The sequence below is a fragment of the Crinia signifera genome, chromosome 12 (genome assembly GCF_055691185.1).
Source record: "Crinia signifera chromosome 12, ASM5569118v1, whole genome shotgun sequence".
Taxonomy (NCBI): Eukaryota; Metazoa; Chordata; class Amphibia; order Anura; family Myobatrachidae; genus Crinia; species Crinia signifera.
In genome coordinates, this window is record NC_139228.1 from 46,666,416 (window position 1) to 46,738,504 (window position 72,089).

At 43.3% G+C, this 72,089-nt stretch overlaps 2 protein-coding genes and 2 pseudogenes across 2 annotated transcripts in view; 3 read left to right on the plus strand and 1 right to left on the minus strand.

Moving 5' to 3' along the window:
• Positions 1–5,984: 5,984 nt before the first annotated feature.
• On the minus strand, positions 5,985–6,104 carry LOC146050879 (5S ribosomal RNA; annotated as a pseudogene).
• A 6,449-nt stretch (positions 6,105–12,553) lies between these two features.
• On the plus strand, positions 12,554–12,673 carry LOC146050841 (5S ribosomal RNA; annotated as a pseudogene).
• A 14,243-nt stretch (positions 12,674–26,916) lies between these two features.
• Positions 26,917–28,344, plus strand: LOC146049535 (E3 SUMO-protein ligase ZBED1-like). Its single transcript, XM_083166068.1, has 2 exons — positions 26,917–27,416; positions 27,681–28,344. The coding sequence occupies exons 1-2, from the start codon at positions 26,935–26,937 to the stop codon at positions 28,342–28,344; spliced, it is 1,146 nt and encodes a 381-aa protein (XP_083022194.1). The 5' UTR covers positions 26,917–26,934.
• Positions 28,345–43,087: 14,743 nt separating this feature from the next.
• Positions 43,088–72,089, plus strand: part of STX7 (syntaxin 7) — a 310,458-nt gene continuing 281,456 nt past the window's right edge. Inside the window, exon 1 of the mRNA XM_083167279.1 lies at positions 43,088–43,346. The gene's annotated coding sequence lies outside the window, so the exon portion shown is untranslated. The remainder of the gene's footprint in view (positions 43,347–72,089) is intronic.

Genomic DNA, 72,089 nt, shown 5'->3' on the forward strand with positions numbered 1-72,089 from the left:
TGTTATATCTTGAGTGGGGAATCCTTTTAATCTTTATTCAGGTTGGGATTCAGGATATACCCACTATAGTTTGGCGAAATAGAAGAGGTTAAAAGGATTTTTTACACATAACAAATACATACATTGAGTGACAAAAAGATAGAAATAGGTGTATATAGTTATTTAAAAATATAGGCAGACCGGATTGGATGGTGTGGTGCCTGTTTTGTAAGCTTGAAATGTATGTCCCCAGGATACACGATATATTGGAATTTGAACCCTGTGGGTATTGGTTATTGCCAACGTTGGCTTATTAATATTCCATTTCGTGTATCTGTACTGGACCTCAAATGACCCTTTGTTCGTAGGGATTACACCGAACTATGTCGGTCTATGAGATATATTGTTCCCCTTTATACATAAACATATGCATATGCATGTGATCAATGTTAAACCCGGCATCATCTTCCTGCTGCCGCATCCAGCTGCCTGCCCAGCACCTCAACACATGCGCATCACTGGAAGTCACTTCTGGCGTTGCGGAACTTGTGTCGGGCATGTTGCCACCCACAACATGCCTGAAACGAGTTCTGCAACGCCGGAAGTGACTTCCACTGCATTATGAGATCATTTCTGGACACCATGGAATCCAACTGCAGTCCCCACGACTGCAGTTGGATTCCATGGTGTCCAGAAATGATCTCATAACAGGGAGATCTCCATGGAGATATAAATAAGGGCTACATTTAATGAAAACGATCCATCTAGAATATACACGCTAGAAGGGATCCATTAATTCCCTTCAAAATAGAATATAGTAGCATAACTAGATGATAAGAAAGTAACATGCACTAATGGCAGTAAGATTTTAGAAAGGGCAAATCGCAAGCATAACTCATTCATCATTACATACTGCACAACATTTATGCAAGGTTCCGTGAATGGTTCTGGAATTTGATAAGCTTGCTTGAAGAGGTGAGTTTTCAGGGAACATTTATAGGTTTGGGGACTGGGGGACAGTCTTATTGTGCTTGGGAGGGCATTCCACAGAGTAGATGCAGCCCGAAGAAAGTCTTGCAATCGGGAATGGGAGCAAGTAATGAGTGTGGATGAGAGACGCAGATCTTGGGAGGAGCGTAGAGGTCGGGTTGGAAGATACAAGAACATATGTATGTTGGTGTAGTTTGGTTTATGGCGTTGTGTGTAAGTAAAATAATGTTGTATTGAATACGGTAGAATACAGGTAACCAATGAAGTAACAGGTAACCAATGAAGCGCTGCCTCTGTGTCATCATTGACTCCTCCCTCTCTTTCACCCCCCACATTCGTACTCTCTCACAGTCTTGCCACTTTCACCTCCGCAACATCTCATGCATCAGACCATTCCTCTCCACTGACGCGACCAAAATTCTCATTCACTCTCTTGTCATCTCCTGCCTTGACTACTGCAACATCCTTCTCTCTGGGTTACCTCTCGCCCCTCTCCAATCCATTTTTAATGCTGCTGCTAGGCTCATCTTCCTCTCCCGCCACTCTACCTCCACCTCCCCCCTCTGTCTATCTCTTCACTGGCTCCCCATTCGTTTCCGGGTTCTCTTTAAACTCCTCACCACCACCTACAAGCTCTCTCCTCCTCCACCGCTCCTTACCTCTCTTCACTGATCTCTATCCACACTCCCTCCCGTCCACTTCGCTCCGCCGCCGACCGCCAACTGACCTATCGCCTAATCAACTCCTCCCACTCCTGTGTCCAAGACTTCTCTACCACTGCCCCCCTGCACTGGAACAACCTCCCGCTACCCATCAGGCTTTCTGATTCCCTTACCTCCTTCAAGCACTCCCTCAAAACCCACTTCTTCCGTTTAGCCTATCCCTCCTCCTCCTAACCTCTTTTGCTCCTCCCATCCTGCCAACCCTACCCCTCCATCCGTTCCTACTTATCCTATTGTTTTTTGTTCATCCAACCACCTCCTTTTAGTCTGTTAACTCTTATGAGTAGGGCCCTCCTTACTCCCGTACTCACCCTACCTCTTTACCTCACCAGTGCTCCTGCCCGGTTCTTCCCTTCCTCTACTTCATCTTAAGTCTCCTCGACAATTTTCACACCTACTTCAGAACTGATGCTGAATTTAGTTCTACCAGCTATGCTGGTTATTTATTTTTGCTGTATTTTATCAACACACCTTGTACGTTACCTTGTAATTTGTTTTTTGTTTGCTAAGTACGGCGCTGCGGACACTTTGTGGCGCCTTATAAATAAACGTACTACTACTAAGTAACTGACAGAGTAGCTTTGCAGATGATGAATGACTTGCTAAGAAGATTAGCCTCGCAGCTGAATTCATGATGGACTGTAGTGGTGAGAGTCTGTACTGGGGAAGGCCAATAAGGAGACTATTGCAATAATCAATGCTGGAGATGATGAGAGCATGAATTCGAGTTTTTGCAGTGTCTTGTGTAAGGTAAGGGGCGAATTATGAATATGTTTTTTAGATGCATGTGGCATGATTTTGAGACAGATTGAATGTGGGGTACAAAGGACAGTTCAGAGTCAAGGATAACACCTAGGCAGCGAGTTTTTGAGGTAGGAGTGATTGTCATATTCTCAACAACAATAGAGATATCAGGTTGGTAAATACTATTTAATGGCAGAAATATAATTAATTCTGTTTTTGAAATATGAAGTTTGAGGTGGCAAGATGACATCCAGGATGAAACATCAGAAAGGCATTCAGAGACACAGCTCAATATAGATGAGGACAGGTCAGGAGAGGATAGGTAGAGCTGAGTATCATCTGCATACAGATGATACTGAAATCCAAAATATCTGATTAGTTTGCCAAGAGATGAGGTATAGATTGAGAAACGCAGAGGAGCTAAAACTGAACCCCGAGGTACTCCAACTTTAAGAGGCAGCGAAGAGAGGGTAGAATCAGAGAAACGAACACTAAAGGAGCGGTTAGATAGGTAGGATGTGAACTATAAGAGGGCTGTGTCTTTAAGACCTAGGGATTGTAGTGTTTGTATGAGAAGTGTGTGGTCAACAGTGTCAAAAGCAGCAGAGAGATCTAGAAGAATTAATAGTGAATTTAGCCTTTAGACTTCGCAGTGACCAGATCATAAGTTGTGCGAGTTAAGAAAGTGTGTGAGGTGAGTGTAGGCAAGTCTTTCAAGTAGTTCGGAGGTGCATGGAAGTTGAGAGTAATAACTGCGTGTTTGAACAATGATATAAAGACACCAGTAGAGAAAGAGAGGTTACAGATTTTAGTTAAGATTGGGATGAGCACAAGAGACAGAGATTTACTTATTTTTGAGGGTATAGGGTCAAGAGGAGAGGTAGTAGAGTGGGAGGAAGAGAAAAGTGCAGATATTTCATTTTAATTTGTGGGATCAAATGAAGTAAATGATTCAGAGGGCTCAGACATGGAATTGAGCAGATCACCAACTGAGTTGGAGGATAACCAAAATAACAGCAGGTAGTTACCCGTGTGGAGGCTGTAAGGTCTGCCCATTCATCAGCAAAAAAACTGAAGTGGTGGACAAGTACAACAATATCATGCCAATTAGAGAATATTTCAACTGCAAGAGTAAGAACTTGATTACTTGCAGCTGCCAGTTGAAATACGTTGGGATGACCTCACGTATGTTAAAGCAAAGAGCCCTAGAACACCTGGGCAATATTACAAATTCTGCCACAGATCAGGCCAAAATGAGACAAATAACAACAGTAGCACAACACTTCTTGCATAAACATTTGGGAAAATCAACTAGTTTTCAGATCTGGGGCCTGGAACAGGTCAAATTGGGCCTGAGAGGAGGAGACCTCAGGCAGGCACTATTAAAAAAGGAAAGCAAGTGGATCTTTCTACTAGTATCAATGATACCAGGAGGTTTGAATGATAACATCAATTATGCAGCTTTTCTGTAAATCATTCTTAACCATCGATACACCAACATCTATATGATCAGCACCACAGTATCGAATCACCCTTAATCTCATAGGCCTTTTCACTTATATTTTATATCTTTTATCACTCAGTTTTTCTTCACTGGTTTTTGTGTTGCGAGCACCCCTTTCCCGTTTGTTCACCATAGGTCAATATTACAGCAATACATACATAGCTTATAAATTTAAGTCATACAACATCCCACCAGCACCACAATAATTAAATATACAACACACGGTTTAAAGCATTAATAATAACAACCACATTCACACTAGACACGGCCACGGCCCCATTGTCTTTGACAGTATAACACACAGTTTCTAGTATATCAGTCCATAAAAGGAACACCATCATCTATGCACAGGCACTATTTATTCACTTCCTCACCAATGGCACTCATAAGGCCAAAACGTGGCATGATCACTGAAAATAACCATGCCTCCTCTACTCAACACACATTTCCTCACAATAATCATTCTACACCCTTTAAGATAGGTAGCATGAAAAAATACAAATAAACAAAAAATAAATAAAAAATAAAAAACAAAAAACAATATATATAATAATGCAGACACTTCATATAGCTGAAATAACAGATAATGGTAATCGCCAGAATACGCGGTAGTAAGATCCACCAAACACATACAAGTTTGTGTATCCCCTCAGCATACAGCACCTCAATAAAACGTGCTAAAACTAGGTCCCATTTGTCCAAAATCCTATAAAGACACTCTCAATCATAACTGGGTAGATTACATTAATCAGCCGACCTCAATATTGATAATTCCAATAGATCAGACGATCTCAGATAATACCCATAATAACTTATATCCCGCAGGTAACATCGCAAAATGAGAGAGCAATATTGATTAATATTGCCAAGTCCTTTATCTGTACAATCATCTAGTGAGAACACATTTGATCCTCTGCAGTTCAACAAAAAAGTAACATCTCAAAAAACCCTTACTGTCATCTTTCCCCATGCAGTCATGAATAGGGGTAGATAATGGAGTAAGGGATACCTAATAGAAAATACAAGATAACAAAATGCAATGGCCAAAACGGTCAGAGATCCATAGGAGAGCATTGCAAAATAATAATAAGCACATAGGATCACTAAAAGGTCAATCAAATACTCTAACCAATAGCTGAATGACAGCAACAGGATAAAAAGTGGGCAAATGCCCATGACAAAGATGGCGGACTGAAGAAGCCAATAGGTGAAATGCGTATCCAGCTCCCAGCAATTGCCAGCTAAACACATCTTGTCCCATGACAGCAGAGGAGACGCGCTAACCGCCACAACCTGACCCGCCACCACGGCCAGTGACAGACACACGGTCACAGTAAGGTAATCACCGCCGCAGCTCATTCAGAGTGTGCGCGCGGTCTCCCGAGCTGTATCCCACACAGCAATCACACACGCTGCTCGAGTGAGCTAATCCTCACAGTACTCAGAGAGTGTGGGGTAGGGTTTGGAGCAGCACTGACGTGGATTGATTGGTTATTAGTTCATTTAGGTGACCAACATACGGACTATATTATTTAAATTTTGATAGTCATTGATTGGTGGTGCGCCCACGATTTCAGTATAACAACTGAGTGTGGGTTTTTGTTTGCTCAAGGGAGGGCAAACGTAAGACAGAAAAAGAGCTTTGTGGGCGCACTCTTGTATTTGTAGATATGGAATTAATTTAAAACTTAACATTTATTTCGATCTTTTAATATAGATTAACCAAGGTTAACAATAATAAGAAAGAGAGTATAAGGAGTTAGAAAAGGGTACCAATAGTATGACAAATAATAAAGATATAATATATAAAATGTTGTGTGATGGCACCTTTCACACTTTACTCTCCATTCAGCGCACTACGTCCTTATCATCATTGACATGTGGACAATGTGATTATGGGCGAAAATGAATGGTTTTAATCACCTACAGGTTCGGATCACCCGTAGGGATATAGATTACCCCAGCAACAGTATGTTGGTATTATCACAGCTTGTATTGCTCATGCAGTGGGCGTTTCCAGTGCAATTATCTTAGGGATACCTCTATTAATACCACATCAGATGTTCTTCAGGGGTCCCCCACAAGAATACTATTCTGGCCCGTCACTGCTTAGCTTCCAAGTTCGGGAAGTGTTTGGGCAGTTCCAGTGAGGTATGGTGGTATTTTCTGAGGTTTTACCTTCCCAAAATAGAAATTGCCTGGTTGACTGCGGATTAGAGCATTGATAGCTGACTGGATACCAAAATTGTGTGGCCACCAAGGGACTTGCAGCTAAATATGTATCTCTTCAAAGATTGCTGCAATAATGACATTACAAAGGGAAAAAAAGAAACATACGGAGGGGAGGGAATGGGGGGAGAGAGATGGGAAGGGAGAGGTGGGGAGGGTAAGTAGTAGCAATTTTTGATAAAAGAGGCAGAATTGCCTAATTAGTATGGATGATATTTAAGTTTAATTATAGCTGCTGATCAAGTCTGCGGAGTTCAGGTAAACAAGGGGTTAACTACCTATGTACCAGATATGACCTGCCTGCTTATTTCTGGTGGTCAATTCCTCTTAGCAAAAAAAGGGGTTTATCCAGTATCCCCAGTTAAATATTACAATGCTGCTGTCCCACAAAGTATTTCAGCTCCGACAAGGGGTTAAATGCCTCAGTGCCAGATATAGCCTGCCTGCTTATTGCTGATGGTCAATTGTAATTCGCTGGATTGGGTTATCCTGTATCCACAGTCAAATGTTACAACACTGCTGCCCCACAAGGTAGCTCAGCTCCGATGCTGGCTACTGCAGGAACTTGCTGACAGTATTCATTTAAACACTGGTTACTATGTATATATGTGTAATAGTTGCAGTTCCTTTAAGTAAACAAAAGTGTCACTCCTCTGCCAGACGCAGATGGAGGACACTGGTACCTGAGACGCCGCCGGGCGTCAGATCATGGAGTCCGGGCAGGTCTGAGGTACGGCTGGTGGGGGTCGCAGTGTGGAAGGTCTCCGTGTGGGTAACGCCGCTGCTGCTGTCGCTGGGATGTCAGTTTAGACACGTGTTTCGCCGGGATCGGCTTCGTCAGTATGCGCCATCTTGGTTGTGGGCAGTTTGCCCTGGCTTTTGTACGTTGTTCGTCCAATCACCATTCTGTTTTTTTGATTGATGCCTCAACTAGCCTATGTAGAGGCACTTGTCACTGATTAGCCTGAAGCTGTGGCTGAGATTAGATGCCGTTTTTCACTGAGTTTAATATAGTCTATTAAGGCTAGTTGGTGACAGTATTAAAGTAGCGTGATAGCCTTTTTTATAGGAATGTGACAACTTGGATTGAATAGAGGTGGGGTTTGAATTACCCGATATGGGGTGTGTGCATTCCCCTGCCATAATAGTTTCTGGGTCATTATTAGGGATTAATTAGTCGATTAGGTACCTGGAGGGTTTATTTGACATGATGCTGTATTGATTCTATATTAAAGAATGAATATCATTAGGGACTATATACAAAAAGGAAAAAGGGACATTTTATAATAACCATGAAGTTATCTTGATAATAGGAATATAAATATAGATTCACTTGAATAGGAAATAGAGTGAAAATTTATTAATTAAAATACAAAAATTAAAAAATTTTAAATTTTTTTTTAAAAATGGTTCTGGAATTGATGAATATCAATGAAGAATTGATAAGAAGGGTTAAGAATTATCTAATGGAGAAATATCTATATATAATAAATGGTGAAATATAAATTGTTGATATGGGAAATGTGAAGCCCTAAATGGCCCAGTGAATAATGAGGGTATTGGGCATAATTGTGAAAGTGACAATGTGATGATAATTTATGGGTGTGGGTCCTGGGTATGGCCATGTGGAAGTGACAAATATTTGTGAAAGGAGGAAAAAAGTGAAACAAAAACCTGACTGGTGTGAAAAGAAAGGAAATATATATATATATATATATATATATTTTTTTTTTTTTTGGTGGTGTGATACCCAGGATGCTGTGGCATGTAAGTGACTGGTGATAATACAATGGTACAGTTACCAGTATAAAGGGTATTAACAGAATACCCGTGGTGCTGATGCTTAGATATCAAGTGAGATGCTAGTAGATTAAAGTGGGGTGACTGGAAGTTGTGGGTGCTCCAACCTCGTGAGGACAGAGATTAACCTTAATAGCGTGCTAAATTATGTGATAGTGGTAAAATTTGCATAGAGCTGAGGATGAACATTAGTATTCAGTTGTACGTTGATAGAGATGGAGCCTTGCTGCATGATTTCACAATTAAGAGTTTTTATCTGCGAAATGCCCCATACTTGATGTCTTCATTGAGGCCATTGGGTGCTAAGGATCCCAAACGGAAAATCCATTTGCCTTCTTTCTGAAGCAGTGTTTGGTTGAGGTCCCCACCTCTGAGGCCCAAATGTATTTGCTCGAGGCCAAATATCTTGAAGCTGGTGGATTTTCCTGCATGTTTCAAATGGAAGTGTCTAGCTACGGTTGTTAATTGCTTCATCTTCTTTATGTCGGCTTGGGCATTCCGAATGTTCCCTAGATGTTCAAGGGCACGTTGTTTTAACATCCGACTCGTCATCCCAATGTATAGGATGTTGCAATCGCATGTGATGCAGTATATCAGGTTCTTGCTTTTGCAATTGAAGTATCCTTTAATATTGATCAATTGTCCATACTTGTCCTTCATCGTTGTTGTTTTTTTGATATGTTGGCAGATTTTGCAACCCCCGCAGGGGAAGCTGCCATCACAAAAACAGAACATCAATTCCTGGCAAACCCAAATCCCCGCACGGCAACCTTTTATTTACTACCGAAGGTCCATAAACATATCACTGAACCACCAGGACGCCCGATAGTGTCGGGAAATGGAGCACTCATTGAAAAAGCTTGCATCTTCCTAGATACACACCTGCGCCAACATGTCACGGCCCTTCCCTCCTACGTACAGGACACAGCTGACGTCCTAAGGAAGTTACATGATGTCTGCCTAGATGAAACTGAGATCCTAGTAAGCCTGGACGTCGAAGCGTTATACACCTGCATAAGACATGACCTGGGCCTGGAAGCTGTCAAATACTTTCTACAAATGGAGGAATATGGAGACTTCCAGGACTTTCTCATACAACTAATGAATTTCGTACTGCACAAAAATTATTTCACGTTTAACAACCGCTTCTACATCCAGGGGAGGGGCACAGCGATGGGGGCGGCCTGTGCCCCCACCTACGCTAACCTCTTCCTTGGATGGTGGGAGCGGGAGTTCGTCTTTCACGAGGATAACCACATCTATGAAGAATGCATAACCGCATGGATGCGGTACATAGATTACATTCTGATGATATGGAAGGGCTCCGAAGCACAGTTACATCAATTCCTGGAACACCTGAACAATAACCAACTCAATTTAAAATTGACATCTGAATACAGTCGCTCCAGTATAACCATCCTTGATCTAAGGATATACAGAGGTGAAAGGAATATGGTGAATACGGAACTCTTTCGAAAAACTACCTCAACCAACAGCCTGCTATACAACTCAAGTGCACACTTTCCACCCACAATTGCTAATATTCCTAAAGGAGAATTTTTAAGGCTCCGTAGAAACTGTTCCAACGAAGAAGTATACCAACTCAATTGTAAAGATCTCAGCGACAGACTGGTGGAGAGGGGATACTCCAAAAGATCCATCAAGAAGGCAAAACGAACGGTGGCTGAGGTAGAGAGATCACAGATCCTCTTCAAAAAAGATGAACCCACAAACAAAAAAGAAGAAACCACAATTCGATTTGTTGGCAATTTTTGTGCTGAATGGCGTGAAATCAAAGATATCATACAGAAACATTGGCCCATCATCCTGAGTGACAATGACCTAGCCATGAAACTGGACAGCAGAGTCAACATGAGCTGGAGAAGAGCACCCAGTCTCAAGGACCAATTGGTGCACAGTCACTTCTCGGGACCGAGAACAAGAAACACCTTCCCGGATGGCAGCTTCCCCTGCGGGGGTTGCAAAATCTGCCAACATATCAAAAAAACAACAACGATGAAGGACAAGTATGGACAATTGATCAATATTAAAGGATACTTCAATTGCAAAAGCAAGAACCTGATATACTGCATCACATGCGATTGCAACATCCTATACGTTGGGATGACGAGTCGGATGTTAAAACAACGTGCCCTTGAACATCTAGGGAACATTCGGAATGCCCAAGCCGACATAAAGAAGATGAAGCAATTAACAACCGTAGCTAGACACTTCCATTTGAAACATGCAGGAAAATCCACCAGCTTCAAGATATTTGGCCTCGAGCAAATACATTTGGGCCTCAGAGGTGGGGACCTCAACCAAACACTGCTTCAGAAAGAAGGCAAATGGATTTTCCGTTTGGGATCCTTAGCACCCAATGGCCTCAATGAAGACATCAAGTATGGGGCATTTCGCAGATAAAAACTCTTAATTGTGAAATCATGCAGCAAGGCTCCATCTCTATCAACGTACAACTGAATATGAATGTTCATCCTCAGCTCTATGCAAATTTTACCACTATCACATAATTTAGCATGCTATTAAGGTTAATCTCTGTCCTCACGAGGTTGGAGCACCCACAACTTACAGTCACCCCACTTTAATCTACTAGCATCTCACTTGATATCTAAGCATCAGCACCACGGGTATTCTGTTAATACCCTTTATACTGGTAACTGTACCATTGTATTATCACCAGTCACTTACATGCCACAGCATCCTGGGTATCACACCACCAAAAAAATATATATACTTTATATATATATATATATATATATATATATATATATATATATATATATATATATATATATATATATTTCCTTTCTTTTCACACCAGTCAGGTTTTTGTTTCACTTTTTTCCTCCTTTCACAAATATTTGTCACTTCCACATGGCCATACCCAGGACCCACACCCATAAATTATCATCACATTGTCACTTTCACAATTATGCCCAATACCCTCATTATTCACTGGGCCATTTAGGGCTTCACATTTCCCATATCAACAATTTATATTTCACCATTTATTATATATAGATATTTCTCCATTAGATAATTCTTAACCCTTCTTATCAATTCTTCATTGATATTCATCAATTCCAGAACCATTTTAAAAAAAAAAAATTAACAATTTTTTATTTTTTTATTTTAATTAATACATTTTCACTCTATTTTCTATTCAAGTGAATCTATATTTATATTCCTATTATCAAGATAACTTCATGGTTATTATAAAATGTCCCTTTTTCCTTTTTGTATATAGTCCCTAATGATATTCATTCTTTAATATAGAATCAATACAGCATCATGTCAAATAAACCCTCCAGGTACCTAATCGACTAATTAATCCCTAATAATGACCCAGAAACTATTATGGCAGGGGAATGCACACACCCCATATTGGGTAATTCAAACCCCACCTCTATTCAATCCAAGTTGTCACATTCCTATAAAAAAGGCTATCACGCTACTTTAATACTGTCACCAACTAGCCTTAATAGACTATATTAAACTCAGTGAAAAACGGCATCTAATCTCAGCCACAGCTTCAGGCTAATCAGTGACAAGTGCCTCTACATAGGCTAGTTGAGGCATCAATCAAAAAAACAGAATGGTGATTGGACGAACAACGTACAAAAGCCAGGGCAAACTGCCCACAACCAAGATGGCGCATACTGACGAAGCCGATCCCGGCGAAACACGTGTCTAAACTGACACCCCAGCGACAGCAGCAGCGGCGTTACCCACACGGAGACCTTCCACACTGCGACCCCCACCAGCCGTACCTCAGACCTGCCCGGACTCCATAATCTGACGCCCGGTGGCGTCTCAGGTACCAGTGTCCTCCATCTGCGTCTGGCAGAGGAGTGACACTTTTGTTTACTTAAAGGAACTGCAACTATTACACATATATACATAGTAACCAGTGTTTAAATGAATACTGTCAGCAAGTTCCTGCAGTAGCCAGCATCGGAGCTGAGCTACCTTGTGGGGCAGCAGTGTTGTAACATTTGACTGTGGATACAGGATAACCCAATCCAGCGAATTACAATTGACCATCAGCAATAAGCAGGCAGGCTATATCTGGCACTGAGGCATTTAACCCCTTGTCGGAGCTGAAATACTTTGTGGGACAGCAGCATTGTAATATTTAACTGGGGATACTGGATAAACCCCTTTTTTTGCTAAGAGGAATTGACCACCAGAAATAAGCAGGCAGGTCATATCTGGTACATAGGTAGTTAACCCCTTGTTTACCTGAACTCCGCAGACTTGATCAGCAGCTATAATTAAACTTAAATATCATCCATACTAATTAGGCAATTCTGCCTCTTTTATCAAAAATTGCTACTACTTACCCTCCCCACCTCTCCCTTCCCATCTCTCTCCCCCCATTCCCTCCCCTCCGTATGTTTCTTTTTTTCCCTTTGTAATGTCATTATTGCAGCAATCTTTGAAGAGATACATATTTAGCTGCAAGTCCCTTGGTGGCCACACAATTTTGGTATCCAGTCAGCTATCAATGCTCTAATCCGCAGTCAACCAGGCAATTTCTATTTTGGGAAGGAAAAACCTCAGAAAATACCACCATACCTCACTGGAACTGCCCAAACACTTCCCGAACTTGGAAGCTAAGCAGTGACGGGCCAGAATAGTATTCTTGTGGGGGACCCCTGAAGAACATCTGGTGTGGTATTAATAGAGGTATCCCTAAGATAATTGCACTGGAAACGCCCACTGCATGAGCAATACAAGCTGTGATAATACCAACATACTGTTGCTGGGGTAATCTATATCCCTACGGGTGATCCGAACCTGTAGGTGATTAAAACCATTCATTTTCGCCCATAATCACATTGTCCACATGTCAATGATGATAAGGACGTAGTGCGCTGAATGGAGAGTAAAGTGTGAAAGGTGCCATCACACAACATTTTATATATTATATCTTTATTATTTGTCATACTATTGGTACCCTTTTCTAACTCCTTATACTCTCTTTCTTATTATTGTTAACCTTGGTTAATCTATATTAAAAGATCGAAATAAATGTTAAGTTTTAAATTAATTCCATATCTACAAATACAAGAGTGCGCCCACAAAGCTCTTTTTCTGTCTTACGTTTGCCCTCCCTTGAGCAAACAAAAACCCACACTCAGTACTCAGAGAGTGCCAGCGGACCTCCCTCCCTATCTGTGCTGCTAGCCTGTGTAGACTATATTTCAGCCAGACAAATCTGCCAGTATACAGCAAATTGGTCAGCAAGGCTTAGCAGCACGTAAGGGGACTCTGCGATTAGGATTGATGTCAATGTTTAAATATTAACCCCTTCCTGACACAGCCAGTTTTTGCCTTCCTGACAAAGCCCTTTTTTTCAAATCTGACATGTATCACTTAAGTGGGGATAACTTTTTTTTGCTTTTACTTATCCCAGTGATTTTGAGATTGTTTTCTCGTGACACATTGTACTTCAAATTAGTCATAAATTTGGGTCGATACAGTCTGTGTTTTTTTGTGAAAAATACCAAAATGTCGTAAAAAAATGGAAAATTTAGCAATTTGCAAAATGTTAAATTTTCTGCTTGTGAGACAAATAATCATACCACTCAAAATAGTTAATAACTAACATAGACCATATGTCTACTTTATGTTTCCATCATTATTTCAACTTCCTTTTAATTTTTTTGGACACTAGGAGGCTTACAATATGAATAGCAAATTCTCAAATTTTCAAGAAAATTTCAAACACTGATTTTTTTAGGGACCAGTTCAGTTCTGATGTGACTTTGAGGGACTTGTATGTGAGACACCCCCATAAATGATGCCATTTCAAAAACTGCACCCCTCACAGTATTCAAAACAGCATTTTGGAAGTTTGTTAACCCTTTAGGTGTTTCACAGGAATTAAAACAAAGTGTAGGTGAAATTTCAAAATTTCATTTTTTTGCAGATTTGCAATTTTAATACATTTTTCTAAGGAACACAGTAGATTTTACTAGAGAAATGTGACTAAAAATTGATTCCCCCAATTCTTTTGTTTTCATAAATATCCTATATGTGGCCCTAGTGTGCACGTTGACCAAACCACAGGCTTCATAATAGAAGGAGCACCTACTTGATTTTGGAGCCTCCTTTTTATGAGATTATTTTTTAGGCACCATGTAGGATTCTAGGCACCATAAGATGCTAAATGTTAGGAACCCCCCCACAAGTGACCCCATTTTGCAAACTACACCCCTCAGGGAATTCATCTAGGGGTATGGTGTACATTTCAAACCCCCAGGGGTTTCACCAATTGTGGTACAACTGGGCAGTGAAAATGAAAAATTAAATTTTTTACACAAAAATGCAGTTCTGGCTCAAAATTTTTCATTTTCACAAGGAATGAAGGAGACAAAGCACCCCAAAATCTGTTCCCCAATTTCTCCCGAGTACGGCAATGCCTCACATGTGACCAAAAAATACCATTTGGGTGCATGGCAGGACTCAGAAGGGAAGGAGTGATTTTTGGATTTTGCAGCTCAGATTCTGGTGGAATGTTGGTGGGTGCTATGTCGCATTAGCAAGACCCCCCAAGCACCAATACAGTGGAACCCCCCCACAAGTGACCCCATTTTGCAAACTACACCCCTCAGGGAATTCATCTAGGGGTATAGTGTACATTTCAAACCCCCAGGGGTTTCACCAATTTTGATACAACTGGGCAGTGAAAATGAAAAATTACATTTTTTTACACAAAAATGCAGTTCTGGCTCAAAATTTTTCATTTTCAGAAGGTATGAAGGAGAAAAAGCACCCCAAAATCTGTGCTCCAATTTCTCCCGAGTACGGCAATGCCTCACATGTGACCAAAAAATACCATTTGGGTGCATGGCAGGACTCAGAAGGGAAGGAGTGATTTTTGGATTTTGCAGCTCAGATTCTGGTGGAATGTTGGTGGGTGCTATGTCGCATTAGCAAGACCCCCCAAGCACCAATACAGTGGAACCCCCCCACAAGTGACCCCATTTTGCAAACTACACCCCTCAGGGAATTCATCTAGGGGTATAGTGTACATTTCAAACCCCCAGGGGTTTCACCAATTTTGATACAACTGGGCTGTGCAAATGAAAAATTACATTTTTTACACAAAAATGCAGTTCTGGCTCAAAAGTTTTCATTTTCATAAGGAATGAAGGAGACAAAGCACCCCAAAATCTGTGCCCCAATTTCTCCCGAGTACGGCAATGCCTCACATGTGACCAAAAAATACCATTTGGGTGCATGGCAGGACTCAGAAGGGAAGGAGTGATTTTTGGATTTTGCAGCTCAGATTCTGGTGGAATGTTGGTGGGTGCTATGTCGCATTAGCAAGACCCCCCAAGCACCAATACAGTGGAACCCCCCCACAAGTGACCCCATTTTGCAAACTACACCCCTCAGGGAATTCATCTAGGGGTATAGTGTACATTTCAAACCCCCAGGGGTTTCACCAATTGTGGTACAACTGGGCAGTGAAAACGAAAAATTAAATTTTTTACACAAAAAATGCAGTTCTGGCTCAAAATTTTTCATTTTCAGAAGGTATGAAGGAGACAAAGCACCCCAAAATCTGTGCCCCAATTTCTCCCGAGTACGGCAATGCCTCACATGTGACCAAAAAATACCATTTGGGTGCATGGCAGGACTCAGAAGGGAAGGAGTGATTTTTGGATTTTGCAGCTCAGATTCTGGTGGAATGTTGGTGGGTGCTATGTCGCATTAGCAAGACCCCCCAAGCACCAATACAGTGGAACCCCCCCACAAGTGACCCCATTTTGCAAACTACACCCCTCAGGGAATTCATCTAGGGGTATAGTGTACATTTCAAACCCCCAGGGGTTTCACCAATTGTGGTACAACTGGGCAGTGAAAATGAAAAATTAAATTTTTTACACAAAAAATGCAGTTCTGGCTCAAAATTTTTCATTTTCACAAGGAATGAAGGAGACAAAGCACCCCAAAATCTGTTCCCCAATTTCTCCCGAGTACGGCAATGCCTCATATGTGACCAAAAAATACCATTTGGGTGCATGGCAGGACTCAGAAGGGAAAGAGTGATTTTTGGATTTTGCAGCTCAGATTCTGGTGGAATGTTGGTGGGTGCTATGTCGCATTAGCAAGACCCCCCAAGCACCAATACAGTGGAACCCCCCCACAAGTGACCCCATTTTGCAAACTACACCCCTCAGGGAATTCATCTAGGGGTATAGTGTACATTTCAAACCCCAAGGGGTTTCACCAATTTTGATACAACTGGGCAGTGAAAATGAAAAATTAAATTTTTTTACACAAAAATGCAGTTCTGGCTCAAAATTTTTCATTTTCAGAAGGTATGAAGGAGAAAAAGCACCCCAAAATCTGTGCCCCAATTTCTCCCGAGTACGGCAATGTCTCACATGTGACCAAAAAATACCATTTGGGTGCATGGCAGGACTCAGAAGGGAAGGAGTGATTTTTGGATTTTGCAGCTCAGATTCTGGTGGAATGTTGGTGGGTGCTATGTCGCATTAGCAAGACCCCCCAAGCACCAATACAGTGGAACCCCCCCACAAGTGACCCCATTTTGCAAACTACACCCCTCAGGGAATTCATCTAGGGGTATAGTGTACATTTCAAACCCCCAGGGGTTTCACCAATTTTGATACAACTGGGCTGTGCAAATGAAAAATTACATTTTTTACACAAAAATGCAGTTCTGGCTCAAAAGTTTTCATTTTCATAAGGAATGAAGGAGACAAAGCACCCCAAAATCTGTGCCCCAATTTCTCCCGAGTACGGCAATGCCTCACATGTGACCAAAAAATACCATTTGGGTGCATGGCAGGACTCAGAAGGGAAGGAGTGATTTTTGGATTTTGCAGCTCAGATTCTGGTGGAATGTTGGTGGGTGCTATGTCGCATTAGCAAGACCCCCCAAGCACCAATACAGTGGAACCCCCCCACAAGTGACCCCATTTTGCAAACTACACCCCTCAGGGAATTCATCTAGGGGTATAGTGTACATTTCAAACCCCCAGGGGTTTCACCAATTGTGGTACAACTGGGCAGTGAAAACGAAAAATTAAATTTTTTACACAAAAAATGCAGTTCTGGCTCAAAATTTTTCATTTTCAGAAGGTATGAAGGAGAAAAAGCACCCCAAAATCTGTGCCCCAATTTCTCCCGAGTACGGCAATGCCTCACATGTGACCAAAAAATACCATTTGGCTGCATGGCAGGACTCAGAAGGGAAGGAGTGATTTTTGGATTTTGCAGCTCAGATTCTGGTGGAATGTTGGTGGGTGCTATGTCGCATTAGCAAGACCCCCCAAGCACCAATACAGTGGAACCCCCCCACAAGTGACCCCATTTTGCAAACTACACCCCTCAGGGAATTCATCTAGGGGTATAGTGTACATTTCAAACCCCCAGGGGTTTCACCAATTTTGATACAACTGGGCAGTGAAAATGAAAAATTACATTTTTTTACACAAAAATGCAGTTCTGGCTCAAAATTTTTCATTTTCAGAAGGTATGAAGGAGAAAAAGCACCCCAAAATCTGTGCCCCAATTTCTCCCGAGTACGGCAATGCCTCACATGTGACCAAAAAATACCATTTGGGTGCATGGCAGGACTCAGAAGGGAAGGAGTGATTTTTGGATTTTGCAGCTCAGATTCTGGTGGAATGTTGGTGGGTGCTATGTCGCATTAGCAAGACCCCCCAAGCACCAATACAGTGGAACCCCCCCACAAGTGACCCCATTTTGCAAACTACACCCCTCAGGGAATTCATCTAGGGGTATAGTGTACATTTCAAACCCCCAGGGGTTTCACCAATTTTGATACAACTGGGCTGTGCAAATGAAAAATTACATTTTTTACACAAAAATGCAGTTCTGGCTCAAAAGTTTTCATTTTCATAAGGAATGAAGGAGACAAAGCACCCCAAAATCTGTGCCCCAATTTCTCCCGAGTACGGCAATGCCTCACATGTGACCAAAAAATACCATTTGGGTGCATGGCAGGACTCAGAAGGGAAGGAGTGATTTTTGGATTTTGCAGCTCAGATTCTGGTGGAATGTTGGTGGGTGCTATGTCGCATTAGCAAGACCCCCCAAGCACCAATACAGTGGAACCCCCCCACAAGTGACCCCATTTTGCAAACTACACCCCTCAGGGAATTCATCTAGGGGTATAGTGTACATTTCAAACCCCCAGGGGTTTCACCAATTGTGGTACAACTGGGCAGTGAAAACGAAAAATTAAATTTTTTACACAAAAAATGCAGTTCTGGCTCAAAATTTTTCATTTTCAGAAGGTATGAAGGAGACAAAGCACCCCAAAATCTGTGCCCCAATTTCTCCCGAGTACGGCAATGCCTCACATGTGACCAAAAAATACCATTTGGGTGCATGGCAGGACTCAGAAGGGAAGGAGTGATTTTTGGATTTTGCAGCTCAGATTCTGGTGGAATGTTGGTGGGTGCTATGTCGCATTAGCAAGACCCCCCAAGCACCAATACAGTGGAACCCCCCCACAAGTGACCCCATTTTGCAAACTACACCCCTCAGGGAATTCATCTAGGGGTATAGTGTACATTTCAAACCCCCAGGGGTTTCACCAATTGTGGTACAACTGGGCAGTGAAAATGAAAAATTAAATTTTTTACACAAAAAATGCAGTTCTGGCTCAAAATTTTTCATTTTCCCAAGGAAGGAAGGAGACAAAGCACCCCAAAATCTGTGCCCCAATTTCTCCCGAGTACGGCAATGCCTCATGTGTGACCAAAAAGTGGCAGGACTCAGAAGGGAAGGAGTGATATTTGGATTTTGCAGCACAGATTCTGGTGGAATGTTGGTGGGTGCTATGTCACATTAGCAAGACCCCCAAAGCACCAATACAGTGGAACCCCCCCACAAGTGACCCCATTTTGCAAACTACACCCCTCAGGGAATTCATCTAGGGGTATAGTGTACATTTCAAACCCCCAGGGGTTTCACCAATTTTGATACAACTGGGCAGTGAAAATGAAAAATTAAAATTTTTTAAACAAAAATGCAGTTCTGGCTCATTTTCAGAAGGTATGAAGGAGAAAAAGCACCCCAAAATCTGTGCCCCAATTTCTCCCGAGTATGGAAATGCCTCATATGTGACCAAAAAATACCAGTTGGGTGCATGGCAGGACTCAGAAGGGAAGGAGTGATTTTTGGATTTTGCAGCTCAGATTCTGGTGGAATGAATTGTGGGTGCTATGTCGCATTAGCAAGACCCCCGAAGCACGGTGAAATGATGAACCTAATAATCCATAGATGTGTGGTATATTTTAAAACACTCCTTTATACATAGGCCGGGTTTGTCGGGGCAAGTTTCACAGTGGAAAATAGTTTCCTTTCTTATTCCCTTTTTATTGCAAACTTTGCACCTTTTTTGTGTCCTGCCCTTTCTTGCAGTGGAGGGGATTTCGTTAGGAAAATGCTGCCCTGGTACAATACGGGGGCCAGTACTAGAAGTACTGGGGCCCTCTGCCTGCTGATTCCCAAATATTAGGCCCTTTATGACTTCCTCTTGAAAGTGCATAAATGTCCCCCTCTGGCTGGTACAACGGAATAGCACGTAAGCGTTATACAGTGCCATCTGGATGATATACACGGCCAGCTTCTTGTACCAGATTTTTGTTTTCCGCAGGGCACTGTACGGCTTCAGTACCTGATCTGAAAGATCCACTCCGCCCATGTACCTATTGTAATCTAGGATACAATTAGGTTTTGAGGTGTGGGTACTGGTACCTCGTACAGGGATGGAGGTGGTACTGTCTCCATGAATTGTTGTCAGTATAAGGACATCCCTCTTGTCCTTATATTTGACCAACAACATATTTTCGGTGCATATTCCCCTGCTTTCACCCCTTCTCATTACTTGGGCAATGTGCGTTTTTGGGAGGCCTCTTTGGTTCTTACGCACAGTACCGCAAGCTGCTGTACCTCTTGAACCAAGGGCCTTAAACAGGGGGATGCTAGTGTAAAAGTTATCCACATAGAGGTGATAACCTTTATCCAGGAAGGGGTGCACTAAATCCCAGACAATTTTTCCACTAACACCTACGAGGGAGGGGGGGCATTCTGGCGGTTCAATTCTTGAATCCTTCCCTTCATATACCCTAAACCTGTGGGTGTACCCTGAGGTGCTTTCACACAGCTTATACATTTTTATGCCATACCTTGCCCTCTTACTGGGAAGGTACTGGTGGAATTTAACCCTTCCTTTAAAATGTATAAGGGACTCGTCAATACAAATACATTTTTCAGGGATGTACATCTCTGCAAATTTGGCACTGAAATGATCAATGACCGGCCTGACTTTGAATAGCCGGTCAAAGGTGGGATCATCTCTGGGTGGGCACAGTGTATTATCGGTGTAATGTAAAAATTTAAGGATTATCTCAAAACGAGTCCGGGTCATGGCCATACGGTAAAGTGGGGTGCTGTACAGAACATCTGTACTCCAATATTGCCTAATTTCTGGCTTTTTTACTATGCCCATATGAAACACCAGACCCCAAAACATCATCATCTCTACTGCATCTACAGGGGTCCACCTAGCAAATGATGACGTGGGGTTTTGAGCAATAAACTGCTGGGCATATAAATTAGTTTGGTCCACCATTAAATTTATAAAATCATCAGATAAAGTCAATTTCTCTGAGACCTGTGGAATCAAATTGGATTCCTGGGATGGCCAAAAACTCAGGAACCTGGGGCTCAAAATTGTCTGGTGGTGGGGTCCATACGGGATCAATCATTTGGGGGGGGGGGTCTCAGCTGCTCTACGGGGGCGTCTTTGAGGGGGTCCCTCATCAGCAGAGGAGGAAGAGGAGCTTAAGGCGAATCCTTCAAATTCCCCGCTTGCATCACTGGCTGTGTCAGAGTCAGAGGCAAGCATGGCATATGCCTCCTCCGCTGAATACATTCTTCTGGATGACTGGGATGACATTTGGGATGACATTTGGGATGCCATTTTTATTTTTGTGTTTCTGTAAGTGTAATGTTTCAACACGTGTATAGTGTAGGGGGGGTACAAACTTTATTTCAACACGGGGGGTATGTAGTGTGTAGTGTGTATGTAGTGCAGAAAAAAAAAATACTTTATACAGGAATTTGATCCCAATAAAAAAAAAAAAATTAAAGGGGTTAAAAAAAAAAAAAAAAGGTCCTGCGCCAAAAATTGAGCACAGATGTTGGTCAGTAACGTCCGTCACTGAACAGCGCTCAAAGGCAACAGGACACCCACAAAAACAACGTGGGTGTAAAAACAAAAAAAAACTGCAGAAAAAAAACTGCAGAAAAAAAATGATATCAACCTGTGCCAAAAATGCTGTTCAGTGATTGTACGTCACTGATCAGCGGCCACAGGACACCCACAAAAGCAACGTGGGTGTAAAAACAATTTAAAAAAAAATTCTACAGCACTCTCCAAAAAAAAAAACAATTTAAAAAAACTGCAGAAAAAAAAATGATATCAACCCTGTGCCAAAAATGCTGTTCAGTGATTGTACGTCACTGATCAGTGCTCAGCGGCCACAGGACACCCACACAAGCAACGTGGGTGTAAAAACAAAACCCCACTGCACTCTCCAAAAAAAAAAAAACTGCAGATCAGTGATGCAGTGATGCAACACTGATTAGCAGTGAGGGGCAGCAGACACACAACCTGACAGTGTATATATATAAAAAAAAAAACCTGGACCCCCAAAAAGTTGCTGATTAATTAAATTAAACTGACCAGCACAAAAGGGGGGGCAGCAGGGGGGGCAGCAGTCAGTTGCACACGCAGCACAACCTTTGGTGTAACTGACAGGTATATATATATAAAAAAAAAAAACCTGGACCCCCAAAAAGTTGCTGATCAGTTAATTAATCAGCACAATCAGCACAAAAGGGGGGCAGCAGGGGGGGGCAGCAGTCAGTTGCACAGGCAGCACAACCTTTGCTGCAACTGACAGGTATATATATAAAAAAAAAACCTCTGCACCCCCAAAAAGTTGCTGATCACCTCAGATATAGTGATCAGCACAAAAGGGGGTGCAGCAGACACAAAATATAGCACTCTCTATCACTCTCTATCACTCTCTATCACTCTCTGTCACTATCTGTCCCTATCTCTCACGATCTGTGACTCTATGACACTGCAGCAGCAGCACACACAGAAGTCACAAGATCCAGGAAGTATCCAGCTGCTGGCAGCACGCTACCAGCGGTGATCAGCGGTGATCAGGAAAGTTTCAGGCAAGGATCAGGTATGTATCACGACAGATTGGCACGGTGACCGCTCTGCACGCAATTCCAGACCGGAATGGCGTCTGCAGTGCAGTCACCGGTAGTTTAAATCACGCGCCTTGGCTGTGATTGGTCCGTGGGTCCCACGGACCAATCACAGCCTTGGGGGCAGGTGGGGTGAGGTGTCGTTGTCACCGATGACCCCCTCATGCCCCCTGACGCCCGGCGGTGATTGACACCTTTGTTACCAAGCGTCTGATTCGCCGGTAACACAGGAAAACGCTGTGAATGGCTGTTCACACTGAACAGCCAATCACAGCGATCGCCGACGGGGGGGGCGGCATCGCAGCCCCCCCTGGGCATGCAGGGACATGTCTGCTGTCAGGGACAGCAGACATCGTCCCTCTGTCCCCGCGTCTATGGACGCGGGGACAGTTTAAAGTCATGACGTATATATACGTCATGTGTCGGGAAGTACATCCCGGCCATGACGTATATATACGTCAAATGTCGGGAAGGGGTTAATGCCTACTTTGTAACCATAAATTCTCAGCAAGAGCAGAGTAAATGTAATTTTTTTCACTGCTGGACTGTGTAATCTGTTAGACAGTAGATGTGATTTCATTGGGAATTAACAGCTTATGCCGCACTATTTTGAGTCAGAGTGCAAGTGGCCTGATACATTGTTTCTTTAAGCGTATAGGTTATATGATCCAACTACAAAGAGTAAAAAAGATGATTGTCTCAATATATGCTTCCATTATGTTGTAAACTATATGATAGGTTAAAACATGGCAAATTGTATCATTTGATTGCACATATCCACTGGGAAAAGGCTATGTGAGGTATAGCCCATAGATAGCCGTTTAAGATATCTGTACTCAGACAATTTGTCAGATATTGGAAACGATCCGAATTATAACTGACAGCCTATGCCGCTTTTTTTGATTTAAAGTGCAAGTGGCGAGATATATTGTGCCTTGTATGCATAAGTTTCATTTGACCTAACCACTAAAGGCCAATGATGTTTGTCTAATTTCTGCTCTTATTTATGCTGCAGACTGTAGGATAGGTCCAATTTGATATAAATAGAACCATCTAACTGCTGATATCCACCATAAAAGGCTATGTGAGGTATAGCCCATAGGCAGCCGACTCAGATATCCTCACCTAGACAACTGGTGCTGTACCATTATATCTGAGTCACAATCCACAGGCAGTGGACCAAGCTACATTAATCCAATGTTATGAGATTTGTACCTCTGACTGGTTTCTCTTTCTCTTTTTTCTTATATCATTTTTCAAAACTTCTCTTTGGTACCCGACTTATAAAATATGTCAGCAGTAAGCCCAACAGTATAGGACTCTCTCATCACTGATTCTATGCGACAAGCAGATCTCTGAAAGCAGAGGTCCAACTTTTAGGTAAACTGACATTCTGTTACTATAACCCACCCCTTTCAACACTCTCTCATCCATCCAGCCCGTAGTGTCTCCCTGCAATACTGAAAAGCACCAGGGTGACTCACCAAGCTGGATTGGAAAGCAGAAGTGAATCATAACTTAGTTCCTATATACAACCAACCTGGTATTCTCTTTCGACATCAGTGCCGGACGCTACCTATTCACCCCGTTCGGGCAGGTATCCAGCAAGGCCAACAAGGGGCCAGTTTGGTGACCAGGGAGGAGACCCCTGGGAATAAACTGGTATGGTAGCATAGGCAGGGTGATCGAACAGCAGACACACAGGAGCAACCGGCTGTAGGAGCGCTTTTCACGTGGGACCTTTTTCTTACCATTAATATCTATTAAAGTGAGACTTCACTATCCTCCATACGGCACTATCAATCTGATATTGAAACCAGACTATATATTAACAACTGTGTGGGCATACCTGGGTAAGCTGGCAAAGCTGACTAAAATAAATTAATGACAATTGCTGAAGCAATATTATTAGAACACATGAGTGAATCAATAGAAGTGTGAACAAGTTATAAATAAAGGTATCACACTTCAATTTAACAAATGTCATGTGTATATGTATGTATGTATGTCTTTGTTTTGTTTCTGTGTTATGTGTTGTTTGATTGACAACGCTCTATATTTTACACTAAGAAGCCAAATAAAAGTTATGTTTTAAGTAGTGGTGGGCAGATTAACGCGTTATTATCGCGTTAACGCAAAAATATGTTAACGCCGATAATTTCATTAACGCGTTAACTCGTACGTCACGTGATCCGGCTGATCTCAGACCCGGAAGAACAGCGCATTTTCACGCCGACACAGCAGCCGAGGTCCGCGCGCATGCACATCGGCACTAGGAGGATGCCAGATTTTCGCGCCAAGACACAGCAGCCGAGGTCCGCGCGCGTGCGCATCGGCACTTGGAGGACGCCAGGACGTGTCTGCCGTGGTCCCCGCGAGTGTGCTGCAGCATTTAGAAGATGCCAGGATACCACTGCTGACATCCCCTTGCATGTGCTGCCACACTTGGAAGACGCCAGGATACCAGTGCAGAGGTCCCCGTGCATGTAACAGCAGAGGGGCTGCCAGATAGGAGGAGGGAGAAGATCCCCAGGTGCATAAGGAAAGACGCTGAATATCCAAAAGGGCTACATCATCATACCACCGTGAGTTTGCCTCAAGAGAAGGCTGTAATTACATGACTAGTATAAAGGGGGTCATTATGAATGTGAGCAAGGACGCTGTGTAGTCTACATGAGGGGAGGATGTCACTGCAGGCCCATACCAGAGGGGTAACATGAGGGGAGGATGCCATGCCAGAGGGGTACATGAGGGGAGGATGCTACTGCAGCCACATAACAGAGGGGTGGATGCCATACCAGAGGGGTACATCAGGGGAGGATGTTACTGCAGCCCCATAACAGAGGGGTGGATGCCATACCAGAGGGGTACATCAGGGGAGGATGCTACTGCAGCCCCATAACAGAGGGGTGGATGCCATACCAGAGGGGTACATCAGGGGAGGATGTTACTGCAGCCCCATAACAGAGGGGTGGATGCCATACCAGAGGGGTACATCAGGGGAGGATGCTACTGCAGCCACATAACAGAGGGGTGGATGCCATACCAGAGGGGTACATCAGGGGAGGATGTTACTGCAGCCCCATAACAGAGGGGTGGATGCCATACCAGCGGGGTACATCAGGGGAGGATGTTACTGCAGCCCCATAACAGAGGGGTGGATGCCATACCAGAGGGGTACATCAGGGGAGGATGTTACTGCAGCCCCATAACAGAGGGGTGGATGCCATACCAGAGGGGTACATCAGGGGAGGATGCTACTGCAGCCCCATAACAGAGGGGTGGATGCCATACCAGAGGGGTACATCAGGGGAGGATGCTACTGCAGCCCCATAACAGAGGGGTGGATGCCATACCAGAGGGGTTCATCAGGGGAGGATGCTACTGCAGCCACATAACAGAGGGGTGGATGCCATACCAGAGGGGTACATCAGGGGAGGATGTTACTGCAGCCCCATAACAGAGGGGTGGATGCCATACCAGCGGGGTACATCAGGGGAGGATGCTACTGCAGCCCCATAACAGAGGGGTGGATGCCATACCAGAGGGGTACATCAGGGGAGGATGCTACTGCAGCCCCATAACAGAGGGGTGGATGCCATACCAGAGGGGTACATCAGGGGAGGATGTTACTGCAGCCACATAACAGAGGGGTGGATGCCATACCAGAGGGGTACATCAGGGGAGGATGTTACTGCAGCCCCGTAACAGAGGGGTGGATGCCATACCAGAGGGGTACATCAGGGGAGGATGTTACTGCAGCCACATAACAGAGGGGTACAAGCCACTAGGGCTGGGGTAATAGGGTGGGTACTGTATTTCACAGGGGATGGGGTGAGTACACAATTCTAAACAGGTCTATAAGTTTGCATGTCAGTGTCCAATCCCTACCTTAACATTCCAGCAAACTTGGGTAGAATGATAAAGTGGCAGTACTAAAGAACGGACAGAGTGACATCACCGCAGGCTGTCCGGCAAGACGCGCAATTCCCTAACTACTGACCAGCAGCAATGGGAGCATCGTGCAAGACTACAAGAGATCGTCTGAGGTTGAGGTATGGAAAGGGGGTAATGAAAGTTGTAGCCTGCGGCAGCTTACTTAAGGGGCCTTAATTTATTAACAGTTCATTATATAGCACAGCATATTCCATTGTGCTTTACAATGAAGATAGTGATAGAGCAAACTTAGTATTTACAGACAGTCAAACGTTAGGAGGGCCCTGCTCGCTAGACATTAATCATTAATCAGTGTCACTGCAAAACTGGGGTATAAAGTCTTTTTTTTTTTCTATATGATACAGTAATAGTGCTCTTATGTCCCTTTTTATCATCTGAGGTTAGTGTATGGAAAGGGGGTAATGAAAGTTGTAGCCTGCGGCAGCTTACTAAGAGCCCTTTATTTATTAACAGTTTATATTATATAGCACAGCATATTCATTTGTGCTTTACAATGAAGATAGTGATAGAACAAACTGGGTATTTACAGACAGTTAAACATTAGGAAGGCCCTGCTCGCAAGACATTAATCAATAATCAGTGGCACAGCAAAACTGGGGTGTAAAGTCTACTTTTGTTTTTCTATATGATACAGTGGTCTTATCTTACTTTTTTTTCTGTCCCCCCCCTCACAGAAATGACTAAATGGAGAAAGGAACAGAAATATTACATGGACATTTTCATTTTAAATCTCTTCCAGACGGCAGAGTTGATAAAACCAAAGTTGTTTGTAAACACTGCAACGTTGAATTGTCTTATCACCGGAGTACTTCGAGTTTAAAGTATCATTTAAATGCAATACACAGCGTTGATTCCAGAAAATCACCCAACGAAACAAACAGTGCAGTGAGGCTTCGGCAGACTACGTTGGATACAACATATGGGAGAAGTATAGATAAACAAAAGCAAGAAAAGCTAACAAATAACTTAGCGAAGTGGATAGCTACAAGCTGCAGGCCGATTAGTATTGTGGAAGATGTCGGTCTCAAGAACATTCTTAGGATCGCAACGAATGACAGCACATATGAGCCTCCCTCAAGACGCACCATCACAAGAAGAATACATGACTTGTATGAAAAGGAGAGGACTACAAAAGCGACAGCGTTACAACAGCTGGAGCCCTGCAGGTATATTTTACATACATCATATATTTAATTTTCTCACTGTACTGTCTGTAAAAGATGTAGCATGAATGGGATGTAGTTACGATGCTGGCTCTCTGTATACCATCGGTGAAGATCCTGTAGGGAGGGTTAAGGGTAGGACAGTTTAGTATATTTACTGGGGACTGTCTGAGTACTGGGATGCCACTATTGGTATCCACGAGAATTGTCAGTGCCGTTCTCCCATACCCAACAAAATGGGTTTGAATTTTTGTTTTACTGTTGCAGGTATGTGACGGAACTTCTGGGAGGAGAAAAGTATGTTTCGTGCTCTGTGGTTCTACCTGCTTTTTGCCATCTCTCTCGGGTCATGGCGAGCTCAGATGATGACCCTGCCTACGTGGTCAAATTTAAGTCTACATTCATAACAGACCTGGAGACACGCAAGGGAAATGCCAATCTTGCATATCTGAAGATTGCTAGTGCATTGGATCCAAGATTCAAAGACCTCAAGTGTATACCCAGACCTGAGAGGGGTGAGGTGTGGGCCTCAGTCACCAACTTACTCAAGGAACAGAGGTTTGCTGCAGAGAAACTGGTGGAAGCAACAACAGAGCCACCAAATAAAAAGTTAGCCCTATTGGCTGCTTCATCAGAGTCTGATTCTGAACAAGAGGAAGATTCAGTTGAGAACAGTGTGCGTCGATACAGAGCGGAGCCCACCATCAGTACAGAGTCCTGTCCGTTAGAGTGGTGGTCCAAGCATGCAGACTCACACAGCAGGCTGGCCTCTATTGCACAGAAGTACTTGTCCACACCTGCAACATCAGTACCCTGTGAAAGGTTGTTTTCTCTTGCTGGTCATATTGTGCAGAAGAAGAGAGTTTGTTTATCATCTGAAAATGTAAATAACCTGGTGTGTCTTAGCAACTGGCTTGGTGCTGAGGGCTAAATAGGTTACACACCTAAAAGATATCTGTCCAATCTGTCTGGTGGGAATAAAATCTGGTAATGTATGAGGGCATATAACAATCAACCTTGTCCTCCCAAACACTGGAAAACAGACAGTGGTCATTCATCATTCATTACATCTGTTGTATTGATATAACAAATTTCTCGAAACAATTGTTTTTGTCTGTTTTCCAATGTTTGGGAGCAAATAGTTGATTGATGATTGTTCTTTGCTCTCATACATTACAAATATTTGTTCCCAACAGATAGATTCGACAGATATCTTTTAGGTACTTACTCTAGTTGGAGGAATGGACAGTAAATCCCATCTGTGTATTCTTTTTTGGTGTGCTCGACCACTTCACTCTAACAGGGACACTTGCTACTGTATATAGGAGCAGATGTACTAAGTCTGAAGAAGGGATAAAGAAGTGATAAAGCAGTGATAAGTGCAGGATAATAAGGCACCAGACAGTCAGCTCCTGTCAAATCCATAATTATTGGCCGGTGCATTATCACCTTGCACTTATCACTGCTTTATCACTTCTTAATCCATACCTCCCAACATGACCCATTCCAGAAGGGATAGAATGCTCTGTTTCTGGACTTCCCTCTTATTTTATGATTGCCATCACCTGTTTTCAACAGGTTAATAATGGATAAGAAAGGTATTCCACAACAGATGATGGCAATCATTAATCAAGAGGAAAGTCCACGAATAGAGCATTCTGTTTCTCCTGGAGAGGGGCATGTTGGGAGGTATGCTTTATCCCCTTCTCCAGGCTTAATACATCTGCCCCATACTCTGTTTATACTGCTGTGTTATGATTGTGGACTTTGGACTCTGAGGGTAAAGTTTCTCTAAAAAGCTAGCAAATAGCTTTGGTTTTATATTTAAAATTTACCATTTATTTTACATTAATGCTAAAGAAATATTACATGCTAATGTGGAGGTTAAAGCATACCTACCAACATGACCCTTTCCTCTAGGGGCGGAATGCTCTATTCCTGGGCTTTCCTCTTAATTTATGATTATTATTATCATCTGTGGTGAAGCACCTGTCTTAGGGCCTTATTCTAGTTCACTCTTTCTGACAAATTCCTTCTTAGATGGACAAAACCATGTGCACTGCACATTTTACATCTGCCCCCCTGCAGTGCACATGGTTTTGTCCATCTAAGAAGGATTTTGTCAGAGAGAGTGAACTAGTTCTAACCTGTTCAAAACAGGTAATGGCAATCATAAATTAAGAGGAAAGTCCAGGAGTAGAGTAGTTTGTCCCCCCAGGCATGGGTCATGTTGGGAGGAAATATTAGAATTATTTTAATTTATTTTATTCATTTCTTTTAAATGCTACAGTATGAGTAAATACTGCTGTGAAAAAGCACATTTTACTAAGTGTTTGCAAGCCAAATGTTATTGCACTGTTGTTCCTATAGCAGTTCTTAATAAAAGTGCACAATACACTACTTTTTGAATACGTTCTTGATTTTTAGCATATAAATGCGATTAATCGCAAAAATTTACTGAGATTAATCGCGATTAAAATTTTTAATCATTGCCCACCACTAGTTTTAAGTAAATAATCATATCATTACAATTTATGAAATAAAGAGTGCGCCTAAAAAGGCACATTTGCCTTACCGTTTGCCCCTTGCAAACAATTCCCCCTTCTCTTCAGTTACAAATACTGAATGTGGTGGGCGCACCACCAATTCGAGACTACAAAAATCTATAAAAGTAGTCCAACATATTGGTCCTAATAGATGTATCGCTATAATGTTCTAATTGATGATAGAAGTCTGTGCAGATCCAAACCCCCTTTTTCTGGATATCAATTCATCTCTGATCTTGTCAATCTTATCCCTGAAGTAGGAAGCAAGATCTTGTGAATGGATAGTGGCTGGTGGCTTGGGTGAGGGAGGGTTAAGAAGGGATTTAAAGGATTAAAAGTATGTTTTGGGTTAGAAGCTTGAGCAGAAATGAGAGTTTGGAAATATGTTTGTTTGGCAGTTTCCAGGGCACAACTATAGGACTGGTAGATAGTCCTATATATTAAAGAAATCCATTGGACTGTGAGATGTACACCATTTAAACTCAACTTTGCATGATATATTTTGTAGGTGTCTGTCACAACATTCAGTTATTGTTTGGTGCTTATCTGGTTTGTGACTTCTCCTGTCAGTTCAGCTCTGCTCCATGCTGCAAGAAAGTTCTGTGTGATCTGAGCTCTGCTAATTAATTGCAGCACCTGGATGAATCTGCTGCAAGGAAGTTCTGTGTAACCTGACCATGCTCAGCCATCATTGATTGAGGCACCTGGGAGTATCCAGTTAATTGTGCTTCCTATAAAAGGCAGCTCCAGCGTTCCTGTGCCTTGTCCATTACTAGATTCCTGACTATCGTATTTGACCTCGGCTTGTTCCTGACCATTCTCCAGCTTTATCCTTCGGTACCTGACCTGTGTTTTCCGGTGTTTGATCTCAGCTTTTCCGGTGTTTGGTCCCGTGACCTTTCTTCAGCCTCATCCCAGTGTACTGTGAACTGTGCCTTCCTGTGTATGACCCAGCCTGACTCTGACCATTCGTTGCTGCATCCCTTTGTACCATATCTGTTCACCTGTTACCGACCCGGCTTGATCTCGACTACCTACTTGCTTCAGTCCCTGACACCGCTTCTGTCCAACTGTTACCGACCCGGCTTGATGACCACGCTCCATATTCCACAAGCTACTTCCAACTCACACGGGAAACCTGACCAGGGGGCCGCGACCAACGTGTCGGGTGCCGCCGAAGCCCAAATCCCGCTTGGAGGGGTCACTGGCAGAAAACCCCCGGCACGTTTAGAGTCCGCGCCCCTGTGTCAGGTCGAGCCAATTCCCGAGTTGGTAGTAACAGGACTTCAGTTTGTGACAGAATACTCTTGCCATAACTGGAATATGGATCCTGCTAGTGGTCTGTCTCATAAAGAACTCCTGGAACACCTGCTGGCCAGGGTTAACAAGCAAGAACAGGACCAGGCTCTGATTATGCAAAGCTTGCAAACTCTGCAGCAGTGAATGGACCTCGCTCCAACCCCCTACAACACCCGTGATATCCGATCCAGAGACTATTGGAGAGCTTCGCCTGCTAATACAGCAGTTACAGGAGCTGCTGGCCAACATACTTGTCACTAAATTGCTTGGCGATTCTGCTCTGGATTACAGTCCAGGCACCCCTTTGGTACATATAGTTACATAGTTACATAGTAGATAAGGCTGACTAAAGACTTGCGTCCATCCAGTTCAGCCTACGTTTTAATAGCTTATCCCTTGTAAAAGACAGAATATGGTTCTTATTAGTACCCTTGGATATTTTTATCCAATAAATGCTTGTCCAACCTTATTTTGAACGTATTTATTGTATCTGCCGACACCACCTCTCCAGGAATAGAGTTCCAAAGTTTCACTGCTCTGACCGTAAAGAAATTTTTTCTTTTGAGGGAATGAAATTTTCTTTCCTCTAATCTAAATTTGTGCCCTCGCGTCCTAGATTCCTTTCTTGCAGTAAAAAGGGTGCTTAAGAGTTGCTTATATTTGCCCCTAATATATTTGTACATGTTGAGCATGTCCCCCCTTAAACGTCTCTTCTCTAGTGTAAATAGTCCCAGCTTGTTTAATCTCTCCTCATTGCTTAAATTCTCCATTCCCCTAATAAGCTTTGTTGCTCTTCTTTGGGTTTTTTCCAATTCCATGATGTCCTTTTTATAGTGTGGGGCCCAGAACTGTACTCCATATTCAAGGTGTGGTCTAACCAATGCCTTGTACAGTGGCATAATTACTTTTGAGTCCCTAGTTTCCATGCCCCTTTTAATACATGCTAGAATTCTGTTGGCCTTTATTGTTGCAATGTGACATTGAACACTGCACCCCAGCTTATTATCTATATGGACTCCTATATCCTTTTCAAGTGCTGAAGTACCTAATGCCTCCCCGCTTAGGTTGTAACTTGCACACTGGTTACATCTCCTGAGATGCATAACCTTGCATTTATCCACATTGAACCTCATCTTCCACTTTTTAGCCCACTCATCTAGCTTGTTAAGATCATTTTGAAGCATGTTCACATCCTCTGTTGATTTAATAACTCTGCTCAGTTTTGTGTCATCAGCAAAGATGGATACATCGCTGAGAATCCCCTTCCCGATATCGTTAATATATATGTTAAACAAGATGGGCCCCAGTACCGATCCCTGTGGCACTCCACTTAGTACTGGTTCACAACCACTCTTTGTTCTCTATTACACAGCCAGTTCCCTACCCATCTACAGATATTTGCCCCTAACCCAGGTCCTCCATTTTATTTATCAACCTCATGTGTGGTACTGTATCAAAAGCTTTTGCAAAATCAAGGAAGACCACATCTACTGCGTTTCCATTATCAAGGTTTTTGCTGACATCCTCATAGAAGCCCAGTAAATTTGTCTGGCAGCATAGGCGTGCGCAGCCCATTTTCTTAGGGGGTGCACCATGGGGGGGGGGGGCGTGTCCATCACCATCTATTGGGCGTGTCCATCACCGCCTATGGGTATCATTGCAAACTAAATAGGTGACTTAGTTATGTATATGCACTTCAGAATACTAAAAACAGGGATAGTGCGCGCCAAAGGTGCGCTGCAAAAATTTACACTGTAATGCCCATTACACATAATGCCACACACAGTAATGCCCATTACATATAATGCATTGCACAGTAATGCCCATTCCACATAATGCCTTCCAACATAATGCCATACACCATAAGGCCCATTACATGTTGCGCCTCACACCGTGATACCCATTACAAGTGCGCCTCACACCGTGATACCCATTACAAGTGCGCCTCACACCGTGATACCCATTACAAGTGCGCCTCACTCCGTGATACCCATTACAAGTGCGCCTCACACCGTGATACCCATTAGACGTTGTGCCTCACACCGTGATACCCATTACAAGTGCGCCTCACACCATGATTCCCATTAGACGTTGTGCCTCACACCATTACACATTAAGCCACACACCGTGTTGCCCATTACACATTATTACACATTATTTGACACATGTGATGCCCATTACACATTATGGGGGGGAGGGACGTGACAGGGGTGGGCGGGGGAGAGGGGAGTGTAAGGAAAGAAAGGCTGGGAAGAGCAAGGGGGGGATTATACATATTTAAGTACAGTATGTGTGTGTGTATATATATATATATATACATACATACTGTATATATATATATATATATATATATATATATAGTGTGTGTGTGTGTGTGAATACATATATACACACATATATAGACAGGGAGGTGAGTCCGGCACTCCACCAATATGTACAACTCCGCAACTTGCTCCGGTGCCTTCCCAGGTGTGTGGACCAAATGCAGGATCTTGGCAAAAAGGCGTCACTCGGAGTCTTAGTAGAAATTCAAAAGTGCTTTATTACAACGCAATAAAGCACTTTTGAATTTCTACTAAGACTCCGAGTGACGCCTTTTTGCCAAGATCCTACACACACATATATATATATATATATATATATATATATATACACAAAAACCCATACTGTTCTTGTAAATGTGGAAGTGCTGCCTTACTTTCACTTATGTAGATGCCTGGTGGGGCAGACAGGCTGTGCACAACGTGACTCCTACAGCACAGTCCTCCACATCTCCTTCCTTCCTTCTCTCTGCAGCCTGCATGCTCAGCCAGTCACTGAGCCGCAGGCTGCTGTGTCAGATATGATTGGACAGCTGAGCCATCGCTCAGCTGTCCTGTCCTATACGGCGCCGGCACCCTCCTCTATGGTGCTGTCAATCAGCGTGAACTAGGTCCCGGGACCCGAAGCGAGCGCAGCGCGATAACTGAACTAAACACACAACCTGTCCCTGGCAGGCGTCGGCGCCCACCGCAGACCCCGCTGGCGGCGTCTGCCTGGCTGCAATCGTGCGTGGGGGTGCCCAGTCATTAGGAGGTGCCTGTGCACCCCTGGCACCCCCCGTGCGCACGCCTATGTCTGGCAGGAACGATTTTTCACAAACCCATGTTGGTTAATACTAAGTAAACTATGAAGGTCTAAATATTCCAGGATACCATCCCTTAAAATTCCTTCAAATATTTTACCCACTATTGATGTTAAGCTCACAGGCCTGTAATTTGGAGGGTCATCCCTTTTACCTTTTTTAAATATTGACACTACCTCTGCTATTCTCCAGTCCTTTGGTACCATTCCTGTTGATAGTAAATTTTCAAAAATGCAATATAGAGGGGTCGCTAGTTCCTCCCTTAATTCCATTAGTAACCTAGGATGTATCCCATCTGGCCCTGGTGATTTGTTAGTTTTTATTTTGCTGAGCCTCAAAATTATATCATCGGTCGAGAGATCCATATTGAGATCCGGTTTGTATCTGCTCTCCCCTAGTAAACACTGATGAGAAGAACTTATTTAACAGTTCCGCTTTTCCATTATCCTCTGCAAAACTTTTACCGTTGATATCTGTTAATGGGCCTATTTTCTCTTTAATTATTCGCTTACTGTTTATGTACTTGAAAAACTTCTTGGGGTTAGTTTTGCTTTCTGTGGCTATGCGCTCTTCATTTTCCCTTTTAGCTACTTTGATTACTTCTTTACAAGTTTTGTTTGATTCTTTATACTTGATGAACGCCTCCTCATTTACGTTATTTTTATAGAATTTAAACGCTTTTGTTTTATTAGAACAACAAGAGTGACAATTGGTGCGAGGCGCAATGCTGCCTAAGATAACTATCCCTGAAGATACACCTTTACTTCAACAATATAAAACACAAACAATAGGGATAAGTAGTCAATGGCGCAAAGGAGCTGATACTTAGATATTCTTCGGTTCGGGCTTTTTTCCTTTTCTTTTGTGATGTTATTCTCGAATGAGTAAGGTTCGTCACATCAAGGTATGTTGTATGTGAAGAAATACAAAAAAAAAATGAAAATAAAAGTTATAATTTTACATCAATATGTCTCTCGTCTCTATAAGCAAGACAGAGTACTCTAAGTGGTGAATATTTAATTAGGAGGCTGGGTCACTTCAGGCGTACCAGAACTCACTGGATAAATGATGGTTTCCCTCTCATAAAGGTTTCTTTTATCCTGAAGGGGCTCAGTCTCGGTGTCAACTATTTCTCCAAGTATTTGATAGAAGAGGCTTCTCCAGCCGTGCTCATAAAAAAAGAGATCACTGTCTGAGACTCTTTTCAATCGTGAAAAAATTATATATGTGTGAGGGCTGTACAGAACATAGTGGGTTGTGACAGCGTACCTCACTTACTTAAATAGTGAGAAATAAACATGTATAAAGGTTTCTTTTCCTTAAGAATAATGGAGAGGTGTACCCCTACTCACGATGTTATGTGGTATTTTCAAACCTATAAAGGTTTCTTTCTCTCCTATGAACCTCCTCAAGGTATTTGTGATTTCAGTGCTCCCAAGTGTATAGAAGAAAACAATTTTAATGTGGTTAGAATATATTCAATAGGTGATGTATTCTGTAAGTTAATCACCCTGAGGTTTGAAGGCGTACCTTACTCACCCCTAAAGTTGGGGGCACAAAAGCCCGTAGCAGTTTCTTTTGTGGATATATACAAAAAACTCCTTTTATATATAACCAGAAGGCCAGTATACTGTAGGTAGAAAATTTCAAAAACGTTTTAATTCATAAAAAATGTTTGACATAAGTCCCATGGGCAGGTCATGAAGACATGTACAGAACATCCACAAAAATAGACAAAGTCCGCATGAAAAAACAAAAAATCCAAAAAACTTTTAAAATATCCTTTTTAAAAAAACAATCCTTAAAAAGCATGACATACATACATCCGTGGTGGTGGCTGTTCACTATCCTCTGGCAGGATCTACACGTTTCGGTCGTGGTGACCTTTATCAAGATATCTTGATATGATATCTATGATAAAGGCGGTGCCGTGGTAATTCAAGATCTGGTTGATTACAAGAAGGAGATTTCGAGGCAGTTGTCCGATATCTCGGTATATAGGCCCCTCACTTATGATCCTACTGTTGATTTTTCTAAAAAACTTAAACAAATGCTTGATTTGGCTGTTTCTGATTGTACAATTTCGACAGAGTTAAAGGCAGCCTTGCTAGTCACCAATCCGGTGGTGCCGCTGCTTTATACTCTGCCGAAGATCCATAAGGGGTTATCGGCCCCGCCTGGCCGTCCAATTATTAGTGCTCGAGGGTCCCTATTTCAGAATGTGTCAACCTACATTGATGCCCTCATGCAACCGTGTATTAGAGCAGCTCCCGGTCATCTCTAAGACACTACTGCATTTTTAAACCGTCTAGGAGTGATGTCCCGGGTACCAGTCAGCAGTTATCTGTGCAGTATAGATGTGACAAGTCTGTATACTGTCATACCAAATGATGCTGGCCTTATGGCTGTGAGGAGACTTCTGAAAGGAAATGTGAACTATACTGGTCCAGATATTGATTTTGTCATTTCTTTATTAGAACTGGTGCTGACCCATAATTATTTATTTTATGATGGGTCCTTCCATCTACAACTCATTGGTTGTGCGATGGGGAGCAATTTTGCCCCATCGTACGCCAACGCGTTCATGATGGAGGTTGAGAAGGATCTCTTTTTCTGTAATCCCGATATAGCGTGCAATATTTTTTTCTATGCACGCTATATCGACGACCTCTTCATGGTGCGGTACTGAAGAGGCATTCAGAACCATGATTGAAACACACAATCGGATGCCTTGCCTGGTGAAGTTTACATTTGCTGTCAACACAGCGACAATCAACTTTTTGGATGTCTCGTTGACCATCCAGGATGGTGAGGTGGTGACTTCAGTGTTCACTAAGCCCACCGACCGCAACACCATCCTACACGCCACTAGTTGTCACCCTAAAGCCAGCAAATTCAGTTTGCCTTATTCCCAATTTCTCCGTGCAAGGAGGATTTGCAGTACTGATGCATTAGCGGCACAGCAGATCGACTCCATGATTGTCAAATTCTTAGATAGAGGTTATAAGGCACCACTTCTGCAGGAAGCTAAGATTAAGGCTCTGTCCCGTGATAGGAATTCATTGCTTGTTTATAATCCTGGTTCTTCTGAGCACAATAGATTACCGTGGGTTAACCACTTTAATGTGGCCAGCACGGGAATCAGTGCTACATCTAAAAAATTGTGGCCATTGATTCAAATGGATAGTTCATTAAATCTCACAGGCACGACGATCATGCCATGCTACACTCATGGCAGGAGTGTGCGTGACATGGTCGTCAAGACCGATGTTTCCACTTTACAACAGAACAGCAGTGTACAATTCCTTGGGGCACGGCCTGGGTGCTTCAAGTGCCTTGGATGCACGCCATGTAGAGCTTTGATTATGGGTGAGTCCTTCTGCCACCCTCATAGTGGCAGACGATTTTTTCTGAGGCATCGAGTTACTTGTACCACCCGATACATAATTTACATGATTACGTGCCCCTGTTCCATGCACTATGTAGGGAAAACTTAGGGAACGCATGGCTGGTCATAGACATGCAATTAAGGTGGCACTCGAGAAGGGCTCGAGCGACCAACCAGACGCTAGGCACTTCCTACAAATGCATCATACCATGCCTATGCTGCGATACATGATCATTGATCATATCCCTGCTTCTATACGCAGGGGTAATTGGTCCCTTAAACTTCTTAAATACCATGCCTATGCTGCGATACATGATCATTGATCATATCCCTGCTTCTATACGCAGGGGTAATTGGTCCCTTAAACTTCTTAAATGTGAGGCTCGTTGGATCCAGCGCTTAAACACGATAGCGCCTAAGGGACTCAATGAGCACAGGGGTCTTCACTGCTTTCTATAATACAGGTATTCCTTATGTATGTCGAGCTGCTCTACATTTGAGTCTTTATTGCTATATATGTATCTTTACCATATTTTCTTGTGCAATGCTTGTATTTTAAATTTTTTGCCTATTATAGCCTAATATTAATATATGGTTATGATACACAACACACGAGTATTGCGAAATGATGATATACACTGTGACTGTTGATCGACTGAATTGATACTGTCCATATTTTAGACATTGTCTTTAACCCCTTCCTGACAGAGCTAGTTTTTGCGTTCCTGACAGAGCCATTTTTTTCAAATCTGACATGTCTCACTTAAGTGGGGATAACTTTTTTTTGCTTTTACTTATCCCAGTGATTTTGAGATTGTTTTTTCGTGACACATTGTACTTCAAATTAGTGGTAAATTTGGGTCGATACAGTCTGTGTTTTTTTGTGAAAAATACCAAAATGTCGTGAAAAAATGGAAAATTTAGCGATTTGCAAAATGTTAAATTTTCTGCTTGTGAGACAAATAATCATACCACTCAAAATAGTTAATAACTAACATAGACCATATGTCTACTTTATGTTGCCATCATTATTTCAACTTCCTTTTAATTTTTTTGGACACTAGGAGGCTTCAAATATGAATAGCAAATTCTCAAATTTTCAAGAAAATTTCAAACACTGATTTTTTTAGGGACCAGTTCAGTTCTGATGTGACTTTGAGGGACTTGTATGTGAGACACCCCCATAAATGATGCCATTTCAAAAACTGCACCCCTCACAGTATTCAAAACAGCATTTTGGAAGTTTGTTAACCCTTTAGGTGTTTCACAGGAATTAAAACAAAGTGTAGGTGAAATTTCAAAATTTCATTTTTTTTGCAGATTTGCAAATTTAATACATTTTTCTAAGGAACACAGTACATTTTACTAGAGAAATGTGACTAAAAATTGATTCCCCCAATTCTTTGGTTTTCATAAATATCCTATATGTGGCCCTAGTGTGCACGGTGACCAAACCACAGGCTTCATAATAGAAGGAGCACCTACTTGATTTTGGAGCCTCCTTTTTATGAGATTATTTTTTAGGAACCATGTAGGTTTCTAGGCACCATAAGATGCTAAAAGTTAGGTACCCCCCCACAAGTGACCCCATTTTGCAAACTACACCCTTCAGGGAATTCATCTAGGGGTATAGTGTACATTTCAAACCCCCAGGGGTTTCACCAATTGTGGTACAACTGGGCAGTGAAAATGAAAAAAATAAATTTTTCATTTTCACAGCTCAGTTGTATCAAAATTGGTGAAACCCCGGGGGGTTTGAAATGTACACTATACCCCTTGATGAATTCCCTGAAGGGTGTAGTTTGCAAAATGGGGTCACTTGTGGGGGGGTTCCACTGTATGGGTGTTTCGGGGGTCATTCAACCAGAATCTGTGCTGCAAAATCCAAAAATCACTCCTTCCCTTCTGAGTCCTGCCATGCACCCAACTGGTATTTTTTGGTCACACATGAGGCATTGCCGTACTCGGGAGAAATTGGGGCACAGATTTTGGGGTGCTTTGTCTCCTTCATTCCTTGTGAAAATGAAAAATTTTGAGCCAGATCTGCATTTTTGTGTAAAAAAATGTAATTTTTTACACAAAAATGCAGTTCTGGCTCAAAATTTTTTATTTTCACAAGGAATGAAGGAGACAAAGCACCCCAAAATCTGTGCCCCAATTTCTCCCGAGTACGGCAATGCCTCACGTGTGACCAAAAAATACCAGTTGGGTGCATGGCAGGACTCAGAAGGGAAGGAGTGATTTTTGGTGGCGGAATGAATGGTGGGTGCTATGTCGCATTAGCAAGACCCCCGAAGCACCAATACAGTGGAACCCCCCCACAAGTGACCCCATTTTAGTCACCAGCTTTGGGAGGGGGGCTGGCGCTGCGGCTGGCGGGGGGGTGGGAGGGGTGCTGGCGCTGCGGCAGCCGGGTGGGTGGGAGGGAGGGGGGCTGCCGGGTGGGAGGGGGGGGGGGGCTGGCGATCGGTGGGGTATATACACACACACACACACACACACACACACATATATATATATATATATATATATATATATATATGTGTATATATGTATATATATATATATATATATTTATATATATACATATATATACACACACATATATATATATATATATATATATGTGTGTGTATATATATATATATATATATATACATATATTTTCAGTGCATATATTTTATTTTACAACTTTTTCAGCAGCTTGATGCTGCTGCTGCTGCTGCGGGGGGGAGGGGGGAGGAGGGCAGCGCTGCGTGCGCTCCAGACGCTCCGGGGGAGCCGTGGGAGCCACTGCTGCTGCCGGGTGAGTGCCCGGCGGGTGCGAGGGGTGGGCTGCACATCGGTGGTGATCGGTGCTGTACCTGACAGCACCGATCACCACCGATCCCTGTGTTACCGAGCGGCTTAGCCGCCGGTAACACAGGAAACGCTGTGAATGGCTGTTCAGATTTGAACAGCCAATCACAGCGATCGCCGACCGGGGGGGGCACCCCTGCCCCCCCTGGGCGGCGAGGGGGGATGTCTGCTGTCAGGGACAGCAGACATCACCTAACTGTCACTGCGTCTCTAGACGCAGTGACAGTTAGAAGTCATGACGTACATTTATGCCATGTGTCGGGAAGTACCTCCCGGCCATGACGTAAATGTACGTCAAATGTCGGGAAGGGGTTAATGTAACTGTTCTCTTTTTCTCTCTTGTTCTATATGGTGCTTTAGTAACTGTCTTTTTCTTGCCTGTGCTGTGTCCTAGATGACAGACGCCTGTCATTTGGGCACTGGCAGGTTTTCTTTAAATGGTATACGGTTAATGTTCTTTTTGGTAACTGTTCTCTTTTTCTCTCTTGTTCTATATGGTGCTTTAGTAACTGTCTTTTTCTTGCCTGTGCTGTGTCCTAGATGACAGACGCCTGTCATTTGGGCACTGGCAGTTTTTTTTTAAATAGTATACGGTTAATGTTCTTTTTGTGTATACAGGTTACTATAGTAACCAGGGCCGTGCTCGCACGTCCCGCTACGCAGTGTGACGCTGATACACTGACGCATTGTTTAGTGCGCCGGCAGCGTCGATGACGTCACACTGGTGGCAGGAGCTGCCATCACGCTGATTTGGTGCTTCTGTCCGGTGGTATGTATAAATATTTCTGTGTTGTGTATGACTAGTTTGTATCCTGATGACGAACTAAATAAAAGTTCGAAACGTTAATAATGGGATTTTCTGGCAGCGTGTATTTGTCCCCGAGGGGATTTGGATGGCACCGACACTAAGAAATTGCTGAGGTAGTGCTGCTCCTTTCTGGACTTGTGTATATATATATATTTGACCTGTTTCACTTTTTAAATACAGTTTGGTTTACACCTTTAACTCCGTGAGTGCCGCCTCTTTTCTGTATGGATATCCACAATACTCTGGAAGGCACCGCGGCAATTTGAATCCCTAGCACGAGTGCCGACCTTCAGCAGCGTATATATATATATATATATATATATATATTTATTAACAGTTTCTTATATAGCGCATACATATTACGCAGCGCTTTACAAAGCATAGTTATGAGCAAAAACACATAACGAATTACAGCACAAGACAGTTTAGGACAAGTACATGGTTAATACGGATAGTTACATCAGGGGACAGGACACTGAAGCAAGCATCAGGGTGGCAGTGGTTTATATATTCTAAGAAAGGCACATGAGGGGAGAGGGCCCTGCTCATGAGAGCTTACATTCTAAAGGGGAGGGTTAGACAGACAGGGGTGACACAGAAGGGAAAGAGGTGAGCATAAACAGTAGGTTAGGATGAGAGATGGTCAGGTTTTATGCAGGAGGGTGGGAAGAGGTCAGCTTAGTCCTTGATATTTTAAGTCTAAAAAAGCGCTGGGTCATCCAAGAGTAGACAGCAGAGAGACAGTTCTTAAACGGTATATTACCGTTTAAGTGCCGATTTTTTGACACTGGCAGACCCGTTTTTGGAAACTTTCCAAATACAGGGTCAAAGCCAGTGCAGCCTTCAGCCCTCCCCTCCGTGCAGCTCCCCTCGCGCGTGTCGACGCCCCCCCCCCCTCCCCTGTCGACCTACCCCCCCTGCAGCCGGTACCTCCGTTGTGGATCCCGGCACTGCAGTTCTGTATGGATCGGAAGCACTTCTGAAAAAGTGTCTTTCAGAAAATGGCTGCCCCATAGGAAAACCTGTTTAAAAAAACTGTCTTTCGTATGGGGGCAGCCATTTTCCAAAAGTCACTTTTCTTATAAGTGCTTCCGACCATACAGAACTGCAGTGCCGCGATCCACAACGGAGGTACAGGCTGCAGGTGGGTAGGTCGACACGGGGGGGGGGGGGGGGGCGTCGACACGGGGGGGGGGGCGTCGACACGCGCGGGGGGGCGTGGGGCGGCTCCAGTGGTGTGAATATTTAATGAGCGCTCATTAAATATTCACTGCGCTGCATTTAGGACCCAGCTCATTGGCTGGGTCCTAAATACCGTTTCAGAACCGATTTTGAGCCTAAAATACCGGTTCTGAAACGGGTAGGACCCTGCATTTTAACCGGTTAGAAAAAACTGTATTTTCTAACCGGTTAAGTGGTCCTGCACCTTTCAGACCGCACAGATTACCGTTTTAAAACGGTAAAAAAACGGCAATATACCGTTTACAAAGTGCGGTCTGAAAGGGGCATTATTGTATTACACACCACGTCCACGTTTTGAATAGGCCATACCGTGTGTGTGTGTGAGGTTACATAGATAGAACTTACAAGAAAAATAATTGTGTCATTTAATCACCGCCCACATTCCCCTAACACCAGGAAGTATTACTGTTCTGAATTTCCCACATACGTTCTGCCTGCTGCACAGTCTCCTGTCAGCGACGTCGCCAGTGCCACAGTGAGAAAGCAGTTATCTGCTGTATTTACAGCCTTTACACAATAACTGAGTCCGACTCCACTCCGTAATCACGACTCATAACACCAGATCAGCTGTTCCATCAACATCTCCTCCCCCCCAGCAGGAGTATGAGCTGCTGCCCTTGCACAGCGGAGTGTGTTGCTACGGTCTGAGGCAGCTGGAGAGAAACAGGTACGAGTCCAGATTGCACGAGGAGTGAGGGGAACGGGGCGGGGGCAAGCTACTATGATTATTTTCTGATACTAGGAAATGAAGTTGGCAGAGGGTCCCTTGTGCTCTTATTACACCATAAATAAACAGCCAATGAGCTGAGGCTGTCGCTACTTCTTCTTGCCCCAGTAAGTGACGCTAAACTGGAAAATTCTGGCTGTTAATATTAATAGCCATTGTATATAAATCAAGCCTCTAAAATGCCTCAGCATTGCAATACCCTAACGTCTTTCGGTATTATATTTAAGCATCAATATATTTGTTGCTACATAATACAAAAAAAGCTGGCTTGTTAGCGTCACATGACATTTATTTGCTAGTAGCATGCCCATTTATGTTTGTATATGGAGCTGGAGCTTCTCTTCTCTGCCAGGAATTGTTTCAGACACTGATTGTTGAGCCCGAGTCATGTGACAGGCGGGAAGGGCGGCAGCTCTGAGCTGCGGATCAGCTGATTCAGCATAGTTTCTCCCCTCTTATCAATTACACGCTACAGCAATTACTGTCTTCTGTATCTGTTATTAGTCATGGATGGTAGGATGGTAACATGCAATTCTAGTGTACTGTATTGAGTGCTTTTTCTTCCATTGTTTTATGTTTTCAGCCCTGTGATCCATGAGTGAAAAATGTACGTGTATTGATTAGACCTATGGGGCTTATCATTTAATATTTGTGCCAATTCCCTCTAAAAAACAGCTTTGCAGGGTTAGCCCCAAATATTAAGTACCCCCCGCATGTATCACACAGGGACCGCAGCAAGAATCTGCGATCTCTCCTGCCTCATGGGCTGCATATTACAATACGATCCCGTGTGCTAATATTCCAGCCATGTTGCATCGTGTGTGTATGTATGTATATATCAGGGTTGCCGACCCTCCCGAAATTTCCGGGAGTCTCCCGAAAATCGGGGCTCCCTCCCGGCCCCCCGGAAGGGTGGGCAACCCTCCCGGATTCAGGGGGGACCCCCGCTGTCCCCCGGATCGCGGCATTAAAAATGTCGCAATCCTCGGGTCTCAGAGGAGGGGGCGGAGCTAAAATGACACAATCACATCATTTTAGCCCCGCCCCCTCCACGGAGATCACTGAATTCGCTGGTTTGCCAGCATGGGGGCGGGGCTTAGTGATTCAATGTGCACTTCTCGCCATCTTTCTGAGTGATTTTCGCCGTGTCTCTCCGTGTAGCAATTCTCCATCTTTTCATGGAGAAGTGGAATGTGAACTTTTTAAATAAAAGGTTTTTTGTTTTAATTTTGGTGTAAAAAAATCAGGAATTTTATTCTGTGAAAGGGCGTGCTACTTTTATTCATGTGCTTATAGCACATGAATATATATTTTAATTAAAATTATTATTATTTTTTTTTTACACAGAGCAGCCAGCAGGGGGCCGGGAGCCGAGCTGCTCATTAGATATTCATATATTCACTGCACCCGATCATTACATATGAATGATCGGGAGCAATGACTATACCCAGTCCCCTGCTGGCTTTGGGGGGGGGGGGGCAGCTTGTGCTGCCTGGGTCCTGGGGAGCCCTCCTCCCCTCCACAAAAGTTCTGGGGCAGGCAGGGAGACTTCAATCTCTCTGCCGCGGATGCTCGTCCGCTGCAGGGGTTAAGATTCGCCGCAAGGGGCAACTCGCCCCTCCGACATTGAATATAGGGAGAGCGAGTGGCAGCCAGCCCTCCGGAACACAGTGAGTGTGCTGCGAATCCTAAACAGGATTCGCTGCACACAGCGATATTTTATATTGAATACTGCCCAATGTAAATGTATTTATCTCTCATTCCTTTTTCTCCCAAAAATGTAACCGTGTAATGTGGGCTAGGTGAAATGAGGGCGATTGCTGTTATTTCAGGGAGTCTCCTGCAGAATGCAGGAGGGTAGGCAACTATGGTGTTTTTATTCTGACATGATGACTACATAAACAAGTGTCTTTTGTGACAATAAATATGAAGTAATTTACTGTATTGGACTGGTGCTGGTCTCCCTACTGAGAGCGAATTTTAAACGTATTTAAAATTGACCTGGCACGGTCACCCTTCTATTATCGAAGCTGGTGTGATATCTTCTACCATTATGCTGCGTGTGTGTGTGTGTGTAGAACCAGCACACTCAGTCAACAATTTCAGCTGCTGGGGTGCAAATCTCAAGCTGAATTCCCAGGGGTACAGCCAAATATATAGTGTCCAATAAAGAGCACTCACCAGACTTCCAATTCAGATGCAGGTAAAAAGTTTAATACATTACCGTAGTCATATTAGCAATGTCGACGTTTCGAGCTACGCCATGCTCTTTGTCAAGACCAGAGTATGGATCTTGGGGCTGTGACCCATCCATACTCTTGTATATTATCTATCTATCTATCTATCTATCTATCTATCTATCTATCTATCTATCTATCTATCTATCTAGTTAGTTAGTGTAGGTGAGTCTCCAAAACACTGCCATCCAAAAAACTACATCTTTCTCACTTATGCACAAACACAGAAGGTAGTAGACTAGCTTTCAAAGCTTTGCTTTAAGCTGGCTTACTAGTTGTATTTATGATCCTTCTTAAATGTACTCCTGTAGTTATTGTTCTGTAGCTATTGTGGAATACATTTCAGTCTATGGGACTTGTATTTCTCTATCAGCCTAAAGATATATTCTGGTTATAATTTTACCTTTTGTGTCTAGTACACAGATATATGTGTATTATAACCTTGTGCATTTTGTTTAAAGATTTAAACCTTGTTAATTTTTTTTTAAAATATTTATTTTAAAGAAACAAAGGGGTCAGTCCAATTTCCTGAGATTACGGTGGCAAATTGCAATAGCAACAGATTGGTAATGCTGTCATTGGTACCTCATATCCATATCCTGATCATGAACCCCGACTTACAAATATATCTGTATGTAACTCTATGGGGTGTGCACAAAAGTCAGTGAGTCTGAGTCACTCGGGGTGACTAGTGATGACCTGGGTCATGCTTAATAAGAGCTCAATGGTGCGGACTGTAGCTTTTGGACACCATCTCCAAGCGTCCACTGCTAGATGGTGTTAAAGGTGATGACCTGGGTCCATCACACAGATATAGGTACACCATCAATTTGCCAGGGAGTTCAAGGGAAATCGTGGCTGTTATGATATATAGCCAGCTTTAAAAACTACATGAAGGTGAGGATGTTTCATATGCTTTGACCTTTCACTGTACGGTTTTTCGTGCATCATGTGAAAATGCATTGTTTTTGTTCTTTTACAAAGTTATGTTGTTCTAGGCCTTTGATTAGCTCACTTAGCTCTCAATCAGTCAATACCTAATGGGATTTCAATAACATTTTCGGTACTTGTTTCCTAGCACGGGGCCACGATTTTCATCTTATGCCATCGTTTTGATTGCATCGCATGCGACCCGATCAATTTTTTTTTTATTGTACAGGCACCCTGATGGGTGATTACTATGTTAAATGCACCCCCATTGTTAACGCCACCCCCACTATGAACGCCAACCCGAAGCGTGCTGAGCAGCGGCGCTACGCGTCCTCCGACCTTTTCATACCCCCACTATCCACGTCGGTGTGGAGTTGCTTTTATATAGTGTGGCAAGCCACCCAGCCCGATGCTTGGCGAGCGGATGCGGATTACTTCACATGTATTCCGCGTCCCCTCGAGGGGCTCACTGTGCTCGCCACACTTCGGGCGTGGTGGCTCGCTGCGCTCGCCACACTATATAAAATCAACTCCACGCAGAAGTGGATAGTGGGGGTATGAAAAGGTTGGAGGACGCGTACCTCCGCCCCTGGCGGGCTTGCTGCGCTCGCCATGCTTTGGGTGGGTGTTGATATTGGGGGGGAGGGGGTTAAAACGTTAATTATTGGTACCACTGGCCACCAATGATCTATTAGCCAGTATATATACATTGCTGGCACAGGCAGCAATGTATATATTATTGGTACCACTGGGCACCAATGTAAAATGTATTAGCCCGTAATATATACATTGCTGGCACAAGCCAGCAATGTATATATTGGCACCACTACCCCCCAGGGGTTAAAGTGAGCAGGATTGGGGTGGAACTGCATTCCGTCTATTCACTTTGCCCCGCTGTCCCTGCCTACATCGCTAAAGGAGACAGCCGCTGGGCAGAGCGCTGGGAAAACCGCATATCTCAGAGCAGGTCCATCGGGTGTGGTATGACTCACCGACAGTCGGGATCCCGACTGCCTGGCCTCAGACAGCGTGGCCAGCGCAACAAAGCCCCTTGCGGGCACGGTAGCTCGCCACCTATTCTATTCTCCCTCTATGGGGGTCGTGGACCCCCACGAGGGAAAATAGCTGCCGGCCGTCAGGAACCCGGCCGTCTGTGTTTTAACAGTCGGGATCCCGACGTCGGGTTAATGACTGTCGGGACCCCGTCCGGCACCCGGTCCATCCGTCTGTGGCGTGGCTATGTCAATTGATGCGCCGGCTTGTGACTCATGAGCTAATTGGAGCTTGGGGCCCGGCAGCCAATCAAGAGCTACTGATGCCTGATTGGCTGCCGAGCCACAAGTTCAAATTGGCTTGTGAGCCGGCGCATCATTGAAATAGCCACACAATGGACGCATAGACCTGCTCTGAGACAGCCAGGTTTTCCACCACTCTGTCCGGCTGTCTCCTTTACTGCACAGTGCAGGGCACACAGTAGCTTACCCATGGCACGGAGCATGTTACCCCTGGCACAGAGCCTGTATGGTGTGTGGCATTATTGTATGTGGTATAATGTGTAATGGGCATTATGGTGTGGATAGTTCCCTGTCCAACAAAGCCATGCCTTAAGTTTTTCACAGGACAGCAATGTATATGTTTCCACCGCCACTGCCCCCAATGTATATTTTGTTGTGGCGTAACATATACATTGCTGTCGCAAGTGAATGGATTTCTCTCTACATGCACGGCTGCAAATTAAATGTTTGCCATGCACATGGGTGGTATTTTGCCCAGTCAGAGCGGTGCGGGTGGAGTTTACTTGATTGCTGGGCTCCGACTATTAGCAGCCCAGCTGTTGGTTCTGAATCAGGCACTAAGAACAGGAATGCACTGAATAAAATGTCCTGCTCCAAACCTTGTAATTCAAACCCAGCCCATTACGTAAATCACCTTTTTATATGAAAGATTTTCAGCAAAGTCTTTTGCCTCCTGAAAATCTCTTGCTCTTTGAGGCAAATAGCTCTGTGTGTACGCACTACTTTGATGAAAGATATATATCTCTCAGAGATTTTGGCAAAGTCTTTTGAAATGAAAATCTTCTAATGTGTATGGGGCTTAAATCGCTCAGCACCCGACAGGTCACATTAGATGCCTCTGCAGTAGTAAATCAAAACATCACACTTTGTTTATTCATTGAGTGTAAAGGTGCCCACACACTAGAAAGATCTGCGATCGTAAAATGTGCGCATAAATTAGCCTTGAAATCTTTTTTCCATCCTGGACAAAAGATTTCAGGCAAGCGCACATCTTTACCAAAGATTTTTCTTAAGATCCCGTGTGCATTCCTATGGATCTTTTGTTAAATCTTCTGATCTTTTGTGCAGCACGTAAGATCAGAAGATTCAGCTAAAGATCCACAGGAGTGCGCATCGGACCAAAATCGTCCGATTTTCGACCGATTATCGGTAAACATCGGATGATATATCAGCCGATTTATCAGGAATTCGTCCAATCGGCCCAAAAATCGTTCTAGTGTGTGGGCACCTTAAGACTGCTTTTATGTTCTCAGTGTCAGGGGTCCAGGAACTCAGGAAGTGGCTGTGCGTGTATTGAATGACAGGCTAGTGGGATAATAGAAAACTGTATAGTGTTGGGTGGGTGGACCAATGTGTGCTGTGTACACACACTGTACACAGGAAGAGGAACAGAAGTAGAAAGAATATAAGGAACAGTGTGCGTTCCATTTGTGTCTGACTCTGTACTTAGCTCTACTAGTGACCCTGAGACCAGCCAGCCAGAGGGTTTAGCCATACCTCCCAACTTTCAAAGTTCTGCAAGCGGGACGATCCTCCTGCGCGCCAAAATTTTTGGGGGGCGTGGCCTAATTTGGGGCGTGGCCTATACTCGCGGCTCTTCCACGAGGCCATGCCCCCATTTTGCCGCTATGGGGGCATGACCCAGAGGCTCTGTGAGCCTCTAGCCATGCCCCCAGTCCCCTGGCTACAGGAATAGACGCTGTGCGCATGCGCACAGCATTTATTCCCCGCTGCTTAGCAGCTGACAGGGGGGACTCCCAACAGCCCCCCCACACCGCGGGACACTGCCGCCCGCGGGTGGGACATCGGGACAGGCCCTGACAATCGGGACTGTCCCGATAAAATCGGGACTGTTAGGAGGTATGGTTTAGCAGCCAGCCAGATAGATCATCCTCCTTGTCAGCCACGGTCTTGGAAAACTGCAAGACTAGCCATCCAGCCAGTAAGTAAGAGATCTTATTGCTAAATTCCCTAGGCAGGGTAATACAGGTTTAGTCTCCTATGATATATACAATACAGAAATACAAAAGGTGTCTGTAATAGAAGCATGTATAGGTTTTAAAACATTGCATTTCAAAAGATTAAAAATGGCGTATTACATCTTTATCAGTGAAATACTACAATATAGAGATACAGGTATGCATGTAAAAGTACAGAAAGAAAAGTATACAAATGCTATACAAGTATATAAAGATTGTTATTACTGTGCAACGTCCTATGGACCCTACACACGGGGAGATTTGTGCCAGCGAGGTGTGCTGAGCAATCTAGACCGCTTCATACTAGGGATGAGCGTCGGGGCCGAAGATTTGTTGAACGGCAGTGAGAAGCTTCGGATTTGGATTTTTTTTTTTTAAATGGTCAAAAAAACACCCAAATCACGTAATTTTTGCTTATTTTTGTCCCTAAGCTAATATTAACGTTAATAACATTCATTTCCAGCCGTTTCCAGACAATTTTGACCACTTTACACGTCACAATATTGTTTTTAGGGCAAAAGGTTGCATCGAGGTAGCTGGATAACTATGCTAAGACACACAAACAATTGGCTCATCTAGGAGTGGCACTGCAGTGGCAGACAGGATGGCAGTGTGAAAAAAAGACCCCTATCTGTCTTGATTGTGTTTACGATGTGCAGCCGAGGAGCAGTGGGCATTTCGTGCAGCACTGACTTGTTCTGCAAGTGTATATCTGTTTCTATCAGTTTAATACCCAAAAAGCCGCCTAAAAAGAAAATGCCCCAAAAAGCACATCATGGCAAAAGAGGTGCAATATGGAATTGCCACTGGGCCCACGCACAATAAAAGAAGTAAAAACTAAAAAAAATAGTACATCATTCATATAATAATGAAAAGCGATCCATATAATAATCTCATTGCTCAACTGTGTGATTATTACCAGTCATCTCTCAATGCATTGCCTAATGGGTGGAGAGAACCCCCTTCTAATTAGGTGGCAGATGGAAAAGAGTTCCCCCACCTCTCTAGGACCACTTTTACCCTTGGGTTGGAGCTGTATACCTGTTCAGAAACCGTGGGCTCCCTTCCTAATTGTACATGTCAGTTTAACACCCAATGAGCACCCCAGGAGCAGTGGGCGTTTTGTGCAGCACTGACTTGTTCTTCAAGTGTGTATCTGTTTTTATCAGTTTAATGCCCAATAATACCCCGTTCTCACTGCCGCAAAAACCCGGGTATTTCCCAGGGCAAGCTGAAAAATCCTGTGTCCTGTCTCAGTGTGAAAGGGATTTGTGAAATTCCTGGGTGTTATGCCCCGGGAATTAGACACAGGTTTTTTGCAGGGTTTTTCCTGGGTAATACACGGGTGTACATCAGTGTGAACAGCACAGACCCGTGTTTTTCACACATGATGCCAAAAAACAAGCTCATTGGGGGATGTAATCATGTGACATCCATTATATGCTACGCAAGTACGTATACATTATACGCAATTATTATACATATACAATATATGCATTATACATTATACGCAAGTACGTATATATTATATGCTATACAAGTACGTATATAGTGAAAATCACTTTAATGTACATATGATTAAAATATGTACATAAAAACATAAATGTATTGTCCTTATTATTAATATTTTATTAAATGTTGTAATAGCCATGATAAAATCTATGCAGTGTGCTGGTGAAAAAAGCCCTATTTAAAATGACATCTTTAGGCAGCCAATAAAAGCTGTTTTTAAACAGCCAATCACAGTAATTAGTACAAATTTCCCAACAGCCAATCAAAGCTGCTATTACATTCCAAACACTTGTTGGAAGGCAGACCATGGAAAGCAATGTGAAAGGGGCAGACACAGGAAATTCCCGGGTCTGAGGTGCAGTGTGAAGGGGGTCTTTTGAGCTGAGAAGCTCTGTGCCCCCCTCAAAAATCCGGCAAGAAAAACCCGGGATTTTGCAGGGGCGGCAATGAGAACATGGTATTCAAAAGAGGTGCAAAGTGGAATTGCCACTGGACCCACCCACAATAAAAAAAGCAATGATCAAAAAAATAGTGCATCATTCATATAGTAATTTCATTTCATAAGGAAAAGCGATAATAATCTCATTGCTCACCTCTGTGATTAGCAGACAGGATGGTAGTTTGAAAAAGTAGGCCTCAAAAAGCACATAATGGCAAAAAAGAGGTGCAAGATGGAATTGTCACTGGGCCAGCCCACTCACCCTTAGGTTGTAATAGGACATTATGCACTTGACACCAGTCATTTCAGCCAGAGGGACTGCCAAACCTATGACTAAAATGACTGGTTCATTTGAGCCCCCACAATAAAAGAAGCAATGCTCAAAATAGTGCATCATTTAATAAGAAGAATCTCAAGAAAAAGAAGAGGTACAAGATGGAATTGTCCCTGGTAGGTTGTAATAGCACATGACAAACTAGTCATTTCAGCCAGAGGGACTGCCAAACCTGTGACTGAAATGACTGCTTTGTTTGGGCCCCTACAATAAGGTACAGACTGACTGATGTCATCATTTGCCATCCTAATCTTCACTGTCATCAGTGTGTACATCCTTTGAGTCCTCACTTGAGTTATCACTCAATATCAGTTCATCACTGCTGGAATCCTCCATGAGTGATCTCTGTGTTTTGCGATGGAATTGGTGAGAGGTCTTCCTTGTGAAATTTTGTAGTTCATTTTTATAAAAATAATTTCCTCTACCTCCCCATGGCAGCATGCTTCTGGGTTTAGCCCTCCTGGGAAGATCTCTGAAAGGAACAAAAAGACACTGCCACCCTATATAAGGACTGCCCCCACAAGGCTATGTGTCTTTTTCTTTTCTTTACTGGTAGATGGATGGTTTACCCCATGAAGTGCTGCAGTCCTGTCTCGCTGCCCAGAGTAGAAGGGACGTGGAAATATGCTGAGACCCCCACCGTCGAGAGCAGTTCATGGGGAGTCCATCTGCTGAGGTACCCAGCCGTCTGGTGCAGCGCGGGTAAAGATGCCCGGCTAGAAAAACGTACAGAGCGGCCACTACAGTGGAATTTAGATGCCGGCAGCGAAAGCACACGTGCTGGCATCTGACGTCATCACAGGGCGTCGCGCCGGGAGACACGGCGGGCGTCTTGACGTCAGAGACGGGACGCGCGGGTCAGGCTGTGGTAAGGCACTGTAAGCAGCGGCGCTGCTAGGGCAATGGATATCTTGTAAGGATACTTATACTATGTTTGTATGTGACAGAGCACTGTGGAAAAGAGTGGTCAATATGGATGAAGATAAAAAACAGTCTGTAAAGTCAGGGTAAGCCAGGAGAAAATTAAGTGATATAGATTTTTTTCATATATTTTTTTTCCTATATTCTAAAGAGTTAATTGATACTTAGTTGTACCTATTATAGGTCAGACACCACCAAAGAAAAAAGTGAAGCAAAAATTAAACACAAGCAGCTGCATACAGCAAAGTGTTCACCATGTGATAAAAATTTACCTGAGAAATGCTCAGGGTCAGTGTGTGATAAACGCAAAGGATCACAGCTTAGACCAAGGTGTAGTCAAAAAGGTACCAAGAGATTGGATTCCTATCCAGATTCTTTGTGGTAAAAAAAACGTCAGGAGGATTCAGGACTATACTGGATCTCAGATGGCTGAACAAATATGTTCAAGTAAGGAAGTTCAAAATGGAATCTATAAGATCCATACTCCCAGACATAGAAAAAGGGTCTTGCCTAACAATGATAGACTTAAAAGACGCGTATCTGCATATTCCTATATTTGTGGGACATCAAAAATACCTGATGTTTCGCTTAAAAGGAAACACTTATCAGTTCACTTCTCTGCCATTCGGCCTATCAACGTCGCCCAGAACGTTTACAAAGGTACTGATAGTACTGGTGGCCAATCTCAGAATACAAGGAGTGTCGATTTGGCCTTACTTAGACAACCTACTAATTATGGCAAGAACAGAAGTACAAGCAATCCAACAAACACGAATGGTGTTGGATTACCTAAAACAGTATGGATGGCTGATAAATTTCAAAAAGTAATCTCAAACAGCAAGAAGAGTGAAGTATCTAGGTGTAATCATAGATACGGAATCCATGTTAGTGAAGCTAACAGAGGAAAGAACGTTAAGGATAAACAAGGAAGTGAGGGAACTTTTAGGAAAAAGAACTACCAACTCGGAAAACTGTATGAGGGTACTAGGCCTCATGTCAGCAGCAATAGACAGTATACCGTGGGCCAAATTTCACCTGCGTTTCCTACAAAATTGTTTTCTAGAACAATGGAATGTCGATCCAAGAAATGCAAACCAAAGCATCAGGATATCAAGAGCAGCAATGGCAGATCTTTTATGGTGGAGCAGCATAGAGAGAGTGTCACAAGGAAGGCCTTTTGCGACAGGGATACAAATTATGGTGACCACAGACACCAGCAAGACAGGCTGGGGAGCTGTATGTGAGCGAAGGTCGGCACAAGGAGAATGGGACAAATAAATGATTCAGGCTCATTCCAATACCAGAGAGATGTGGGCAGTGATGATGGCATGTCTGAAGTTTCAAGATCATCTGATGAACAGGGAGATCGTAATACAATCAGACAACCAGTCTACATACCTGAACAAGCAGGGAGGAACAAAGAGCAAAATATTAATGAAAGAAGTGGCACAAGTACTGCAATGGGCAGAGAAGAATGTAAAGAGTCTAAGTCATGGGTCCTCAAACTGCGGCCCTCCAGATGTTGTGAAACTACAAATCCCAGCATGCCTTGCCACAGTTTTAACACTCCCTTATAGCAAAACTGTGGCAAGGCATGCTGGGATTTGTAGTTTCACAACATCTGGAGGGCCGCAGTTTGAGGACCCATGGTCTAAGTGCTGTCTTCATCGCTGGCAAGAAGAATCAAATAGCAGATTCCATGATCAGAAGCAGAATAGCCCCAGGAGAGTGGGAGCTTTCACCAGAGATATTCACAAGACTGGTGCAGAAATGGGGTCTTCCACAGGTGGATCTCATGGCGACACAGAAGAATACAAAGGTGCCACTGTAAATCTCCAGACATTGGGAACCAGGGTCATGGAAGACAGATGCACTAACGGCGATCTGGGACGTGGAACTGGCATATATATTTCTGCCGTTCCCGGTTATACACAGGGTGCTAAACAAAATAAGGGAGAAAGGCCATAGTCATGGCAATATTACCTTACTGGCCAAGGAGAGCATGGTTTGCCATGCTGATGCAAATGGCGATAGAGGAACCATGGACATTACCAGATTGCAAGGATCTAATACAGCAAGGCCGGTACTATCAAAGACAACCAGAAAACTGGAAATTAATGGCTTGGTTACTGAAGCCGAGACACTAGAAAAAAGAGGATTTTCTGAAAAAGTAGTTACTACCTTGTTAAAGGCAAGAAAATTACGTACTACAGGACATAAGAAAAAAGAAATATGTATACTTCTGTAGGTCGAGTAAGAGGAATGAAAGGCAGATAAGTACAGTACTTGAATTGCTACAGTCAGGCTTGGAAAAAAATCTCTCAGCAAGCTCACTCAAGGTGCAAATCTCTGCGCTAAGCGGAATTCTGGACACGAGAATTGCAGATAACAAATATATACAAAGGTTCGTACAAACAATTAAAAGGATTAAACCTGAATTTCACAACCCTGTAGCAACATGGGATCTCAAAATAATGTTAAATACGTTAACAGAAGCTCCGTTTGAACCATTAGAGGAGATTTCATTGAAGTGTATTCTAGACGAGGGAGGGGGCTGGCCACGGTGACGTGTGCGTGAGGAGGAGGTACCGGCTCTCCTGCACCTGAACACCTGGGTGCGCTCCCTCGCATCCTCCCCCCCGTGCTGCCGGCATTGTGGGGACTGAGCGGCGGCATATGGGTGTGTCCATCCGCGACGCTCCAGCACCAGTAATTAGTGGCGCTGATACCTGCCGCTGGGGACATCTGAAGCCTGCTGTGTGTGGCCGTCCGTGAAGCTCTGGCTCCAGTAGTTAGCGGCGCTGTACCTGCCGCTGGGGACATCTGTAGCCTGCTGTGTTTGCCGTCCACGAAGCTCCGGCTCCAGCGCCCACTACCCGCCCCCCGCTTGCATCTCCAGACATCCCGGCTAAGCCTTCTATTGCCCGGAGACCCGATATAGTGGTGGAGGGCTGAAGTAATCAGCGGTGCTGATACCCGCCGCAGGGGACATCTGAAGCCTGCTGCAGCTAATTTCTATGCACCCCGTCGAGTACAGGATTGTGGTTGGAAGGATCCTGTGACCTGTGTGGGGTACCTGCAGCACTGAACTAGCCTGCTGTATCTTCTCCCCTGCTGCAATAATTACAGCCCTTCTGTCTGGGCGATCCAGCTGGAATTTGGGACACTGGGCTAAGCTGCCTATCCTTCTTCTCTGTCTACCTGCAGTCCTGCCCTCCTGAGTGGGGTATCGGGAAGCCTCTTCTGTGGCACAGTTTGGGGGTATCCTCCATCTCCTACTGGGGAAAAAAGGAAAAAAAAGTGGAGTACAACAGACCGTGAGTAAAAAACTGAACCGTTTGTCTATGCTGAGGCTTTATTGGGGCACTATCTCCCTGACTGTGTGAATAGTAATCGCCGTGTGGCATTGCTCCTCTTGACTTTCTACCAGCATAAAGAGTGCGGTTATACTGTGGGGCTATAAGGCATCTATAATACAGGGCCAATTGTACATTGCTAATTATGGGGAAAACGGGACAGAATACCGCCGCAGCTCGTCTTGAGAAATATGCTAGGTCCCAGACCCAGGTGGAAGGGCGTAGACTCCGGGCCAGATCACACCAGTACTATGCTCATGGGGACAAGGCCGGGAAATTCCTAGCCTACCTGTTAAAACAGGACAGGCCCGCCAATATTATATCTATGGTAGTTACATAGGGCCTTATTCTGGTTGGTGCGGACGGAGCCGAATATGCGGGGTGTAAACATATGGTAATGAGCCCAAACAGCCCTTCACGCCCCTCTCCACCCCCTGTTCGTAGTGTACACATTGCATGCGGAATTTGGATGTGCGTTCCGTTCGCACATGCGCAGAGACGCCTCTGCACATGCACAGACACAAAACATCGGCGGCACGAACGCACGCGGACATTACCGCACCAACCAGAATAAGGGCCATAGTTACATAGTAGGTAAGGCTGAAAAAAGACGTGCGTCCATCTAGTTCAACCTGGTATAGATATCCATTGCTGATTTGGTAGGTTCTGGTATTTTACAGACAAATTATATTTCTTATTTGTGCCCATGGATGTTTTTCTCCAGTAAATGTTTGTCCAACTTTGCCTTGAACATATTTAATGAGCCAGCCGTTACCACCTCTCTGGGAAGAGAGTTCCAGAGTTTGACTGTTCTGACCGTAAAGAAATTCTTTCTACTAGCTGAATGAAATCTTTTTTTCTTCTAATCTATACTCATGCCCTCGCGTCCTAGATTCCTTTCTAGTTGAAAAGAGGGTGTGTGACAGTTCCTTATATTGGCCCTTGATATACTTGTACATGTTGAGCATGTCCCCCCTTAAACGTCTCTTTACTAATGTAAATAGTCCCAAATTGCTTAATCTCTCCCCGTAGCTTAAATTCTCCATTCCCCTAATAAGCTTTGTGGCTCGCCCTTGAGTCCCTAGTTTCCATTCCCCTCTTAATACATGCCAGAATTTTGTTGGCCATTTTTGTAGCTACATTACAATGGGCACTACATCCTAGTTTGCTGTCTATTTGGACTCCTAGATCCTTTTCAAGTATGGAATTACCCAGTTACTCTCCGCTAAGGTTGTAACTTGCACACTGGTTGTGTCTCCCAAGGTGCATAACCTTACATTTATCTACATTGAACCTCATCTTCCATTTTTTTGCCCACTCATCTAGAATTGCAAGATCATTTTGAAGCATGGTGACATCTTCTGATGATTTGATGACTTTGCTAAGTTTTGTATCGTCCGCAAAGATGGATACATTGCTGAGTAACCCTATCCCAATATCGTTAATTGTGCCCCAAAACCGAACCCTGTGGCACTCCACTTAGTACCCGTATCATATCTGATACGGCACCATTCTTTGTTCTCTATTACATAGCCAATTCCCTACCCATCTGCAGATATTTTCACCCAATCCTAGGTTCTCCATTTTATTAATCAATCTCTTGTGTGGGACAGTATCAAATGCTTTAGCGAAATCTAGGAAAATCACATCTACAGCATTTCCATTATCGAGGTTTTTTGCTAACCTTCATAGAACCCTAGTAGATTAGTTTGGCATGAACGATTTTTCACGAACCCATGTTGGTTAGTACTGAGTAGATGGTGATGATCTAAATATTCCTGGATACCATCCCTTAAAAATCCTTCAAATAGTTTACCCACAATTGATGTTAAACTAAAGGGTCTGTAATTAGCGGGATCTTCCTTTTTTGAATATTGGCACTACCTCTGCTATTCTCCAATCTTTTGGTACTATACCTGACCATAGTTACTTGCTAAAGATGTAGGGGGGTAGCTAGTTCATCCCTTAATTCCATTTATACCCTCGGATGAATCCCATCTGGCCCTGGTGATTTATTTGTTTTGAGTTTGCTTAGCCTCAGTATTATTTCCTTCGGCGTGAAATCCACAATGAGATCTGGCTCATTTGTCCCGTTTGTGGTAACTGTTCGTTCCACAGTCTGCTCTCCCTTAGTAAATACTGATGAGAAGAACTCATTTAACAGTTTTGCTTTTCCCTTGTCCTCAGTAACACTTTTCCCTCTAGTATCAGTTAGTGGGCCTATGTTTTCCTTAATTAAACGTTTACTATTTATGTATTTAAAAAACTTTTTTGGGTTGGTTTTGCTTTCAGTGGCTATGCACTCTTCATATAATATTTTAGCTGCTTTGATTACCCCTTTACAAGTTTTGTTTGATTCTTTGTATTTTGCGAATACATTCAAGTTATTTTTATAGAATTTAAAGGCTCTGGTTTTATTGTTGATAGCTGACCTTACTTCTTTGTCCAACCATGGTGGCTTTTTTTTGTTGAATTTACCTTTAGTTACTTTAGGAATGTATTCAATAGTTAGTGAATCAAGCACCTTTTTTAGAGTATCCCACATTTCCTCTGCATTTTTTCCCTCCATAGCCGTTTCCCACCCAATTCCTGTTAGGGCTTCCCTGAATAATTCAAAGTTCGCTTTTCTGAAGTTTAGTATTTTTGCAGATCCTTTTTGATTGTTCAATTACTTTTGTGTTTGAAACAAAGTCTGTGTTATTTGTTAATACTAAGTCCAAGAGTGCCTCATCACGAGTTGGAGTTTCTACCGTTTGTGTAATAAACTGGTCTTTAAGTAAGCTTAAGAACCCATTGCTTCTTGCTGATTTACCTTTTTCGTTTTCCCAATCAATGTCGGGTAAATTAAAATCCCCCATAATTAATACCTGACCTGGTAGTGTCGGGGTCAGGTGAAGTAGTTACATCCACACCAGCCATTGTAAAAGAGTTTTCCAATTTCTTCAAGGATCTGTACCAATCTAAATTGGAATATGGAGCGGAAGAAATAAGGCAATATCTGACGGCAATTAACCATCCCAAATTATCAGGGGAAGCCCAGGCTCTCCTAGACGCACCCATTTCCATTGAAGAAGTGGAATATGTAATTAACTCACTTCAGAGAGGGAAGGTAATTAACTCACTTCAGAGAGGGAAGGCCCCGGGTTTAGATGGCCTTTCAGGAGAAGTGTATCAGAAATATAGGACTATTATGGCCCGAGGCTAGTATTACTGTCCCGCGACATGATGGAGGAGGGCATCTTACCCCATCTATGACTTAAGCATCGATAGTGGTGATTTTGAAAAATGGAAAAGATCCCACTCAGGTGGATTCATATAGACCAATCTCGTTATTACAAACAGATATTAAAATATTTGCCAAAATATTGGCAAATAGACTGGGGAAAGTGATTCAGGAAATAGTCCACCCGGATCAAACAGGGTTTGTTGGCGGGAAATCCTCCCTGATAAACATCCGGAGAGTATTCTCATTTATTCAGTGGTCTTCTATGAATGGCTACAGGGCTGCAATTGCATCATTCGATGCTAATAAAGCATTTGATTCTTTAGAATGGGTTTCTTGTGGGTGACCCTGCGTGAATTTGGGTTTGGGCCGGGATTTGTAAAGTATCTTGGTATGCTTTATAAAAAAACCACGGCTAGGATATCCATAAATGGATATATGTCCGCCTTGTTCCCATTACATAGAGGAACCCGTCAGGGTTGTCCCCTCTCTCCTCTGATCTTCGCAGTTGCTATGGAACCCCTCGCCTGCTTATTAAGAACAAAACTGGGTGGATCCGTCAGGAGGGACCCAGCATCCCATAACTTAATTTCCCTGTATGCCGACGATCTTTTGGTAGGTTTATCCAACCCGGATGAGGATTTGCCGATGGTATCTGACATAATTACTGAGTTTGGAGGTTTCTCAGGGCTTACGGTAAATTGGGATAAATCTCATATGTTGAGGCTAGGAGAAGACTCTAGGGAGGAAGGGAGTCTCCACATCCCAATAACTAGAGTGGACAGGTTTAAGTATTTGGGGATTTTTATCTCTGAAGTTGCCAGTGACTTTGTTCAAGATAATATCACCCCCGCGATTAGAGAACTGAGGGTTAAGTGTAGGAGCTGGTCCAAACTTCCCCTTTCACTAATAGGCCGAACTAATTTGATTAAAATGGTTATACTCCCGAAATTTTTATATATATTTTAACAATCCCCCATCTACTTAAAGGACGAGACATTCAGGCTAATTAATAGCATTTTCTTTTCCTTCATCTGGGGCAATAAACGACCCAGAGTCAAAATAACCACTTTATGGAGGGGGCGAGAAAGGGGTGGGGTGGCCCTACCCAATTTTAAAATGTATTATTTATCGGCCCAAGCGGTACATCTGTGTGCATGGGTTAATGGGGGGGGGGGGGGGGGAAGCCTCAGCCAAACTGACGAAGCTCGTGGCTGTCTTAAAATTAGGTCTTACCCCTCTACAAATAATATTAGCAAACAAAAACAGCCTAGCATTTTCCCCAATTATAAATCAGGCAATAAGGGTCTGGCGTGGGATCAACAGGGCAAGCGAGTATGTGGGTACTGATCCAGATTGTGGTATATTCTCCTTGGAGTCTTTGAGACAAATCAAGAAACATCAGGGTGAGAAAATCTGGGCGCATTATGGGATAAGTTCCCTGGGACAATTGTATCAAGATCATACATTAAAGCCCTTTGACCAACTACAGAGAGAATATAATATCCCGAGAACAATGTTTTACAGACTCTTGCAGCTAAGATGCGCATTGGCTGAATATAGCAGGAGAGGGCTTCCTGGTGGAATCACCTATTAAGGTGTTCATGAGGAAACTTCCTCCTGGGAAGCGGTTATCTAAGATTTATAAATTTTTGACCTCTGTGGGACCCGAGGATGGTCTACTGTAACTCCAGGCCAAATGGGCACTGGATGTCTCAGACCTAGATGAAGATAGTTGGAAAAAGACCCTTGCGATGCCAGGGGGAGCCACCAGCTCGATACGAATCCAACAGGTCCAATTCAACATTCTCCATAGAACTTATTTAACCCCCGTAAGATTAAGGACATTTTCTGGGGAGGGTTCGGAGCTATGCCCAAAGTGTAGGGAGCAGAGAGGTACCTACTGGCACTTGCTGTGGGAGTGTAGACTGGTCTGCAAATAATTCTGGGTAGAAATTATGGAGGTGATGAGGAATTTAGGCATCCAGGTGGAGGCTTTTACGGGGCTAAATATGATTTTGGGAATATGGAGTGATGAGGTGGCTCTGGACGGGTTGAGACCGTTAGCAGTAACTCTCTCAGCCCTTGCCAAGGTAATAGTGGCTCGTCATTGGATGGCCCAGAAGGGCCCTGAAATTAGGGAATGGGTACATTTGGTTAATACCACTTATATGCACAAGAAATATGTATATGCCTCTAGGGGCCGAATGTTGTGGCATGGCACAATTGGCACGCCTCCTGAATTCTTTTCAATACAATAAGTAATCATAAGGTCACGATTGTAAGTGTGCTTTAGACAGACTAATATGTCATTTTTGATTTTTTTTTTCTTGGACATGCATTTCGTTGCTCACTAATCACTATATAAATAAGTCAGTGTTGAATATGCATAATCACTATGAGGCCCTGAAGGGTCTCGAATATCAGTATATAGAGGACGATGGCCGAATTTTAATTTAAACCTTGTAACTGGCACGACTCCGAATTCTTTTCAATATATTAGGTCATTATTTGGTCACGATTTCTAAGTGTGTTTAGACCCACAGGAATGTCTTAACGACAATGTAATATGTCATTTTTTATTCTTTTTTATTTCTCTTTTTGGTCACGTTGTTTGTTATTTACTATTCATTACACAAATAAGTTTGTTTTGAATATGTATAATTACCATGTGGCCTTGTATTGCCTTGATTATCTGTATGTAGAAGTCGATGCCCGAATCCTAATCTAAACCTTGCAATATAATTCTATACTGTAGATCAAGGCCCCAGGTACGAAGTAGAAGGTATTATAATTTCTCCCGTGAATATTACCTAACGTAATGATTAGAAAAGTGTCTATTGAAATGAGATATAAATGTATAGATTTGATTATATGCCGCCACTAGACATGTTATGTAGGGTTTTTTATGTATTAAGGTAGGGGTAGGACTGACTTATCTCATGTGGGAAATTCTTAACCTTGGATAAGAGGTCTAATGGCATCATAACCTGTTCATAATTTGATGGAAGCACGTATGTGAATTTGTTTATGTATGTTTGTATGTGAAAATTTTTCTAAATAAAGACTCAATGAAAAAAAAGGATAAAACTTGAATTTCATAACCCTGCAGCGACATGGGATCTCAATATGGTGTTAACCCCTTCATGACAGAGCCAGTTTGTGCCTTCATGACAGAGCCCTTTTTTTCAAATCTGACATGTCTCACTTAAGTGGGGATAACTTTTTTTTGCTTTTACTTATCCCAGTGATTTTGAGATTGTTTTCTCGTGACACATTGTACTTCAAGTTATTGGTAAATTTTGGTCGATACAGTCTGTGTTTTTTTGTGAAAAATACCAAAATATCGTGAAAAAATGGAAAATTTAGCAATATGCAAAATGTCACATTTTCTGCTTGTGAGACAAATAATCATACCACTCAAAATAGTTAATAACTAACAAAGACCATATGTCTACTTTATGTTGCAATCATTATTTCAACCTCCTTTTCATTTTTTTGGACACTAGGAGGCTTCAAATATGACTAGCAAATTCTCAAATTTTCAAGAAAATTTCAAACACTGATTTTTTTAGGGACCAGTTCAGTTCTGATGTGACTTTGAGGGACTTGTATGTGAGACACCCCCATAAATGATGCCATTTCAAAAACTGCACCCCTCACAGTATTCAAAACAGCATTTTGGAAGTTTGTTAACCCTTTAGGTGTTTCACAGGAATTAAAACAAAGTGTAGGTGAAATTTCAAAATTTCTTTTTTTTTGCAGAGTTTCAATTTTAATACATTTTTCTAACGAATACAGTAGATTTTACTAGAGAAATGTGACTAAAAATTGATTCCCCCAATTCTTTTGTTTTCAAAAATATCCTATATGTGGCCCTAGTGTGCACGTTGACCAAACCACAGGCTTCATAATAGAAGGAGCACCTACTTGATTTTGGAGCCTCCTTTTTATGAGATTTTTTTTTAGGCACCATGTAGGTTTCTAGGCACCATAAGTGCTAAAAGTTAGGAACCTCCCCCACAAGTCACCCCATTTTGCAATCTACACCCCTCAGGGAATTCATCTAGGGGTATAGTGTACATTTCAAACCCCCAGGGGTTTCACCAATTTTGGTACAACTGGGATGTGAAAATGGAAAATTACATTTTTTTACACAAACATGCAGTTCTGGCTCAAAATTTTTCATTTTCACAAGGAATGAAGGAGACAAAGCACCCCAAAATCTGTGCCCCAATTTCTCCCGAGTACGGCAATGCCTCACATGTGACCAAAAAATACCAGTTGGGTGCATGGCAGGACTCAGAAGGGAAGGAGTGATTTTTGGATTTTGCAGCACAGATTTTGGTGGAATGAATAGTGGGTGCTATGTTGCACCAATACAGTGGAACCCCCCCACAAGTCACCCCATTTTGCAAAGTACACCCCTCAGGGAATTCATCTAGGGGTATAGTGTACATTTCAAACCCCCAGGGGTTTCACCAATTTTGATACAACTGGGCAGTGAAAATGAAAAATTACATTTTTTTACACAAAAATGCAGTTCTGGCTCAAAATTTTTCATTTTCACAAGGAATGAAGGAGACAAAGCACCCCAAAATCTGTGCCCCAATTTCTCCCGAGTACGGCAATGCCTCACATGTGACCAAAAAATACCAGTTGGGCGCATGGCAGGACTCAGAAGGGAAGGAGTGATTTTTGGATTTGGCAGCACAGATTTTGGTGGAATGAATGGTGGGTGCCATGTTGCATTAGCAAGACTCCCAAAGCACCAATACAGTGGAACCCCCCCACAAGTCACCCCATTTTGCAAAGTACACCCCTCAGGGAATTCATCTAGGGGTATAGTGTACATTTCAAACCCCCAGGGGTTTCACCAATTTTGATACAACTGGGCAGTGAAAATGAAAAATTACATTTCTTTACACAAAAATGCAGTTCTGGCTCAAAATTTTTCATTTTCACAAGGAATGAAGGAGACAAAGCACCCCAAAATCTGTGCCCCAATTTCTCCCGAGTACGGCAATGCCTCACATGTGACCAAAAAATACCAGTTGGGCGCATGGCAGGACTCAGAAGGGAAGGAGTGATTTTTGGATTTGGCAGCACAGATTTTGGTGGAATGAATGGTGGGTGCCATGTTGCATTAGCAAGACTCCCAAAGCACCAATACAGTGGAACCCCCCCACAAGTCACCCCATTTTGCAAAGTACACCCCTCAGGGAATTCATCTAGGGGATAGTGTACATTTCAAACCCCCAGGGGTTTCACCAATTTTGATACAACTGGGCAGTGAAAATGAAAAATTACATTTTTTTACACAAAAATGCAGTTCTGGCTCAAAATTTTTCATTTTCACAAGGAATGAAGGAGACAAAGCACCCCAAAATCTGTGCCCCAATTTCTCCCGAGTACGGCAATGCCTCACATGTGACCAAAAAATACCAGTTGGGCGCATGGCAGGACTCAGAAGGGAAGGAGTGATTTTTGGATTTGGCAGCACAGATTTTGGTGGAATGAATGGTGGGTGCCATGTTGCATTAGCAAGACTCCCAAAGCACCAATACAGTGGAACCCCCCCACAAGTCACCCCATTTTGCAAAGTACAGTACACCCCTCAGGGAATTCATCTAGGGGTATAGTGTACATTTCAAACCCCCAGGGGTTTCACCAATTTTGATACAACTGGGCAGTGAAAATGAAAAATTACATTTTTTTACACAAAAATGCAGTTCTGGCTCAAAATTTTTCATTTTCACAAGGAATGAAGGAGACAAAGCACCCCAAAATCTGTGCCCCAATTTCTCCCGAGTACGGCAATGCCTCACATGTGACCAAAAAATACCAGTTGGGTGCATGGCAGGACTCAGAAGGGAAGGAGTGATTTTTGGATTTGGCAGCACAGATTTTGGTGGAATGAATGGTGGGTGCCATGTTGCATTAGCAAGACTCCCAAAGCACCAATACAGTGGAACCCCCCCACAAGTCACCCCATTTTGCAAAGTACACCCCTCAGGGAATTCATCTAGGGGTATAGTGTACATTTCAAACCCCCAGGGGTTTCACCAATTTTGATACAACTGGGCAGTGAAAATGAAAAATTACATTTTTTTACACAAAAATGCAGTTCTGGCTCAAAATTTTTCATTTTCACAAGGAATGAAGGAGACAAAGCACCCCAAAATCTTTGCCCCCATTTCTCCAGAGTACGGCAATGCCTCACATGTGACCAAAAAATACCAGTTGGGTGCATGGCAGGACTCAGAAGGGAAGGAGTGATTTTTGGATTTTGGAGCACAGATTTTGGTGGAATGAATGGTGGGTGCTATGTTGCATTAGCAAGACTCCCAAAGCACCAATACAGTGGAACCCCCCCACAAGTCACCCCATTTTGCAAAGTACACCCCTCAGGGAATTCATCTAGGGGTATAGTGTACATTTCAAACCCCCAGGGGTTTCACCAATTTTGATACAACTGGGCAGTGAAAATGAAAAATTACATTTTTTTACACAAAAATGCAGTTCTGGCTCAAAATTTTTCATTTTCACAAGGAATGAAGGAGACAAAGCACCCCAAAATCTGTGCCCCAATTTTTCCCGAGTACGGCAATGCCTCACATGTGACCAAAAAATACCAGTTGGGCGCATGGCAGGACTCAGAAGGGAAGGAGTGATTTTTGGATTTGGCAGCACAGATTTTGGTGGAATGAATGGTGGGTGCCATGTTGCATTAGCAAGACTCCCAAAGCACCAATACAGTGGAACCCCCCCACAAGTCACCCCATTTTGCAAAGTACACCCCTCAGGGAATTCATCTAGGGGTATAGTGTACATTTCAAACCCCCAGGGGTTTCACCAATTTTGATACAACTGGGCAGTGAAAATGAAAAATTACATTTTTTTACACAAAAATGCAGTTCTGGCTCAAAATTTTTCATTTTCACAAGGAATGAAGGAGACAAAGCACCCCAAAATCTGTGCCCCAATTTCTCCCGAGTACGGCAATGCCTCACATGTGACCAAAAAATACCAGTTGGGTGCATGGCAGGACTCAGAAGGGAAGGAGTGATTTTTGGATTTGGCAGCACAGATTTTGGTGGAATGAATGGTGGGTGCCATGTTGCATTAGCAAGACTCCCAAAGCACCAATACAGTGGAACCCCCCCACAAGTGACCCCATTTTGCAAACTACACCCCTCAGGGAATTCATCTAGGGGTATAGTGTACATTTCAAACCCCCAGGGGTTTCACCAATTTTGATACAACTGGGCAGTGAAAATGAAAAATTACATTTTTTTACACAAAAATGCAGTTCTGGCTCAAAATTTTTCATTTTCACAAGGAATGAAGGAGACAAAGCACCCCAAAATCTGTGCCCCAATTTCTCCCGAGTACGGCAATGCCTCACATGTGACCAAAAAATACCAGTTGGGCGCATGGCAGGACTCAGAAGGGAAGGAGTGATTTTTGGATTTGGCAGCACAGATTTTGGTGGAATGAATGGTGGGTGCCATGTTGCATTAGCAAGACTCCCAAAGCACCAATACAGTGGAACCCCCCCACAAGTCACCCCATTTTGCAAAGTACAGTACACCCCTCAGGGAATTCATCTAGGGGTATAGTGTACATTTCAAACCCCCAGGGGTTTCACCAATTTTGATACAACTGGGCAGTGAAAATGAAAAATTACATTTTTTTACACAAAAATGCAGTTCTGGCTCAAAATTTTTCATTTTCACAAGGAATGAAGGAGACAAAGCACCCCAAAATCTGTGCCCCAATTTCTCCCGAGTACGGCAATGCCTCACATGTGACCAAAAAATACCAGTTGGGCGCATGGCAGGACTCAGAAGGGAAGGAGTGATTTTTGGATTTGGCAGCACAGATTTTGGTGGAATGAATGGTGGGTGCCATGTTGCATTAGCAAGACTCCCAAAGCACCAATACAGTGGAACCCCCCCACAAGTCACCCCATTTTGCAAAGTACACCCCTCAGGGAATTCATCTAGGGGTATAGTGTACATTTCAAACCCCCAGGGGTTTCACCAATTTTGATACAACTGGGCAGTGAAAATGAAAAATTACATTTTTTTACACAAAAATGCAGTTCTGGCTCAAAATTTTTCATTTTCACAAGGAATGAAGGAGACAAAGCACCCCAAAATCTTTGCCCCCATTTCTCCAGAGTACGGCAATGCCTCACATGTGACCAAAAAATACCAGTTGGGTGCATGGCAGGACTCAGAAGGGAAGGAGTGATTTTTGGATTTTGGAGCACAGATTTTGGTGGAATGAATGGTGGAATGAATGGTGGGTGCTATGTTGCATTAGCAAGACTCCCAAAGCACCAATACAGTGGAACCCCCCCCACAAGTCACCCCATTTTGCAAAGTACACCCCTCAGGGAATTCATCTAGGGGTATAGTGTACATTTCAAACCCCCAGGGGTTTCACCAATTTTGATACAACTGGGCAGTGAAAATGAAAAATTACATTTTTTTACACAAAAATGCAGTTCTGGCTCAAAATTTTTCATTTTCACAAGGAATGAAGGAGACAAAGCACCCCAAAATCTGTGCCCCCATTTCTCCAGAGTACGGCAATGCCTCACATGTGACCAAAAATACCAGTTGGGTGCATGGCAGGACTCAGAAGGGAAGGAGTGATTTTTGGATTTTGGAGCACAGATTTTGGTGGAATGAATGGTGGGTGCTATGTTGCATTACCAATACAGTGGAACCCCCCCACAAGTGACCCCATTTTGCAAACTACACCCCTCAGGGAATTCATCTAGGGGTATAGTGTACATTTCAAACCCCCAGGGGTTTCACCAATTTTGATACAACTGGGCAGTGAAAATGAAAAATTACATTTTTTTACACAAAAAATGCAGTTCTGGCTCAAAATTTGTCATTTTCACAAGGAATGAAGGAGACAAAGCACCCCAAAATCTGTGCCCCCATTTCTCCAGAGTACGGCAATGCCTCACATGTGACCAAAAAATACCAGTTGGGTGCATGGCAGGACTCAGAAGGGAAGGAGTGATTTTTGGATTTTGCAGCTCAGATTCTGGTGGAATGAATGGTGGGTGCTATGTGGCATTAGCAAGACCCCCGAAGCACGGTGAAATGATGAACCTAATAATCCATAGATGTGTGGTATATTTTGAAACACTCCTTTATACATAGGCCGGGTTTGTCGGGGCAAGTTTCACAGTGGAAAATAGTTTCCTTTCTTATTCCCTTTTTATAGCAAACTTTGCACCTTTTTTGTGTCCTGCCCTTTCTTGCAGTGGAGGGGATTTCGTTGGGAAAATGCTGCCCTGGTACAATACGGGGGCCAGTACTAGAAGTACTGGGGCCCTCTGCCTGCTGGTTCCCAAATATTAGGCCCTTTATGACTTCCTCTTGAAAGTGCATAAATGTCCCCCTCTGGCCGGTAGAACGGAATAGCACGTAAGCGTTATACAGTGCCATCTGGATGATATACACGGCCAGCTTCTTGTACCAGATATTTGTTTTCCGCAGGGCACTGTACGGCTTCAGTACCTGATCTGAAAGATCCACTCCGCCCATGTACTTATTGTAATCTAGGATACAATTTGGTTTTGAGGTGTGGGTACTGGTACCTCGTACAGGGATGGAGGTGGTACTGTCTCCATGAATTGTTGTCAGTATAAGGACATCCCTCTTGTCCTTATATTTGACCAACAACATATTTTCGGTGCATATTCCCCTGCTTTCACCCCTTCTTAGTACTTGGGCAATGTGCGTTTTGGGGAGGCCTCTTTGGTTCTTGCGCACAGTACCGCAAGCTGCTGTACCTCTTGAACCAAGGGCCTTAAACAGGGGGATGCTAGTGTAAAAGTTATCCACATAGAGGTGATAACCCTTATCCAGGAAGGGGTGCATTAAATCCCAGACAATTTTTCCACTAACACCTACGAGGGAGGGGGGGCATTCTGGCGGTTCAATTCTTGAATCCTTCCCTTCATATACCCTAAACTTGTGGGTGTACCCTGTGGTGCTTTCACACAGCTTATACATTTTTATGCCATACCTTGCCCTCTTACTGGGAAGGTACTGGCGGAATTTAACCCTTCCTTTAAAATGTATAAGGGACTCGTCGATACTAATACATTTATCAGGGATGTATAGCTCTGCAAATTTGGCACTGAAATGATCAATGACCGGCCTGACTTTGAATAGCCTGTCAAAGGTGGGATCATCTCTGGGTGGGCACTGTGCATTATCGGTGTAATGTATAAATTTATGGATTGCCTCAAAACGAGCCCGAGTCATGGCCATACGGTAAAATGGGGTGCTGTACAGAACATCTGTACTCCAATATTGCCTAATTTGTGGCTTTTTTACTATGCCCATATGAAACACCAGACCCCAAAACGTCATCATCTCTACTGCATCTACAGGGGTCCACCTAGCAAATGATGACGTGGGGTTTTGAGCAATAAACTGCTGGGCATATAAATTAGTTTGGTCCACCATTAAATTTATAAAATCATCAGAGAAAAATAATTTGAAAAAGTCAATTTCTCTGAGACCTGTGGAATCAAATTGGATTCCTGGCATGGCCAAAAACTCAGGAACCTGGGGCTCAAAATTGTCTGGTGGTGGGGTCCATACGAGATCAATTATTGGGGGGGGGGGGTCTCAGCTGCTCTACGGGGGCGTCTTTGAGGGGGTCCCTCATCACCAGAGGAGGAAGAGGAGCTTAAGACGAATCCTTCAAATTCCCCGCTTGCCTCACTGGCTGTGTCAGAATCAGAGGCAAGCATGGCATATGCCTCCTCCACTGAATACATTCTTCTGGATGACTGGGATGACATTTGGGATGACATTTGGGATGACATTTTTATTTTTGTGTTACTGGTAGTGAAATGTTTCAACACGTGTATAGTGTAGGGGGGGGTACAAACTTTATTTCAACCCGGGGGGTATGTAGTGTGTAGTGTGTATGTAGTGCAGAAAAAAAAATACTTTATACAAAAAAAAAAAATGGAAGGGGTTAAAAAAAAAAAAAAATTGAAGGGGTTAAAAAAAAAAAAATTGAAGGGGTTAAAAAAACAAAAAAAAAGGTCCTGCGCCAAAAATTTAGCACAGATGTTGGTCAGTAACGTCCGTCACTGAACAGCGCTCAAAGGCAACAGGAATTTGATCAAAAAAAAAAAATAGATCAACCCTGTGCCGAAAAAGCTGATGTACGTCACTGATCAGCGCACAGTGGCCACAGGACACCCACAAAATCACAGTGTGTGTAAAAAAAAAATTAAAAAAAGACCACACAGCACCCACAAAAAAAAAAAAGGTGATCAGTGATGCGACACTGATTACCAGTGAGGGGCAGCAGGTGCACAACCTTTGGTGCAACTGACAGTGCAACTGGCAGCAACTGACGGGTATATATAAAAAAAAAAAACCTCTGCGCCCCCAAAAAGTTGCTGATCACCTCAGATATAGTGATCAGCACAAAAGGCGGGGGTAGCAGACACAAAATATACACTCTCTATCACTCTCTGTCACTATCTCTCTCTATCTCTCTCTATCTCTCACTATCTATCACTATCTATCACTCTAGGACACTGCAGCAGCAGCACTGACAGTTATATGTATAAAAAAAAACCTGCACCCCCAAAAAGGGGGGGTAGCAGACACAAAATATACACTCTCTATCACTCTCTGTCACTATCTCTCTCTATCTCTCACTATCTATCACTATCTATCACTCTATGACACTGCAGCAGCAGCACTGACCCTGCACCCCCAAAAAGGGGGGGTAGCAGACACAAATCTCTCTATCTCTCACTATCTATCACTATCTATCACTATCTATCACTATCTATCACTCTATGACACTGCAGCAGCAGCAGCACTGACAGTTATATATAAAAAACCCCTGCACCCCCAAAAAGGGGGGTAGCAGACACAAAATATAGCTCTCTCTGTCACTATCTCTCTATCTCTCTCTCTATCTCTCTCTATCTCTCTCTATCTCTCTCTCTATCTCTCTATCACACTGCAGCAGCAGCAGGAAGTCTCAGGAAGTCAGATCCAGGAAGCGTCCAGCACGCTACAAGCAGTGATCAGGTAAGGTATTTGCAAGGATCAGGTAAGTATTAGCAAGGATCAGGTCAGTATCACGGCAGATAGGCACGGTGACCGCTCTGCACGAAATTCCAGACCGGAATGGCGTCTGCAGCGCAGTCACCGTTAGTTTAAATGTCGCGCCTTGGCTGTGATTGGTCCGTGGGTCCCACGGACCAATCACAGCCTTGGGGGCAGGTGGGGTGAGGTGTCATCGTCACCGATGAACCCCCTAATGCCCCCTGACGCCCGGCGGTGATTGACACCTGTGTTACCGAGCGTCTGATTCGCCAGTAACACAGGAAACCGCTGTGAATGGCTGTTCACACTGAACAGCCAATCACAGCGATCGCCGA

Bases quoted from the DNA above. Each gene is read 5' to 3' on its own strand.
- LOC146049535 (XM_083166068.1), top strand. From the start codon at position 26,935: ATGGAGAAAGGAACAGAAATATTACATGGACATTTTCATTTTAAATCT. The intron at 27,417-27,680 runs GTATATTTTACA...TTACTGTTGCAG, and splicing joins CAACAGCTGGAGCCCTGCAG to GTATGTGACGGAACTTCTGG.